Source organism: Carassius carassius, chromosome 2 (genome assembly GCF_963082965.1).
Source record: "Carassius carassius chromosome 2, fCarCar2.1, whole genome shotgun sequence".
Classification (NCBI taxonomy): Eukaryota; Metazoa; Chordata; class Actinopteri; order Cypriniformes; family Cyprinidae; genus Carassius; species Carassius carassius.
In genome coordinates, this window is record NC_081756.1 from 31650743 (window position 1) to 31722831 (window position 72089).

A 72089-nucleotide genomic window follows, 5' to 3' on the forward strand; every position below is an offset into this window, starting at 1 on the left:
CCAAGAATTTCAAGTTTATTCAATTCAAGTTTATCTGTATACCGCTTCTTACGATGCAAATCATTGCAGAGAACCTTTACAGAAAATTATGTTTCTACAATATTTAGCTGTAGCTCATCAGTGGTGATTGAATAAATTATACAGCAAAATTCAGAGATACGATATTTTACAAATACAGTATTCTCGGATTTCATGCATCAAATTGACAAGAATCCCTTTATTCTTCACAAAAAATTGTCTTTCCTCCTCCTTTTTCTCTCTCTTTTTGGTTGTCCATCTCTCTCTCTCTCTCTCTCTCTCTCTCTCTCTCTCTCTCTCTCTCTCTCTCTCTCTCTCTCTCTCTCTCTCTCGGCTCATGATTGTGTGCAGTCAGGTTGATTTAGCCTGTCTGGCTCTGCATGCTAAACGCTGTCTTAATTTTTTGCCCAGCACCCTCCACACACACTCCTTCTTGCACACACAATAGTCATCCGTCTCGGACGAGGGCCAACACCCCCCCCCCCCCCCCCCCGAACTTCATCACACACCCAAAACCAAACACTGCTCTGGGAACTGTACTTCACAGTCCTGCAACCCATCTGAGAGAAAGGAACTGTTTTATTTCACATTCACGCTTTGACTCTCTTTTTGAGAAAATTCCTTAGTGATGTTTAAAAATAGGAGATAAGAGAAAGATTAGTCTTCTAATGTACGACGATGTAACAAACAGTGATTTGGTGAATCTGTGTGTGGTCAGTAAGTATTTTCTCTGCGCTTGTGCTGGCCAGGGGCCCTGTAAGCAAATATGCTCCTGAAGTTCCTGTATCTCTCAGCCACACTTCCATTGTTGTGAGGCGTCTCATATCTCCATGGCTTCTGCTTGTTTGAGGAGCTGGTCTGATGGAGGCCCTCTTTGTGGGTGGCTTTCTGAATTTATTCAGGCCCCCAATGTAATCTAAATAATCAGCTAGCTTTCTCAACTGGGATGGAGGCTGGTGGCTGATTAGATGTTTGTGTTTCCATGTTTATTTCCTGCTGATCAGTTGTGTTGTCTTATGATGATTACGATGATTGTTATCAGAACGGGCAGTTATGACCTGACCATTTGGTTTCATTTTGAACTGGAATTATTACTGAAGTGCCACTCTGATATTCAATCTGATATTCAAATGTTTTGATTTGTATTGCATTTTGTTGTAAATTATTGTTGAGAACCATTCTGCGATTCATTAGTCCGAGTTTGAACATGTTTATTTTAACTTTTTATTTACACTCCCGTTCAAATGTTTGGGGTTGGTAAGTTTTTATTAATGTTTTGGAAATCAGATTCTTACGCTCAGCATTAATTTGATCAAAAATACAATAAAAACATATATATTTTGAAATATCATTCAAATAACTGTTTTCTATTTTATGATATTTAAGCCGAATTTTCAGCATCTTTCCTCCAGTATTCAGTGTCACATGATCCTTCAGAAATTATTCTAATATGCTGATTTGGTGCTTTATTATCAATCCTGAATACAGTTGTGCTGCTTAATATTTTTTTGGAAAGGTTTTTTTTTTCTTTTCTCAGGATTCTTCGATGAACAGAAAACTTAAAATAGCTGCATTTATCAAAATTTATTTATTTATTTATTTTTTTCTCAATTTAATGTGTCCTTGCTGGATAAAATTATTCATTTCTTTTCAATTAAATCTGGTAGTTTGAGTTTTATTTTTATTTTGTGATCTTCCAAGAATTATTTCTGGAGTCATTTTGCGAATGCAACTTAAATCTACTCCAGTTTTTCCTAGTGCTCAAAACAACAGGTACAGTCAGTTTGAGAGCAACACAGAGTGGCAGCATACAGTGATGACCCTCTGAAAGAGGTCACACAAAAGCTAAGGTGTCACTCTGAATTCCATCCATGCCATTTTAGACCTGCCCGCTGTATGCCATTCTTCTGCTGTCCCCTTGGGCCACCATGCCTCACCAGACAAATAATGATAAGACTCTCCTCCTGATAAGCTTTGCATGCTTCAAAGAATGGTGACTGTGATGGTACCCTAAAAGAACGTTAAAGCATCTTCAGTTTTGGTACAATTTGTCCACATCTCCATACACATCTTTGCATTTTAGCATGCAAGATGGAAATCTTGTGGCTTCAGTTGGGTCTCCAGCATTCAGTGCTCTTCATTTTTAAGTTTAATAATTTGCCTGGTTTTCTCGCCTCCTCTTATCACCTTGTGATTAACAATCTGTATGCTTAGTGTGACACTATAGTTACAAAAAGGCATAGATGTGAGACCTAAGCTCATTTATCAAAGGCCTGATGATAAGGCACATGCTCCAAACACTTTTTATGTCAATAACTAAGCAGGTGCTGGAAGCCACTGCTGTGAAAGCCTAGTGACTCCCAACCAGGGGTACTGGGTGCTTCACAATATATATGTATATAAATTTACATGCAAAGTACTGTCAGTTTGTGTTGATGTCACTAGCAGAATATACACATTCCTTTGTTGTCCCAACAAATGTCTCAGTCAGTCAAACCAATATCCAACTAAATGCAGTTATAAAATAAGACTATAGTTTCTCAGACTGCTTCAGCTGGAGAAGCTTACTGTGTTTTGCAGACAACATGACCATTTGAACTTTATTTGTAATATGTGTTATAAAGAATATATTTCAATGAAAGAGTACCTGAGCATTAGGACAAAAAAAACAAAAACACTGGTAAATTCTGGGTTATCACTGTTTTCCATTCAGACTGTCATGAAAATGTTTTTGTTACAGAAAATACAAGACTGTACATATAAAAACCGCAAAATCATACACTACTATGATCTTAACTGAAGTCAGTAGTTAACTGAATAGTTAACTTAACTGAAGTGAGAAAGAGTTCGGAAAGAAATTAGTACTTTAATTCAGCAAGGATACATTAAACTACATGATAAGTATATATATATATATATACACACACACACACACACACACACATACATACATATGGTAACCTGGATAAAACATATTTCTTAATTAGTAAGTCAGCATATTACAATGAATCCTAAAGGATCACATGACACTGAAAACTGTAATAATGACTGCTGAAAATTCAGCTTTACATTCAAATAATAAAGAAATTGAAAAGTTATTTAAATTGTAAATATATTTCACAGTATTACCATTTTTACAGTTTTTAATTTTATTTTTATTTTTTTAATGCAGTTTTGGTGAGTATAAAGGACTTACTGACCCCAAACTTTTAAACAGAAGTGTACTTTTTTATTCTGATTTTTTTTTTTAAATAATCACGCTACACATATAATGCAATTTTTTTTTATGACATTAAAGAACAATTTTGAAGCGACTCAAATCGGAGCACTAGCCCTTCAAAGACCAATTAAACAAAGCCCAAAGACTGCGTCTGATTGTTTTTGTACAATCTGTATCTGAACTTCCAGATATACTTTACACCCAGATGACTTTCATGATGACTCCATGGTGCCTTTCTCAAGAAAGTGTTCATGCTTGATCAAACATTTGCTTAGCTGATTATAATTCTGCACTCATCGGTGCACTATAGCTGCTCCAAACAAATACAATGACTGTTTACACTGGTCCAGTTATTTAGAAAGCAGCAGCGCATCGCGCCAGCTAGTGTAAATTCCAAAGAAAATTATTTACACAATCTTCATAATGAGAATACGATGGGATGGATTTGATGGCGGCCCCCTAAACACACGCACACAAACTCATTGTCAAATCTCCTAATGCTATTACATCAAGTATGTACTATGCACTTGTGAATGAAACACAACATACAAATCTGCCCTTTGGATAAACATGCAAGTCCTGTCATTTTTCATTTCATCTCATTCACTGAGGACAAAAAGAGCTCAAATGTATACCAAGAGCAATATTTACTTCAGCAGATTTGCATTGCAATGTCTGTCTGTAGACAATTTAATGTATTTTTAAATATTTAACCGTCCAGACCTATCCTCTTGTGAACATTCATCTGCACTTCTGCGAGGGGCTTTTGTGTTCCCAGTGCCTCACCCTCATGCTTTTCTCTTTGGGTGAGTTTGTCCATCATTGCAGAAAGACATAATGGAATTCAGGCTCTAATCACATCTATGCATTCTGCAGTGTTTTTGTACGCTTTCTCTCCTGGTCATTATATCAATACTCATCTCCCAGCCTTCCTGAGCCGCCCTCTGTGAGCGGAGGACAGGAACGGAGGGAGCGGGTGGGGTGGAGAGGAGTCTGAATGGGTTTATGAGGGGGGTTGGGGTTTGTTGAAGGGGTCTGAGGACTAAAGGTTTAGGGTTTTTGCTGCCCCTTCAAAAGAGCCAAACGTACCATTAAGTCTTTGTCGGAGAGCTCTTGTACTATGCAGATTTTCCCTAATTCTATTCACAGCTCTCTTCTCTCCTAGACACTGAATAAGTATACTGGTTGGGGCTGTTTCTCGACCCATCAAAAATGTGCCTGTGTTTTGTGGTTACACAACGTTATTTCTCAACTTTGTATCCATTAAAAAGTTATTCTCAGAAGCTATTCATAAGCTTAACTGTTTGATGGGATGCTTAACTGGGGACATCCATATATTTGTCTCCATCCTGTTTTCAAGGTCAGCTCCTCTATAGGGTGCTGCTTTGAGGTTAGTTCTTCTTTTACTGCCTCATTCTCTTTCTTTCATTTCTTCCTTCCCTCTTTTGCTGTTTTGATGCATATTCCTATTGTTCAATTAGAGTGAAATTTGTGGAACTTAAGGCCCCACCCCTCTTGAATGTGAGTAATAAGTCTACCGTTATGCAAATACTTGTATTTAAAATGATTCGCTTTTTTGTTGTATTTTACATGAGCTGAATGTTTATTTGGTTGAGGCTGTCTTGAAGAAATGGTTCTCACCCTAAGGTCATCCAACATGTAGATGAGTTTGTTTCTTCATCAGAACAGATCTGGAGAAATTTAGCATCAAGTCGCTTGGTTACCAATGGATCCTTTGCAGTGAATGGGTGCCGTCAGAATACGAGTTGATAAAAACATCACAATAATCCACAAGTAATCCACATGACTCCAATCCATCTATAAATGTCTTGTAGAGCAAATTTTGAATGTTTGTTATAAACAAAATCACCATTAAGACGTTTAAACTTCAAACCATTGCTTCTGGCTAAATAAAATCCTCTATCCATAATATTACTTTCTCTAGTAAAAAAAATAATCCTGTCTGAATCAGGAGAGAAATATTCAAATGTCAAGCAGTGTTTACAAGTGAAAACCAGTTCTAAACACGAGTTCTAAGTAAATATGTCACAAATTTGGATGTGAGAGGACAACATGGGGTGGAGGTTTTATGAATTATGGACTTTCAGCCAGTACAAAATCCATAAGTGCTTCAAGTTAAAACATCTTTGTTTCTCAAAAACCAAGTTTTAGGTGAACCATTCCTTTAACAGAATATTTCAGTGCTCTAAACTAATACAAATTTCCATCATGTCATATTTGCACAATATATAGGCTATTATTTGTTTTTGTTTTTTCTTAAATGCATAGTGTACGAAGTTGAGTACAGGTCAGTTGTAAGCAAACTGCTGTTATGGCTGAAGAGTGACCAAGAGGAACCACACTGCAGGTCAGGACGGTAGCATGCTGAAAAAGAGAAAACAGGTGACAGCTTCATGTCACTTGTCCATTCCATATTCCATCCACTGTTCTCACAGGCTAAATTATCACTGTGTTTCTCTGAAGCCTCACTTCCTTGTCACTAACTCTGATCCTGTGCTACACAATGCTTTTACTAATAAAGATGAATGATCTTGATCCTGATGTCAGGACAGCCATATCACCCAGATATTTTGCTAAACTTTTTGCCTTAAAAATGACTACATAAATTGTAATTTAGAAATAAAAAACGTCAGCTAAACGTTCATAATAGAATAAGTGTATTCTGCATTTATGCTGCTATTCAAAAGTTTCGGGTAAGTACGATTTTTTTATGTTTTTGAAAGAAGTCCCTTATCCTCATCAAAGCTGCATTTATTTGATCAAAAATGGTACTATTGTGGAATATGACTATAATAACTGTTTAAATATATTTTGCATTGTTCTGTGATGGCAACACTGAACTTGTCTTCAGTCTCGTGATGAAGTTGGTCGGACTGTCAGAACAGAACAATTAGATTAAACAATTAAACAGAACAATTAAATGGGGATTAATCACAAGTTCAGTGGGAAAAGAGAAATAATGGATAGTTCAGTGTTAGTCAGATAAATAGATTTATTTCAATTAATATGTGTTATTTCATGTTAGCACACTGCAAAAACACCACAAATATGACAAGCAACGGTGACTCTATGGAATGCATGTTAAGACATTTGCCCCTGGCTCTGTTGATACTTGAGACAAAAAGTAAACCGTCGAGTAACTGCCCCTTAACATGCTGTCAGTCACTCACATGAGGGTTAGTAATGGCGCAGTCTCAACTGCGATAACTTACTATGCCATAGGTGAAAAATATACGTTATGATGGATCACTCACACTAGACAATAAAGTCAAATTCAGGAGTTTTTCATATTAAACAAATTTGTTGATTATGCACAGCCAATCAAAGATTTGGGATTGGTAAGTTTTTTTAAAGAAGTCTCTAACGCTAACCAGATGCATTATTTTGGTGAAGGAATGCAGATAAAACATTTGTAAATGTCACTATTTAAAAGAAGTGTTTTAAATTTTAATTTGTTTTAAAATGTCATTTATTCCTGTGATCATGAAGCTGAATTTTCAGCATCATCACTCCAGTCTCCAATGTCACACGATCCTTCAGAAATCATTCTAATAGGCTGATTAGCTGCTCAAGAAACATTTATGATTATTGTCAATGTTGAAAACAGTTACCCTGCTCAATAATAATAATTAAAAAAAATTAAATACTGACCCCACACATTTGAATGGTAATACAAATGTGAATAGGTCAAGTGAAGAGTTTTGGACTCTCTTCTCCAAACTCCCTCAGAATCAGGTTGAGTGTGAATTGTCAGAGAGTGCGTGCCATTCAGCATACCATCATTTATTCTGGTGAGACTGAAATGCAGAGTGACAGATCCCGAGGGAGACTTCTGTGTGTGTTTTGAAAGCTCGCTTGATTCAAGACGAATTCTGAGCCTGCCAGGCACAGCTGTACCAACCTCGTCTCACACTCACAGAACCAAAGAAAGAAAACATGAAGGGAAAAGACTGGCATGAAGAAATTATGTCCTATGAGAGCATGTGTGATTTATCATTTTTATTCATTTGAATAAAGTCATACAGACTAAAAATTAAAAAAAGATGATGAATAAACCTGCAAAGGTTGGTGAATGCATGTTGTGAAGCCATCAGCATCCATGGTTTTGATTTGTGTTTCTTTTTACAAAGTTACAAAATGACTACAAAAGTCACCTAAACATGACCCAGCTTGTCCTTCACATTTTCCCACTTTTCAACTGACATGGTGTGTTTTGCTTTTCTCCTGAATGATGTCCCGTCAGTAGAATGGCACACTGCACTTGGTTAGAATATGGCATTGGAGTACCTTGTTCCTTTCATTGAGGTCAAGAACACTTTAAGTCATGCTGTCTTCATGAAAACCCCTCATGCACTGCAGTGGTGGCAGTTCACTAACTGACATACAACTGTATTTTGCCCCAGAACAAGAATTTAAAGCTTCATTTTTTTTTTTAAATTCAGATATTGATCTCAGCACAGTTGAGGTAGATGTCTGCACTTGTTCTCTGTGTTGAATGGTCTTTGGCCAATAGGAGATATGGAATATTCATTATGTTTTAATATTTTATGTATGTATGTATGGGACAATTATGATACTTACACAAACTTGAAGTGTCAAATTGAAATTGTGTTTGATTCACTAAAAAGATTTTTAATAAAAAGTTTTTGTTCTAGAATTGGACCACTCTGAACCCACTGCAGGTTTCAAGGGTCATCCTGCAGTAGATTTATTATTCGCTATAAAAAAGGTCATTGGTTGGTGAATCGGAAAACATTGCTCCCACTGTAGGATTTTGACACACGATATATATTTATAGTGAATCATATAAACTAATTTGTTCATGAATCAGAATACATTTGTTCTGCTTTATGCATTTAGAATAAAATAAAATAAAAATAAATCAATCAATCAAAAACCTCATTAGGTTGCTTTGTGTGTGTGTGAATCAGACTACATTACTCCCACATTACTACATTACTGTAGCTTTATTCTCTCTCTCTCTCAAAAAAAAATACCTTGGTTCTTCTGTATGTTTTTGATTCACTGTCAAATACTGTCACATAAAAAGATATTTGTTTGTGAATCAGACCTCGCTGGTCCCACTGCATGTCTTTGATAAAGAACCTAGGAGTCATGTCTTTGTGAATTGGACTATACTTATGACACTGTACTGTAGGCCTATGTTGTTCTTGCAAGCAGTCTGTGGAGTCAACTTAATAGAAAGATGTTTCTTGCCTTATTCCACAACACACAACCTTTTTAATTAATCACATTCAATATAGAATGCAAACTCACATTCACAATGCAAGCAAAATATGCTTTGCTTGTGATCGAGTGTGCAGTTTCTGTGTCATTTATCACATCTGTCTAGTGCACTTATTTTGCTGGGCCCCTTCGCACTCAGCAGTGGCAGATGGGGTTGGACTGCGAGGAAAGGGACTTCCTGCTGCGTATTCATTCTCATTGTTGAATTGTGGGGTGGCAGAAATCATGTTGCCTAAAAAGCCTCATGTCGCAGCACAGGGCGGAGGACTAAGCAAACAAAATCCAGATCCTTGCAGGGGACTGCTGACCAGGGGCCAGTTATTCTCGTTCACTGTAAAATGCATTCCTTCACCTCCTCTTCCTCTTCCTTCTTCATGCTGTCTCCCTGCACTGGTTCTCCATTTTGAGACTCCATTCATCCTCTAATCGCTCGGAAAATGGACTTGGGCTTGGATTCTTGCCGTCTTTTATTGAGCTAAGAAATCACATCCTGTCAAATGTAAACCAAAGACCAGCTCAATCTGTGATAGTATGTGGGGAATGGGGGACCATCTGTCCCACACAGAAGGGTAAAGGACATGCATCGAAAGAGATTACAGAATAGATAAGCAGTGTATAATGTTGTCATTTTTTTATGCTACATTCAAGTAAAATTAAGTTTACCAAAATGAAATATAACCCTGTAAACCTGACTAGTAAAAAGTACAGGAATGTCAGTTCTTTGATCTTCTGTCCAAGTTCAGTTCAAAACAATCTCATGTGCCACAACCCCTTCCCCCCCTTCCTCTTCCACTGACATTTTTTCTCTTCCTACTCTTTACATCACTCCATTTGTGCCTAGTGTGGCCAGACCTCATACGGTCTGGATGCTGTCTGCTTTTGCCTTCTTTAAAGTCCCAGTGAATCTGCAGAGTAATGGCTATTGTGCTTTTCTATTGATCCCTGACTGGCCATATTGAGGCCCAGCAGTATTTCAAAGGGACAAAAGCAGTGTACTGCATTGTCCTGTCTTCTAAATGAAGAAGTCCGTCCTCCTACAGAGAACAGTCCCTGGAAATGTCAGCAGAGAGAAGGTCTATGGGGGAGGAAGCAAAAGGGTAAATGGTTAATGATTAATACCCCAATACAGCTCCTCAGCAATTGCTTTACTCCCTGCTCATTTCTACAATGATGATAGAATCCCTATAGATGTGCACAGATGAGACCAGGAATGGTTGCAACATAGATCATAAAAAAGCATTAAACATCGGCTAGTAATTAAAAAAAATTTTTTTTTGTGAGTTTGCATGTTAGCCACTTTCACAAATGCGTTAAATGTCATCTTATACATTGGCTCATTTTGTGTAATATTTGAGGTTGATGTTACAATTCTCCCTGTCTTCAACTCTGGCCTGAACTCCAAATCATGTTAGAATAATATGTGAAGGATCATGTGACACTAAACTGACTGCTAAAAAAAAATAATAAAAAAAATCAGTCATCACACAAATAAATTTCAATATATAATTAAATAGAACATATTATTTTAAACTATAATAATTTAACAGTGTCAGAATATTATATATTTCTACTGTATTTTATAATCAAATAAATATAGCCATTAGCATATTATTTGTGTGTGTGTGTGTGTGTGTGTGTGCTCTTGTTTTTGTGACATATCAACTCTGTATAATGACATGGGTATGACACAGGTATTACAAGGAGAGGACATTATGACTTATGAGGACATAACCCATGTCCCCATTTTTCAAAACGCTTATAAATCATACAGAATGAGTTTTTTTTAAAAGTAAAATGCACAAAGTTTCATGTGAGGGTTAGGGTTAGGTGTAGGGTTGGTGAAGAGCGATAGAATATACAGTTTCTACAGTATAAAAACCATTACGCCTATGGGATGTCCCCACATGTGTGTGTGTGTGTGTATAACATAATATTGTAACCACCTTCCTAATATTGTGCTGGTCCACCTTTTGCTACCAAATCAGCCCTGAGCAGATCTTTAAAGTCCTGTAAGTTGCGAGTTGGGGCCTCCATGGATCTGACTTGTTTGTCCAGCACATCCCACTGATACTCGACTGGATTGAGATCTTGGGAATTTGGAGGCCAAGTCAACACCTCAAACTCATTGTTGGGCCTGCCTTCTTCCCATAGTGCATCCTGGTGCTATGAGTTTCCCAGGTAACAGCCATCCACGTGATGTAAATGAAAACATGATTCATCAGACCAGGCCACCTTCTTCCATTGTTCTGTGGTCCAGTTCTGATGCTCACATGCTCATTGTTGCCACTTTTGACAGTGGGCAGGGGTCAGCATGGGCACACTGACTGGTCTATGTCTATGCAGCCCCATACGCAACAAACTGTGTATTCTGACACCTTTCCATCAGAACAGGCATTAATTTTATGAGCAATATGAGCTACAGTAGCTTGTCTGTTGGATTGGACCACAAGCGCCAGCATTCGCTCCCCACGTGCATCAATGAGCAATGGTCGCTGGTTTACCACTGTTCCTTCCTTGGACCACTTTTGATAGATATTGACCACTGCAGACCAGGAGTCCCACAAATGCTGCAGTTTTGGAGATGCTCTGACCCAGTCGTCTAGCCATCACATTTTGGCCCTTGTCAAACTCGCTCAAATCCTTACACTCATTACATACACCCATTTTTACTGCTTCTAACACAACTTTGAAGACAAAATGTTCCCTTGTTGCCTAATTTACCGGTGTACGCATATATATATACTGTATATATATATATATATATATATATATATATACAGTACAGACCAAAAGTTTGGACACCTTCTCATTCAAAGAGTTTTCTTTATTTTCATGACTATGAAAATTGTAGATTCACACTGAAGGCATCAAAACTATGAATTAAGGCATGTGGAATTATATATGAAATTATATACATAACAAAAAGGTGTGAAACAACTGAAAATATGTCATATTGTAGGTTCTTCAAAGTAGCCACCTTTTGCTTTGATTACTGCTTTGCACACTCTTGGCATTCTCTTGATGAGCTTCAAGAGGTAGTCACCTGAAATGGTCTTCCAACAGTCTTGAAGGAGTTCCCCGAGAGATGCTTAGCACTTGTTGGCCCTTTTGCCTTCTGTCTGCGGTCCAGCTCACCCCTAAACCATCTCGATTGGGTTCAGGTCCGGTGACTGTGGAGGCCAGGTCATCTGGCGCAGCACCCCATCACTCTCCTTCTTGGTCAAATAGCCATTGATGCCTTCAGTGTGACTCTACAATTTTCATTGTCATGAAAATAAAGAAAAGTCTTTGAATGAGAAGGTGTGTCCAAACTTTTGGTCTGTACTATATATATATATATATATATATATATATATATATATATATATATATATATATGTATAGTGTGTGCAAGCGAATGCCTAGTTGTGAAACACAAGCACACCAGCGGCCTTCTCTTATAAGTGCTATCCCTGTGCCTGCGCGCTCCTCTAATGAACTTGCTCTCTTTCCTCTGGCCTAATCCCTCTTTTCAGCTGGAGGGTCATTTGGTCTAGATGCACTTCCAAGCTTTCCTAAGTTTAATTAAACATTCCCCAGTTTCAGCCAGACTGCCCTTGTCCCCGCTGGCCCATTCAGAGTATTGTGAAGAGTAATGGCTATCTTGTTTGGCTTAAACCAGTACCCCAGGCCCTGTGGCCCTTTGGTAAAGAGGATGCTGTGCTTCCTTGTAGTCAGTGGTGGTGGGGAGGTTTAATGAGTCTGCGAGGCAATGATCTGCCAGGACAATGCAGGTTCATTTATGCTCTGGTGTCACATAACCACACGCGCGCTCCTTCCTGAGGTTCTTTAAAATGCCTCTCTTACTGAGCTGCACTGGGCAGAATCTCAGTTTGAAATACAGATCGCTCTGGTAGAAACAGGCCTCAGTCCGTTTTTGCTATAAAGCAAGGGAGGCTTTCCCTATCAGTCTTTAGTGCGAATCACATTTCTATTTCATTATTATTTTTTAAGAAGCAGTTCTTTATATATTCAAATGGCTGTAATCTCCTTGCCATCTGCCCGTGTTAATTCAATGCCTGACTATTATGGAGGTGATAAGACAAAAGTCAAGCTTTAGAGCAAAATCATTGTTGTTTTCTATTATAAATTCAATTTCTTATCTCCCTTCACCAGCCCTCTAGTGCAAAACAGATACAGCCTTTCCCTGGCCGTTTGAAGACCCGTTGTATTTGAGAGCATTTGTTTGCGGGTCAGTTAATTCACCTCTTTGTGTTTGTTTGCCTCATTCTCTCTTTAACTAGATTCAATGTGTTTGCTTTTACTTTTTTTGTTTGGGACTGACACTTTGCAAGGGTTGAGTGAAACAACCCAACTGGTACTCTGGGGGCTTTGGTTGACCGCACAGGCCTGGAAGCATATGGAAAGGGTTTGGCAATCAAATTACCTTTTTCTTCTTTGGGTAAAGAAATAAAAATGGCCTTTAACACAGACTGACTTTTCAAGGGGGTGGGCAGGGCAGGCCAATGCTGGGGTGAGATTCCATGGGTGCTAATTAGTAAATGAAATAATTAGATCACCCTTCTCACATCTTTCCCAAGCTGCTCAGATTAAGCTCAAAAGCAAAGAGTGATGGTATGTATAAGGGTCACGGGGACATTTTAAGATAAAAGAATAATCCAATAATTTCTCTGCATTATTCTGAAATTTTAAAAGTGTCAGAAGTGTTTTATCCCTTTGTAACACTGAAAATAATGCTGTAAATTCTGTATCAGGTTCTGAATTTATGGGCTATTTTATAAAAGACATACAATTTGAATAGACTGGACTGTAAGCTGTTTTAAGAAACAGTAAAAAAAAAAAAAAGAAAAAAAAAATTCTGACATATTTGTCAGATGTGTTTGTTAATACTCTTCTAGTTAGTAGAAGTTCTCAGCATAGAAATACCTTTTTTTCTTCTTGTGTTTTTTGTATGAAAATGTGAAAGGTGAATAGCAAAAGGCCATGTGTGGCCAATTAGAAATGGTAAAGGGAAAGGTCTCTTTGTGTAGATGTCCCCCACCTAACTCCTCCTTTGCGCTTTGTCTATGCATCTTTATAATGCTCTTACAACAATAACCCAATTACTACACAAAGAGAGAAGCAGGCAAAAAGCCTACTGAATGTCCTCTGATTAGAAAACTTAATACAGTCTTCGACACTGCAAGGCTCCCAAATACAGTTAATGCACCTGTTATTGTCTTTCAATAATTCCCTTTCACTGTATGGGAAGAAAAAACTTATATTATTCATATGTTTTATAGTTTGTTATCTTTCCTCGACCCTCTTTTTTTTTTTTAAGTGAAAGTAGTTAATTTGGGAGGATATGAAATGGAGCAACATCTCTGATGTCTCTGACAGGAAGGAGATATGCATTTGATAAAGTTTGTGAAAGTTCATTAGTGATCAGTGATTTTTTGAGGGAGTTTTGAAGTGTGTGCTCAGTATGAATAGAGCTGGGGACATGCTCCCCAAAACCACAAATCTTTGTGTCAGTATGGCAGTGGGCTTGACTTTGGGGGGGCTCTTTGTTGGACTGGGGACAAAGGTTCCACAGAGTAAATCCCTTCAACTACGAAGAACATGATTAGCATGAGAAAATGTTCAGTTGAGGAACCATAGTCAGGCATGGGATGATTAAGGACTGTGGTTTTTAACAGTTCTTGAAAGACGGCATCATGCATTGGAACTTCAAAATTCCAGAATGTTTTCCTAATATTCCATGTAAAGGGATTAGTTCAGCCAAAAATGAAAGTTATGTCATTAATAACTCACCCTCATGTCGTTCCAAACCCGTAAGACCTCCGTTCATCTTTGGAACACAGTTTAAGATATTTTAGATTTAGTCCGAGAGCTCTCAGTCCCTCCATTGAAACTGTGCGTACGGGATACTGTCCATGTCCAGAAAGGTAAGAAAAGCATCATCAAAGTAGTCCATGTGACATCAGAGGGTCAATTAGAATTTGTTGAAGCATCGAAAATACGTTTTGGTCCAAAAAAAAAAAAAAATTACGACTTTATTCAGTATTGACTTCTCTTCCGGGTCTGTTGTGAGCGCGTTCACTGCACTACAGTGACGCTGCTGATGTGTTATCTTTGTTATTGGGCGCACCAGAAAACACGTCAACAGCGTCGTACGTCAACTGTCACAGCAGTCGTACTCACAATAGACCCGGAAGAGAAGACAATGTTGAATAAAGTCGTAATTTTTGTTATTTTATATTTTCAATGCTTCAAATCAAATTCATGGACTACTTTGATTATGTTTTTCTTACCTTTCTGGACATGGACAGTATACCGTACACACATTTTCAATGGAGGGACAGAAAGCTCTCGGACTAAATCTAAAATATCTTAAACTGTGATCCGAAGATGAACTGAGGTCTTACTGGTTTGGAATGACATGAGGGTGAGTTATTAATGACATAATTTTAATTTTTGGCTGAACTAACCCTTTAAGTTATGCAAACACTATTTCAGAAAGTTCTGTGAGCCTTTTTTAAATGTTCGGGAAGGTTTTTCCATGGTTATACAAATGTTCTAGAAAGGTTAGCAAAATGATACGTCTTTACTAACGACAACACCACATTATGAACAGTGTATATGTGCAGTACAGTGACAGAACATGACAGAACAAGCATCTATTTTGATTATACACATAGCCATACAGAATCTGTCAGGGATTTTATCTAGACTGCAAACAAACCTGTTTTACTTTCCTTAGAATCTCTCATCTACTTCAAATACAATTCCTGAACAGGATGTTGATTGTCACTGTTTTGGTTTACAACATGTTTACTCAAGCTCATGATGAAGAACACAGGCTAGTTTAGTCTGTTAATATAAATATAACCACAATGTGCTGAATGACAAGCAATAGACCATTCATTTTTGTTAAAGTGTTGATACCACATTAAACTTTACTCCTTCCTTCAGCCATTTTAAAGGTTAGACTCTTAACCTGCCAGCCAAAAACTCAGGCCGTTATTTTGTCACACAGAGGATGAAAGAAGGTTCCCTGGCGAAGCCTAACATGTTTTTCATCCCGCACTCAATGCATCCTGTGGTCTTGATGCGGTCTCCCAGCAATTGCTCAGTCAGTAGTGGCTGTTGGGAGTACATTATCCATAAAGACTACTGTGACTCCAATAAGAGGATTCCAAGTCCCTGAGAGGAGGATTTCAGTCCACAAGTCATGTCCCTATACCGCAGTCCTTGGATTAAGCCGGAATAGGCCTTGCTGTTCCACCTCCTGGCCTGGCCTGTCTTCCAGTCAGGAACTGAGGGAGTCCCTTTTGTCCCTGATGAAAACCTTCTCAGCTGGGGGAGCAGAGGCTCTTTGTGTGCCCATGGGCTGGAGAGAGAGGGGCCACAACTAATGAGAGATGAGAATTACGCATCTAAAGCCTCTCATCTTTGACAAGCCCTCTTGAAACTCTCTCATAAGGCCTCAGTGCTCCTGCAATAAGGAGATAATTACACCGCTGTTTGGAGTGAAAGGCACCTTAGGCTCGGCCAGAGGGAAAGAGGTCATGAGATGACCCTAGCGTGTGGCCAGTGTGACCCCTGACAGTATATGCAGCTGAGATTAGTCTATGGTTTACAGCACTCAGGAGGGTTGACTTTTCCCCCTGAGGATGACATGCCACAGATACCGTTAAAATTAACCATGCCAGGGGCTACACTATTGGCCCTGAAAGATCCAACTATGTCAGCTGTTCCAGAATCAGTCTATACATTTGGAGTCTAGGCCTTTCCTGCTACAACCAATGATGAAACTGTTCAACTGAGCTAGATTGTGAGTTTGGGTTAAATACACACTCTTTACACACAAATTAATGCTTACTTCAGCTGTTCTGAGACTTAGATGCATAGTTACACTCTTTCAGTGTCACCACAAGTCAGCCACACGTGTTTTCTTACATTTATCTGGAATATAAAGCATTTCAAATGATCTCATTAAATGAAGAAATATCTGGCCATTTCAAATGTCATTCTATTGTTTGTAACTCCCAGAAGTAATAAAAACCTGACTTCTAATGAATAAAATTCATAATGGCAGACGGCGTGGACGACGTTAAGCTCTCTGAGCTCTGGAAGACCACAGATGCACTGGCACCTCATTTATTATCATCAGGACCAATGGGCCTTGCTGCATTGTGCATTCAACCCCAACTGAGCCAGTGCACTTTGCCTAGCAACATGTATCCCTGCAGGCCATTCCAGTTCAATGCCTGCCCTGGACTATGACCTCCATCACAGACTCACATGCACAGAGACACCGCATACAAATGTCATTTCTCAACACGCACTACAAATGTTATTCATTTTAGCTACAAAACTAACACAACCGGTCTGAAGAATACGACTAGGATGTCCCCATTTATTCTTTTATTATAAAATGGATAGTTTCGGTCTTGGATTTTAATTTGTCAATTCAATATTCAAAAATAAAAAAAAAATAAAAAATAGCATAGCAAAATAGTAACAGGAATGATGGAAAACACTGGTTCACTTAACAGCTTTGAATTTGAGCATTTCCTTAATTATGTTTAACTAGTAAAATAATGGCTGTGCATAAGTTCAATTTATTAATGAACATAATAATTATGATTATTATTAATTGTGTGTATATTCATATTATGTATGTGTATGTATGTGTATATATATATAATGAAAAAAAATTAATCAAAATATGAAAAATAGTAAAGTGTTTGGTAAATATATACATACTGCTTTTCTGAGGAGAGGTAGAAATAATTTCGAATCATGTAGCGTTAAATGATTCTGTCCACACTTTCTCACTCGATCATTTCTATTCATAAAAAAAGTTGACAACAAAGAGAGAGAAAGAGAGAAAATGAAAAATTATTAGTCCCTCTCCTCCTTTCACTCTCTCTTTTCTTCTTTATGCATTCATCACAACTGAAATCACTTTATCTTTTGCGCTCGCTCCACTAAATAATATTAGTTAATGAGAGGCGTCATGCTCTTCAATGCTGAATAATATAAGCCCGTCCACCCTGCTTTACCTCTGGTCCCTCAAGGCCAGTTCTTTTCACTGTGCTTGCTGTCTCCTAAAGGACAGCTGCAGCAAGACAAGACAACCATAGCAAATCCTGAAGAAAGCTTTATCAGAGTGGTCATGAAAGAGGCCAAGCTAGATTTCCCTAGCAGCCAATCATACAGCCTCACAGTTTTTACACTCACACAAACACTGAATTGCAAACAGTCCTGCTAATGCGAGTGTATGCTACTATTCTATCTGCACTCCTCCCGGCACAGCAGGGTTCTTGTATTGGGATGCAGTGTAATTTGAGGTTGTGGCCCCTGCTGTCTGAGTGGCACATGCCCGCTCAGGAAAGGGCATGAGGCTGGCGGAATCCCTGCATTCCACACTGCTGCCTTTGAATAGCACTTTAGCAACAGGGAGTTCTGTCTTACCATATACTGTAGGAGGGACTAAAAAACGATTGCAGAGGTTCCAGTGTAGAGAGATAAAATAAAATCTTAATTGTGCATAATTGTACGTATGTCAGAAATTATTTTATATTTTAAATATAAAGCATATTTATTGTATATTATATTAAATATTAAATTAATGTATTATATACTAAAATGATTTTTTTATTCAGCTAGGGTGCATTGAATTTGTTAAAAGTGACAGTAAAGATTTACAGAAAAATACAATTTCAAATATAATTATACATTTTTCAGTAATCAAAGATAAATGATCAAAGCCAAAAATATTAAGCAGCATGACTGTATTCAAGATTGCTAATTATAAGAAATTAAGAAATGTTTCTTGAGCAGCAAAAAGCATATTCGAATGATTTCTGGAGGATCGTGTGACAATGAAGACTGGAATAATGGCATCTAAAAATTCAACTTTGCCAACACGTGAATTAATTACATTTTAAGATATATTAATTTAGAAATTGCAATAATACTTTACAATATTAGTTTTTTTGAACAAATGCAAGCAGCCTCAGTGAGCATAAGAGATTTCTTTCAAAAACAGTTCAAAATATCACAGACCCCAAACTTTTGTTTGGTAGTGTATATTAAATATTATGTTATTAAAATGACCAAGTCATCCTGGCTTCACTATGTTGCACTAAAAAGTCATTTTAGGGGTTGAAATAACATGCCCATATTTAAGTCTAGTTTATTAGTAGTTTAATGTCAATGTCACCTTTATTTATATAGCGCTTTAAACAAAATACATTGCGTCAAAGCAACTGAACAACATTCATTAGGAAAACAGTGTCAATAATGCAAAAATGATAGTTAAAGGCAGTTCATCATTGGATTCAGTTATGTCATCTCTGTTCAGTTATATAGTGTCTGTCCATTTATTTGCAATCAAGTCAACGATATCGCTGTAGATGAAGTGTTAATAATGAAGATGAAGATGAAGATGAAGTTAATAACTACTAACTAAGTGTAGTTAATGCTAGCAGGGTTTCAGTGATTGTGTGCTTAAACCACAAAAAAGGAAATGGAATAATAAAGCTGAATGATGTTTTCTGTTGAATAGCCATCTTACCTTGTCTGTGTCTCAAATTTCAATAGTAATCATGAATTTGATGGAGTGGGAAAAAACCACTGATTCAAGTGGGACAGCAGCACAACTTTCACACAGTGCTAAGAAAAGTACTTAGTCTAAGACACTTTCAAAAGAAGCCAAAACTAAGACTCTTCAACATCAATGCATCACTTTTGTGGACATTTTTGGATGCAACAAAGGACAGCCACTCTGACTGTGAATGGACACCAGTTTATTGTTGTGGTATCAGTGCAATGGGGGGCAGGCCTTACCAAGCCCTCTGAGAGCCTCACACAAGAGATGCTGCTGGTGACCAGAGAGAAGAGGGCCGGTGAGGGCGGGTCCAGTGCCTCAGCCCAGACACTCCCTTTTTTTCTCTGTTCCTGCCCGGTTACATTGTGCAGGGGGCCCGGCTGGGACAGGACAAAGGGGAGCCGCGGGCCGGGCGGTTCGGACTCCATGTGAAGGTGTTTGGAGTGTGTGCTACCCCAAAACCCTCTCTTGTTTTGGGGAGAGGGTGGCCGAGGGGGGTGTCAGTGTGATGGATGGGTTGCGGGTTGCTACACTTTTGTGGATGGTGGTGTGTGTCTGAATAGGGACGTGCTGCCTCCCGCTCTGTGCGTTTCTGGAGCCTGAGGCTGGGTGTGTGGTGGGTGTAAGGGGGGATTTGATTAAGGAATAGAGAAGCAAAAAAAAAAAACTTCAAGCTTTTGGATTGAGGCGAGAACACAATGAGGGAGACTGAGTGAGCATGCCTGCCTAATATTAGTGTGAGGCACCGCATTAACAGCCTGCTGTGATGGGAGTATAAAGACACTGGTTTCAGACTAAAACTGAAGTATCCACTAATGTTTCAAGCAATGTTGAACAAGAAAACAACAAGATACAGTCGAGAATCTGAAGAAAGAGCTCAGAAAACTTTGTACATCACCTTAGTCTCATATGTATCTTGTTTCCTGATGTGTGAACCAACATTGTTATCGTCACTTAAGTCCTAAAACTATTGAAAACATTTGTTGTTAAATGAAATAAAGCTGAAATAATTCAATGTAAACATCACAAGAATTAGAGATATTGCCTTGGCACATAAGTGAAATAATTTCTAAATTTACTAGCTGAAATAAACAAAAACAAATACATTAGAAATATATATATATATATATAAAATGACAAAAGCACAATGCAGAAAAATTACTAAAGATTAAGATAAAATTAAAATGAATACTGAATATATATATATATATATATATATATATATATATATATATATATATATATATATATATATATATATTTTTTTTTTTTTTTTTTTATATATATTATTACTAAATAACATCTACTAAATTATACTAAAATAATACTGATTTCAACAGCTATAAGAGAACCACACACAATTCATAGGGATAGTTCTATAATTCTATAAACATTGTCTCATGTTGTTCCAAACCTGCATGACTGACTTTCCACTGTGAAACATAAAAGAAGGCATTTTTTGTCCAATCAATGAAAGTCAATGGGGTCCAGTGTTGTTTTGAACCCCGCTGACTTCCATTGTTTAGACAAAAATGTGTTGAAAAATCCTTCAAAATATCTTCTTTTATGCTTTCAACCTGAAGAAAAAAATCTCATGCATTCAACATGAGGATGAGTAAGTGATGCCAGAATTTTCATTCTGGGGTGAACTGTCCCTTTAAGACTCAACTTTATTTGATATTTTGAATATACACAATGCCATAATCTAAATTTCCATCTCAACATGGACCATATCACATTCTACACATTTGATGCACGAACAGACAGCAGTAATGAGATAACATTCGTCTGCCTGCATATGTAATGGAGCGGTTCACAGATGAATAAGATAAGCTCCCCATTGCTTAATAAAAGAGCGGTTTTCTGGCCTTGTCCTTAGTGCAGAAGTCAATGGGAGAACACAACGGCATGCATACTAATAATGAGCCCACATCCCTGGAGCCTGGGACTGTTTTTGTTCTGGGAGCCTGAGCCACTGTTTGAGCCTCCGTGGATGTCTCTTTCTGAGGATAGATGAAACCATCAGAAGCCAAGCAGCTCTGCAGGGATGACAGCTAACAGAGCAGTTCACCTAAGACTTGTGATAGTTTGATGGGCAGACGATTAGCATTTCCTGCTTGTAATCTTTTGTGTGGCAATGAAGGGAAGGTATGTTTGCTGTTTTGTCAAGTGAAAGTGTGGCGCTCACTCACCATTCCCCTATGGGGGATCTTTAAAAGTCCTGCATGAGCTCACAGACGGCACTGAGCTTGGAATACATGTTTGATGACAGGAGTGAACTAGCAGTGAACTGAATAAGTTAATAAGTGGCGCTCAGAACATTTGACTGAGTAAAGTGCACAGATTAGTGACAGAGTCAAGGGTGCATTTGAGAAACTCCAGGCCTACAAACTCCCAACAGAGCAGAATGAAGCTCTTGAATACTTACAAAAGACATACATTTGGTTGCATTTTACAGTAAAATGACTGTAATCTCATAAAATATTATACCCTGCTTATCTGACATTGCAAACATGGCCTGGTCTGTGTGTTCCAGTTTTAGGCCTTGACATGGTAGTTTGATAGGCAGGTGATTAGCATTTCTTCCTTGTTCTCTTTTGTGTAAAGGGAAGTATGTTTGTTGTTTGGGAGAGTGAAAAGGTAGTCCATACTGACTGTCCCTTGGTGGGGGGTCTTACCCATTACAATAAGCCCTGACTGAGCATATTGACTACACTGACCACTCTTGGCACAGGGAAAACAAAATATTTGCATCACCTGGTGCTCTAAGGCATTTAATGCCGGAGGAAGTATCAACACTCCTGAGGGAATTACTGAGGCATTCCCTTGTCTGGAGATTCCTGAGAGCAAGGTGCAAGGGGGTACTGGGAGAGGAGGGGGATGAGGGACACACAAAATGACACATGATACTATGGGATTAACATTCTCAAGTATGGTCCACTATGTGATGAATCCTATCTATTATCTGTTTTTTAGCTTTCATTATTAATATGCACGAAGATTTTCACAGCCAAAATCTTAAAAATCATCTTAGTTATTATTATTATTATTTTTTGCTTACTTTCTGGCAGAGTGGTACACCAATGGTGGTCTGCAGGAGTCCACTTTGTTATAATAGACTGCCACCTGGTGGCTGAATAACGTAATTAAAGAAAATAAAAGAAACCCAGATGACTATGTTGGCCACTTAGAAGGGTGGGTAATACCTAATTTCACAGACTTAACCATTATAATTATTTTTATATTATTATTATAATAACTTATAAATATGTGGTAACTTATGTGTATTATGTAAAGAGAAAAAAGAAATGTTGCCACAAATGTTTCAACCAGCACAACTACTTTAAAAATTGATAATAATAAGAATCAATTAAAATGATTTCTGAAGCATCATGTGACACTGAAAATTTCTGCTGAAAAATTCAGCTTTGCCATCTGAGGAGTAAATTACACTCAGTTTTGGGGGTAATGCATTACAAGTAACGCGAGTTACGTAATCAGATTACTTTTTTCAAGTAACTAGTAAAGTAACGCATTACTTTTTAATTTACAAGAAAATATCTGAGTTACTTTTTCAAAAAAGTAACGCCAGTTACTTTGTATTCCCATTTTTTGACTGACAAGCCTCCTAAATGTGAATGTGCATTAATTCATCCCACTCACAAAAAAACAAAACAGATTTAGTATTCATCAAAATAATCAAAACAGTGAAATGCAAACTCAGAATATGACGCAAACCTGCAATAACTAAATATATTAAATAACACAAATGAATTGTGCTTCATTGTTTTTTTTTTTTATTGCTGAAGAGTGTTGAACCTTCTTCTCCTGTGTTCTACTGTACAGACGTGAATTTACTTTTCCTTCAGCCTGAGGTTTATTCATTACACTTTTTGGTGTGAAAGGGCTTTTACATTTGCTATAAATAGAACTTCTTATATTAAAAACAATCAAGCTCTGCTCATATTTAAAAAGTAACGTGAAAGTAACGCAAAAGTAATGTAACACATTACTTTCCATAAAAAGTAACTAAGTAACGTATTTAGTTACTTACGCAATATTGTAAGGCATTACTTTTAAAAGTAACTTTCCCCAACACTGATTACACTTTAAAATATATTAAAATAATATATTTTAAAATAGAATATTTTTATATAATGTATACTATTATTGTTTTTTTCCCCCCTCAATTAATTAAGATAATTTAAAAAATAAGATTCATTAAAAATGCAGCCTTGGTGAGCAGAATATTCTTATTTCAAAGACATGTAAAACTTTAGAACGGTAGTGTAAATAAATCTCTCTTTCAATATACAAATGAAATATCTCTTTATAGTAAGAATGTATTATGAAAGAGTACCAGGGCTTATGTGTAGAGCTTTGGGAGTGAGACTATGTGGATGAGGCCATTACTTTACTTTTGACAAAAGGGGTGACTTCATCTTTTCTGAACCATTGGGATGTAGAAGGAAGTAGTGTCTTGGAGCTGGCAGGGGCTCATGAAAGTGCCATTTTTCCTCTTAGCTCAATGTGCTTTGAGATCAGTTGAGGGAAACACAGGGGAAGGAATGTGCTGTGTGCCATTCTCCTATTTATTTTATGGCTCTTTCGTTTTCCTCAGTGTGGGAGCAAAACAGGGCCTGGGGAGATAGAGGGAGAAATGCCAATTACTGCCAGTGTGCTACAGAGTGCTTTGGCCTCGCCTCTGTTCTTCCATAGCAACTCATGAATTGCATGTGTGTACATGTGTTTGTGTGCATGAGCAGGAGATTTACTTCAACAAATAGTGCATTCACGAGCAAGCATTTCTCTCGAAATCCTTACTATAACAGGCAAGTGACACAAAAATACTTTTTACTGACAAAATAATGAGAAAAAATCACTAATGCTCAATACATTCATGTGCCAAGGTTGTGAAAAGTCTGAAAAACAGAGTCATTAAATTCTGCACAAGTTCACGCTTACACCCACTTTGCCATTCTGCAACTCCCACGTTCCACGTTGATAGATGGCCCTCCAACTCAGACTTCTCACACTTGTGCTCGGCTCCATGTATTTGTCATTATTATAGATGGAATTTATTTGGTTCCATCAGTGCTAGTGGCGTACAGAGAGGGGAAAGCTTTTTGTGTGGAGGCAGAGTAAATTATTTGTGTTCCATAGAGGGGGGAAATAGGTTAATATTTTAACCATACTTGACACCCTAACATCAGGGAATTGGTTTCAGTTTTGTTCAAGTTTGGAAATATTTAAAAAAGCCCATATAGTCGACATGCTGTTCCATATACTGTAATATAATAAGCTACTGCAGTACACAAAACCACAGACCTTTGAAAACTAGAAGAAGGCCTGGTCTCTGAGGCCATTACATAATGCCTATAGCCTTGCTTCAAATACAGAAGAACTTTTTGAGCTTCATGTTTAGAGTTGGGAATACAAAAGTTTATTGTCTATTTTGAAAACGGTTGTGCTGCTTTACATTTTTTTGCTTTTTTCCGGTTTATTTGATAAATAGAAAGTTCAGAAGAACAGCATTTATTTGAAATAGAAATCTCTTGTAATAGTATGTCTTCACTGTCACTTTTGATTGATTTAATGCACCTTTGTTGAATAAAAGTATTTATTTTTTTAAACAAACCAATGTCTTCAAAAGCTACTATGTTATCACCAGTATCCTACAGTTGGAGTTCCAGTATAGTAGACTTAGTGTTATACTTTATGATCTGCAAACTGTAAGAGTAAACATATTTAGCTGTGGTTGTAGGGTGTGTTTGACATGGAAAGTGACTGATTGTGCAGGTGGCTGGTCTGGTATAAACATTCCCCTTAGTTTAACCTCTGATCTCCACTTAATCACTTCTGCTGCTCCCTCGACTGTATATAAGCTATAGGACTCCAAGTCATACCAACGTGAATTATTTAAAATACATGTGGCACAGAAAAGTATTTAAAAAGCTCACTTTGTTGTTAGTGTTCCCGATCCCTAAGCAGACGAGACGAGATTCCAAAGTCATGCTCTCATGAAAGCATGCTCAAAGATTTCACTTTAATATTTAGCCACAGTTCACCCTGCCTCCATTACATCTGATTTATGGAACTGAATATAATTGACAGATTTAATCATATTAATAAAAATATTAGATTTTCATTTCTTGCAAACAAGTTAGGGAAGAAGAGTTTTTCTTTTTCTTTTGCTGACTCTACTCTGCCAGTATAAATGTGGGCAAAAACTCTAATAAAGAATACTTTTGAACTAGGGAAATAATGCATGTAATTGTATTTCAGGAAGGGTTTCATAGAGTATATCAGTCATGGAGATCAATATTTCTGATAAAGACGATGGAATAATATATATATATATATAAACGCATTGTTGTCTCAGCATTCATAATAGGCTGCATTGGACAGTAATAGATCATTCTGTCAGGTCTATTCATATTCAACCAATGCTAAGAAGATCTCATCTACATGTTATAGAAATGAGATGCATCATGGCTGAACAGATGAAGAGGGTTGTAATTAACTTCTACTGGACCAACAGATTTTGTACAAAATTGAATGAAGTGTAGACCAATGTTTATGAAAAATGACTAAAATAAATTAACAGGCAGGTTTTAAATTTTGTAGATTTTCTGTGTTGCAACTTCCCCCGGTAGTGTGGTGGTGTAAAAACAGCACTCTACACTTGACACACATTTACACAGTTTAGGGATAAATAAATAGCATAAAATATGTGATGCATCTAAAATGTAGGACATAAAATGTTTTGCTACAATGCTCCCCGGTGTCCCCTATCAACACAGCTAACATATCACACAGGTTAAGAAATAAAGGGACAACATGTTTGATTTTTATTTATTTATTTGTATTTATTTTGACTAAGATCCACCAACTCTTTATTTATTTAGGCCTATTTATTTATTTATTTTAACCAGATGGATCCCCATGAAAATAAAACATCTTAAACCAGCTTGCTGCCTGCTCAACTGGTTTAAAAGCTGGTCTCCCAGTCTGACTCAAAAAATGCCTCAAGTTCTCCTAAAACCAGCCAAAAGAGCAGCCTGTGAAACCAGTGGCCTACACTAGCTTAAGCTGGTTTAAGATCGTTTTCTTTCCTCCAGCAGGAGAGCTGGAATGATTCAACCCATAGACTAAGCAATAACAACCTTGTGTAAATATCCCTATTCTATCACATTATGCATTAATGCATTAAACATTCACACTGGAATGATATGAGACAGTAACTTAGACCAACATGTAGCGCATACAAACAGAAACACCTGAGCTCGCAAATGTCTACATGATTTCTGTGCACTGCTGAATGTGTTTGTAAACGACATCGATCCTGTTCTGCAATGTAAGCGCGTGCTCTTGGGAAAGAGATCCCAGCTCGCGCGCCAGCGGTTCCCTCGCGCGGTACAGTTCACACAGCAGCTTCGCGCTGTCACCGGAGCGCATCATCTCAGATATGCGCCGGACTGTACTTCTGCGAAATATACACGACGAACCCAGCAGCAGTCTGTGATATCGTTCCCAGAGGTCAAGCACTCGGTATCCGTGAACAATCCCTGCCTCGTTATCAATAAAAAGCAAATGTCCATTGATTGTTTTGAGAAGGTTATTAGTGGTCCTCTCCATCACGCGCGCGTCCCACTGGAGACTGAAAATGTGACTGACAATTCGATCAAAGTTGGCTGTTAAATAATCAAACATGATTAGATCACTCCACTGCATTAATTCAACCAGATATGTTACAGTCATGTTGGATATCGTCTCAGGAGAGAGTTGCAGACCTCCTCCTTGCTGCTTCCGCAAATGTAATGGAATGAACACTCCAGTGACATTTGGGATGAACTCAGTTAGAGACACAATGGCATTTGGCGACCATTCTAACGCCTCGATGTTTCCTCGCACACTTGCCCACTGCTCACTGGACAGGTTCAGTTTGGAAAGCGCCAAGGGCGGAAGGTTGGAAATCCCAAGCAGTTCCGCTAGATAATACGAGAGCGTTTCTCCCAGCACTTGATCCGCGTCGATGCCGTATCGCACGCATGCTCTCGTGCCGTCGGCGAAGGTCGCGAGGCGGTTTGTGGGTCTGCCGCAACCCGCTTCCAGTACAACCACCCGAGCGTCCCGGACCTGCTCTCTCCACGTCCTCTCGTGTTCCACGCCAAAAACACGAGTGGAGAGACTGTCCAGCCACGCGCTCCAGAAGACCCGGTGCTCAATCGCGTTATTCCGAGTGACCGGGGAGCGAATACTGAAAGTTTTTCCATCGCGCAATCCTTTAGACACATTTAGCTGCTCGTTTAAAACAGAAAATACAACGTCTCGTTCAGAGGAATGTTGGACAAATACAGACCAAAGATGAAATTTGACATTTCCTGTCCAGGTAACTATTCCAAGCCACATACAAAGTGAGGCGCATAATTGAATCTTGCCAGCGTTCATGATTTCAAAACGCATTTTAGTCCATTTCGCTGTCCATTGACCTCTTCTTACACTTCTATGGCTGAAATATAATCATTATGAATTCTCCTCTCCTATGCGTTGTTCCCTGCCTCTCCTCCCAAACTCTTCCAGCGTTCGTTGTAGCTCCGGTCTCATGGGCGCGAACCATGTGACCAGAATCAGATCGTGAGACTTGACAAATGTGGTTTCATATTTCTCCAGGGGGGATGCGAATGACGAAAATGTTAGACGAGGATGTTTAGACTTTTTTGGTAAATGCACAGGAAACTATTCGGACTTGATATATTTACAAACTTCTCTATCAACAGCAGCATTTATTTGCATAGTAAGTTAAAGCCATGAGGTCTCTGGAGACCTACAGTATCAGTTGCATGGCGTGATTAGTTGGCGGGCCGGTTGTTACTTAAAGGGATAGTTCACCTTCCGTTGCCGGCTCCCGTTGACTTGCATAGCATGAAATAAAGGAAGAAAAAAACACTATGCATGTCAATGGGAACCAGCAACTGAAGGTGAACTATCCCTTTAAGGGTGCACTCGCTAACTTTTGCTGATTAAAAAGTTTTACACATGGAAAACTATATATAATATATAATTAAGAAATTAGCAATTAAAAAAATTAACATATAATTAAGCTGATATGCTCACATGCACTGAAGATCAAAACCTATCTGTCACGAAGAATTCATCCAATCAGAGTGCAGTTTATTAAGTGACGTCCTAATTACCTTATTCTCCAAAACACTATGGAAAAAAAGGCAATTCACAATTCGGTTAAAAAATACACCTTTAAATAATGCATTTTTTTTCAACAATGATATTTATTTTTTTATTAAAAATTGAAATGGTGTGGCAATATCACAACATTATGGGATGTCTTGTCATTTGTGAGCAGATCCTACCATCATGTTCCCAAAATGTCTGGCCAGGAGCATGAAAAAGCTGCAGGTGTTTTGCCTAATCCTCCCCCTGCCACCATTCTGTCACTCTTCACCTGAATGCACACAAACTAATTTTGGAGCTTTGCCCCTGCTGAGAAGACTGAGATATGTTGTGGTTTGGGTGCAAGATACTAGTTTGGTGGTCCCCAAAATGGGATGGTGTTATAGCGGAACAAAGCCAGACCATTAAGCGTGTTTCAATCTATAGGGTAGTCGTGACATAATAGCAAACCCCTAATTGCCCCCTGGGTGCTGCAGCAAAATGTTCAGAGTGTGATTTTTCACTACTTTGTGTGCGTACTGTGCTCTTGGATGGGTTAAATGCATAGCACAAATTCTGAATATGGGATAAGCACCATTTTAGAAGAGTCCACATGCTCATAAATGTGTATGGGAACCCTGGAGTATGACTTAAAAAGTAACCCAGGATGAATCAAACATCAAATAATGCAAAATGACAAAGAACCAAAAATAACCGAGTAGTTGTCAGCTGCAGCAGAAAATACATGTTTTTGAAATACATGAAATGTTTAAAACATGTATTTATTTAATGAATATACACTAACAGCAGTTCATCTTTAAAAAAAAAAAAAAATTAAATATATACCTATTTCACTGCAGATAACAAGTCTGCACTGAAACGTGTTGAAGTTGCTAGAAGGTCTAAGAAAACCAATTAAGCCTATCTGTATTGATATGTTGTCATGTTTTATGACTGGAAGGGTTGACAAGGGGGCCTGTCTTTGCTAGGTTGGGCTACAGGTGTTGTTCTTTCATCCTGGCAAATTTGTGTGAAAGGAGAATGGTAGAGAGACTGTGAGCTGGTCTTTGAGAACAGGTTTTGTCATGTTGCATAAGCTCTACATCATTAGTTTGAAATGCATCAGACAAGTCCAGTAGAACGAGGAAGGTTGATCCGGAGGCAGCTTCGGCCCGCTGCAGGATTTCATTGAGATCAGTGCAGCAGCCGATGTGGAATGTCCTCTTTTGTTGGCAGGTGCTTGTTCTTTTGAAGAAAGAAAGACCCCTGACTGACAACTCAAAAAAAAAAAAAAAAAAAAAAAAAAAAAAAGACACCTTAATAAATAATTAAAAAGACTGTCTGTTACAGACTGCTTAATCACTACTGGGCCGGCTCCAACAATCAGAAGAATCATATTAATCACTTAGACAGGTATTCTAATTGTGATTTTGCAAAGCAAATAATAAGAATAATAAGGTTTATTGTACGATTTTGGCAATCTAAAAAAAACAAACAAATTTTATCCAAAGGTTCTTACAAACAAGGGACATCATAGGCAATTTGTCGTTTATTAATTATTACTTCTTTTTGTACACAAAAGCTCACATTATGCAGACACTTCACTCCATTTTCCATTTTGCTATATTTAAATACATTTAATGGTCCATTCAGCTTTTACTTTGTGAGTGCAACAAATAATAGTGACGTAGGTGGTATAAAAAGGATCAACATTAAAATATAGGGAATAAATATTGCAGAGCCGAACAGAGGGTGTGCCAAAGTGGCAAATTACCAAAGTGTATGTTACCTCAATGTTCCTTTTCATTGGAAATGCACATTTTAGCAAACTTTGTCCAGAATGTCCATGAATATTTTAGAGAGAAGCCCTTTTTCCCTTCAGACTGCCCTTGAGCAAGAGATGCTAAGTAGAAGACACCATCAGCAACGGTTCTTGAATGTTTGTTGTTTGGTAGTTGACTCTAACTCAAAACATCCAGAGGCAAGTCTAGGTTTTCAATAAGTTATTACAGTCTCCTGCTATCATTCCCTGCTGTGCAAAGATATAATCCAATATTGCTTAGACATTGATAGAGTGTGACTACCCCTGAACAGAACTAAAAAGTTTGTGATAAACGAAAACAAAATTGTTCAAATGTCCTTCAAAATTCATTAATATTTGTCCAAGAGAAACACTAAGTCTGGAAAGAGATGTTTCTATAAAAATATGTTTTAGACACTCTCCTTTCTGTGGAATTTTGTTTATATTTAGCTTCCACAGCTGAAACAAATTAAATGTCAGCGTTGCATGTAAAACATCTCTGACAACCCCTAAGAAACAAAATTAACTAACTATTAAATGTATTATACACATATGCTATTTGCCTGCTGCTGGACACAAGTTCCGTCATTACATTGATGCTATACTTCAATATGACATATAGTTGTAAAACTGCTAAATATTCTGGTGACATAAACATCTTATATTAGCTTTCAATATGCTCACAATCATAAACATGCAAAGATGTAGTGGTATATGGATTTTGGTGCTGATTTTAATGTTTGGAGAGAATGAAAAGGAGGGTTTATATGGAAAATGTATACTGTATGGTGTAGAAAGGGTGGAAAAATGCAGTAATAAAAAATAAACCGGAAAACAGTTGCAGAGATATTGAGATCTTGTCTTGAACAAAATTATCATTATACACTACCTGTCTAATTATAAATATTGATACTGTAGGTGAGATCAAATGTTGTTTACAAGCGGGATAATGTTATAATGTGTTTCTCCTTGTGACACATTTGTTAATCATCACAGTCATAAGAGAAGCGGTTTTCTTTTCATTCAGACAGAATGAGTGTATTTGGGAGCAGTTAAGAATATGGAAACTCAAAACAAATGGGGGAAATGTTTCCCTCTTCAGTCTATCCCGCTCAACCATTCTACCAACCAGCTGTCTGTGTAACACCCATCTTAGAGAAAAACAAATATTTTTCTCATATCAAAAGTGAAAGTTGCAGCAGAAGGCTGAAAGTCTACATGTAAAGAAAATAATCCAAATGGAGCAGGCAAATGGAGAAACAGATGGGAGAGGGAGAGGGAGAGGGAGAGAGAGAGCGAGAGAGAGAGAGAGAGAGAGAGCAAATGAAAGAGAGTTCTCAGAACTGAGAGAGAGAGTAAGAGAAAGGGAAGAGAGAGAGGGAGTGGGAGAGGGAGAGGGAGAGGAAAGACAGAGAGACTGGGGCTTCTAATCACTGGCCTCATGTTGCAGGAGCTCATTTGACACAACAGAAGTCTTGGCAGAAGAATGCTCTTTCCCTCAGGCCAGCTGGCTGTGACTACAGGGATATGGATGTCCCCCTAAGTGTGGATACCATGCTAGTCCGCTCCCTCTCTTTCTTTATCTTCTTCAGTTTTTAAGCACTGGAGCATCTTGGCCAAATGTTAAGAGTTTTGCAAGAACATTTACTTTAAAAAGTAATGGCTGTGTTTCGGTCACAGACACTGTTATTGCAATGCAGTGTGTAATTTAAATCCCACAGCCACTGGAAAATATGTTTATACGACTGTATGTTTAGTCCTTTAACACCACTTAAAGTTATTCTGCAGGTCGCATTCCATTAAAGTACATACGTATGTTTTAAAGGTCAGCTTTAGATAAGTGTTTCTTAAGTACCAGTTGACTCTTTTCATACTTGCTGAAAATTATAATTCTGTTTAAATATTCAAAAGTTGTCTTTGTGTTGTTCAGTTCTGTTTATTGTTTAGTAAACCTGGAAGCATGTGCTTGACATGCATAAATCTCTTTGGACATTCTCACAAATTAGAAAAACCATTTATATAAATGTATGAGGAAATGAATATTAGGAATATTTTTTGTGAACTCAAAGACAGCAAGACACAGACAGGAATCTTGCTGACATAAAAACTGAAGCAGCGGGGTAGGTTACAGTTTTAGCAATGTTGCAACTGATTAGAACAGTTTCAATAGTAGAATTAGGGCAAGTTCAAGCTCAAACCGGTGTGCACCGTTTTGCTATGGTATTTGGTTTGAATGACATGTTTACTAGAAACAGGGTTTGAGATGCATTTTCTCTTGTTTGGTGGTGTGTCAAACATAACCCAATCACCAGCAACATGTATATAAACCATGCAGTATTAAAAAGACAGCTTGCACAACGTAATTAACATCAAAATAAATTCATGAGCAAGTGTATTGTTTGCACCTTTATTAACATTAAAGGAAAAATAACTAAAATAATAAGAGCACAAGTATAGATCTGGAACTTCTTTAAGTCTGTCTAAATATCATTTAGTAATTGCCATGTCTTCTGGTCCATATCCTTTCATTAGGAAGGTATGGTAAATAGTGATTAATGTAACATAAAAATACTAAAGATATTTATATATTTTGCTATTGTATTATGGAGTGACACTTTCATAAACTTTTCTATACTCCTCTGATTATATAATGGTGAATTTTACAATATCATAGCACAACAACATTGATAAGCAATAATGATAAGCCTAATACTCACAATAAAAATAATAAGGTCATATAGATCATAACAGGAGGTAAGAAGTGGATTATCCTTCACCTGAAATGATTTGTCTTTTCTTCTTGAAATGTGAGGTAAATGCTGGATCACAATAATTAGGAACCACAGTTTGCACAAATCCCTTCACTCGATTGGGATGTTCTCTTTTATTCTGAACGGCAAGGCCAGTGACTGTAACATCGAGTGTATTTTGCAGTATTAAACAAGTATTTATATCGATTTCATCAGGCTCTGAAAATTCAAAAAGAACACAAAGAATGGCCTTCTCAGCTGCCAAAGTTGCAACTCTAGCATCATCAGAACAGGGTGTTCAATGCACCACCGTTTCTGTTTAAAATAAAATAAAAATAAATAAATGTTTTGCACCATTTTTGTCGGGGCTGAACGCAGCCCTGATCTTTTAACTCTAATTTACCCTACCTGCAATTTAAAGACTGTACAATATGTATGAAAGGGGCTTTAGTTGTAGTTGACAGGATCATCACCTGACATGGGATCCTGTTTCTTATGCCCTGCTCTTTGATTACTGCTTAATCAGATAATAATACATATTCCTGGGAAGAAAGAGAAACTTGTCGTTCTACAAGAGAAGCTTGTCATGTAGTTTCTTAGAAAATGAGATTTACACAATGGCCATAGAGGGGTTTATTCCTCTTCTTGAAGAGTGTAGCTCCTACACACCTGACTGGAAGCTTTCATTGATCCTAATGATCTTGATTAGCTGGTTCAGGTGTGTTTAATTAGGGCTGGAGATAAACTTTGGTGGAGAGATTGGCCACTTTGCCATAGTGCTTTCATTTGATTTTGAAGCGTATAAATATTGTTCGATTATTTTGTGCTGAGAAATTTAAACCGGCGAATCATACTTGTTAGCACATTAATGATCTGTCAAATCAAATAATTTGACCCAACTGCTGGAAAGGTGTCATTTATGTTTGAAAAGGTTTTCCCAAAACTTTCAAATGGTCAGAAATATTTGTTATTTCCTCATTAACTTACATCAGATGGCAACGTTATATTATGATGACATTTCAATTGTATTTTCAATGTTTCAACAAAAGTGATTTAAAACCAACCTCACATCAACATTGATAATTTTTTGGTTAATTTTAATATTGATTTAACAGCTGTGATGTAGAATCAACATCATAGTGTAATGTTGATTCAATAATATTACCATTGATTATTTTTGTTCATTTCAATGTTAATTCAACAGTAGTGATGTTGAATTAATCATAGTGTAATGCTGCAGTTGCAAAAGTGAGACTGAACCAACACCACTTTGTAACATTTAATCAATGCAGCACCAGAGGTGGGTAGAGTACCCAAAAACTGTACTCAAGTAAAAGTAAAAGTACTTCTAGAAATATTTACTCAAGTAAAAGTAAAAGTACTAGTCTTGAATAGTTACTTGAGTAAGAGTAAAAGAGTATCGGATAAAAAAATCTACTCAAGTAGTTAGTTACTAGTTACTTTGGGTCATATATACTGAGCCTATTTTTATTTAGATATATAGATAAAATGTATGTAATGTATGTGTGCGTGTATAAATGTATATATTTCATCAGCCTTTACTCCAATTTATGTAATTTATTATAAAACCCTGTCTGTTTACTTAAGTAACAGATATAGGTGTCATGCCATAACATATTTTTAATACGACTGACTTTATATTAAATGTGAATTTAACATTGAAAGTTAATGTGATATAAATATTGCTACTAATCTTTCATTGTTCAGAAAGAGAGAAAATAACATTTACATTATTAAAGATAATTTTCACTGACAGTCTAGATTTCAATCACTCTCAGAAACTCCCATTAAAATCACTGAAACTGTTAACACTGTGAAATCAATATCTTAATTAAAGATTCGTACACACATCTGCACTTTGTTGTTCCTGCGAGAGAATTCGCCAGAAAGAGGTATTCAGTCAGTGAGCGAGTGAAGGAAGCACCGGCATTTTAGCGATGACTCATCTGAACGCCTCTGATTGGCCAATGCTTTAATAAGCTCAAAAGAATCATGTGTGATTTGTTATAATGCGCAGCGCTGTATAAACGCATCTATCTCTGGCTAAGCGCCAGCAAGCGATCACAGATCTGAATTTAGCAGCTGATGATATGACTTGCTGAACGTACTTGCACCAGTGTGATTGTATTAAAATTAATAAAATCTTAATCGGCTATTTTTTGTCTTTTGGAAGCTGCATTCAACTTGACTCCCCTCTGTTATAAGCCACACACGTACAACAAACTAATGTCACAGTGGTATCGTGTACTGTAATCGAATGTAGCCCAAGTTATTACCTGTTAAACAGTAGACAGCACACGTGGTGTTCATCTAATAAGGATCTCCATCGCTAGCAAATAATAACCTTTGCAGATTTCAATTCAGTGCAGTTCCAGCCACGTTTTCAACGCTCTTTCTGTTCTTAAACGTTACAACTCCGAGTGAACCACTTCAGACGCTCAGCGCGTGCGGCAGGGAACTGAACGACTCATTCAAACTGATTCATGAACCAATTCACTCGTTTGCCAATTGGTTTGATCAAGCCTTTGAACAGAATTGACTCAAAAGAATGAATCATTCGCGAATGGGCATCGCTCATTGCCCAGAGAAAAGTAGACGGCGCGTTTGGAATAAACTGAAGCATTATAACATTTATTGCATTAAGATAAAGTAACGAGAGGAGCGTAACACACAGTAACAAAGTAAAGGTACAGATTTTTCCCCAAAAATTTACTCAAGTAAGAGTATAAAGTACCCATCTTTAAATATACTCCGAAAAGTATTCATTACCCCAAAAAATTACTCAAGTAAATGTAACGAAGTAAATGTAACTCGTTACTACCCACCTCTGTGCAGCACGTTGACACATCAACATTGACTTAACATTGTTTAAATAGTTGCTTGCTATCTGGGGAGCAAGTGATGTAACGCTAAATGTAAAAGCTGTTCCGATGAAGAAACAAACCCATTTACATCTTCGATGACCTAGCGGTGAGTAGAGTTTCAGCAAATTTACTTTTTTGACTTGGTTGTCTACAGCATTATAACATTTGGCATGGCACAATATTCCAATATCAGACACAATATCAGCTTTCCCTGACTGAATTGGAAGATAAATTTACTTTTCCTCTAACATGCCAAATGAAACTTATCACAGTGAACACTTCATTTTAAAAAGGCACCATTCATTTAATGTCAATCACATGAATTCTAGATGAATTCCGTGTTCTAGTCTGCTTGATTTAGTTTATAGGTTGCAGGAGGATAAGTGTCCCAGCCCACAGTGGAATGCAATGTGCCATACCTGCTGTGAGTATGAGCAGATTTCATGTAATTGACCATCTCAGGGAACGAAAGTGGGCTACACTGTACCCTTCTGACGAAACGCTCTGGATGAGTGTGAGCACTGCATCCTTCACCAGGGTAAGAGGAAACACAACTTTGTTAGACGTTTTGAACTTAAGAAGACCTGCAAGTGTTTTTTTTTCATTCTTAGCAGTTCATAATATGGATTTATATTGCATACATGTGTAAAGCTATCCAATCAATGGCAAATGTCATTGGACACTACAGGTTGGCAAAGGAGCAATGACAGAACTCTGGTATCTACTGTAAATGCTACAAAGCTAATAAATAATATTTTGTGGTTTAAACATTTTCAATTGAATCAGCTTGAAGAAGCTATTATATTGCAAATATGTTCAGTATGTTGTCACAATACAGTTTCTCAATGTTCAGATGTATTCAGGCTCTCAATGATTAGCCTGGAGACTACAGTATATGACTATGTAGAGGTGCGGGATGGCAACAGTCTGACGTCGCCTGTGATTGGCAGATACTGTGGGGATGAAAGCTCTTCACCAATCCGAAGTTCTGGAAACTCTGCGCATTCGTTTCGTGACTTCAAGAACTATGCAGTGTGTGTTTTTTTTTTTTTTTTTTGCTACATTCCAGGAAGTCTCCGGTACAAAATCAACCAATAGTTAGCTAATTTTATTTGTTTGTTTATTACATGTTTATTCATTTATTTACTTATTTTTGAGTATATTTTGTTAGCAATTAATTAATTCATAATTATTTGGTCTTCAAATCCTGAAGCACACAGCTCCTTTCCTTTTATGAACATATGTATATGTTTTCTCTAATTTTATGGACCTCTTTGTGGCTTTTAGATGTTTTTGCTGAGTGGGCTTTATGATTTCTCTCTTGTGGAGAGATTACTTTAAACTCACTTCTCAGCAAAAAATTTAGTTGAATTTTTAATGTGTCATAATATTGTACTGCTTTTCACAAGGACAAGCACCACCTTTCTTTGCAACTTTCCAAGAAGCCTGCACACAGAGATCTCTTCCTGCAGTGCAAGGAAGATGACTTCCTCACTTCGGTTCAGTTTCTTTGATATAAACCATACAATATTAAGGGACATCTCAGCAGGCATGTCTTCCCAATGGCACTTGGAGTGGAAGTGCTCCTGTATGCACAAAGGGTATGCTGATGACAACTGTTTTTGGTATAAGACCCTTTGACTAAGCTGCTTACAATCAAAGTCAGGTGTGCATGTGTGCCTGAGTCAGGCTTCTTTGAACTTGAGATCACAGAACATCATCTTTTATTTTGTCCTTTCAGTATTTTAAAATGTATGAAAAATAAAAGTCTTTTAAATGTAAGCAATGCTCTAAAAATCTGTTTTGTTAGTAAAAAGGATCATTGGATCATTGCAAATTTTAGTGACCCCTTCTACTGTTGAAGTACAGAAGCAATCATAAAAGACTGTCCACCTCCACCACAACTCCACAATGAATATTTCTGTAACAATATGTATATATTCTCAGTGGAGACTCAAAAAGAACATGCCAGAAGAATGGGACCTGGAGCGGCAGTCTCTACTCCGCATCCATTCAGAGAGGGACTGAAGCCGACACATTGGAGAAAGCGTTTCCTGTTTTGGGGAGATTTGCCACCAATTTTCCACCATGTGTACACCAGCATAGAATATGAGTGTGTTTCAGTGCTACTCAAGCATTCAGGTAATGCTTGCCAGTCTTGCCTAAAGACAAGCAAGTGAAGTGGACGTCATTTCTCCTGTACACCAGGTGGGGGAAGCACTAACACATTTACAGCATGTTAAGTCTTCTGTTTTCCTATTTTCAAATATATATAATTTTACATTTACAGCAAATTGTTGAACCGGTTTTCTTATTTGCAAATATTCTAATAACCTTGACAGATGTAGACTAACAAAGCAAAATTACATTATTATTCCAATAATCGATAACACTCATTTTATTTTTCCAAAGCTTGCACTCACTGATAATATGATTAAATTGGAAATTTGTGCCAGAACTCACTCACTCACACAACAGGTACTCACTCTCTTCCAGTATGCGGTAAATTGGAATTCGTTTTCCGGTCTGACGCATTCACATGCGTATAAATGGAAGTCAGTGGAGCAAAAAGTGCAATGTGACCGTGGCTTTAGACTCTGACTTGACCATGCTGAAGCTGGTGGACAAAGCTCGAATCAGTGAGTGTGTGTCCCCTGTGTGCCTGCCATATCGGCAGGGAGGAGAGGTCACTACAAAGCAGGACTTCCTCACTGGCCGGCTTGTAGCAGGCCAGCACAGGGCACACACAGACTCAGAGGCAGCCCGGACTAGGCTGATTGAATTAGCCGATGTGGTGAAGTGTGAAGGGCAATTCAGCAAACATGGTGTACCGATCAGTATGACTGACAACATCCACTCAGCCCATCCAGGATATGCTCTTCTGAAACCGGAGGGATCATAATTTCATCCTTTGCTGACTCCCAGCCCACTTTAGGGCAGGAGGACACTGATTCTCATTATGCTTGGGAACTGCTGGGGCTAGTGAGCTTCCAATATGATCTGCAGGACTATAATCCAGATATGTACACACTGGTAGTCAACTTTAAAAACTGGATTGAAAAGAACATTACATAGAGCTCTAGATCTTATATTATAGCGTGATTTGTAGTGTAGCATTTTCCATGTCCCAGATCATAGAAAATGGAGATGATACATCTCGCATTTGTCCTTTGCGATTTCACATTCATTTGACAGAAATTGTTTGGCAAAAATCACATTAGAGAAGTCAAAAATCAAAAGTTAATTGATAAGAAAAAAGTGTGAAACTTGGGATTTCACAACTACTTCATGGCCTTGCGTGTGTATGAGGATATGTTTTTGCATGGTAAAATGAAGAGGAAGCGTTCCATGTGAATTCAGTCACTGGGTTTGCAGGCCTTAGCTTGTCTTTGCTCTCTCTTTAGGATGTTTCACAATCCAATTTGCTTATACTTTTTACACAGTCAATATGTATTTACACTTGCCTTTAGTGCAGCCCTTGACAACTAAAACTGGGACAGTGTATTTATTATTCAAAAGGCTTTTAAATAAATGCCAATTTGAGAAACACCATGTTGTATTTATTGTTTTATACAAATGTTCCTTGTTGTCATTTATCCTGCTTCACCCAAAGATTACAGTACACTTACAAGGACGGCCCCCTTAGGTATCCTGAGGTTAAGTGCCCTCATAAGGACACACTGTTGATATCTCATGGATATCTCATGACTTATTCACGGATCAAACCTGCAACATACAGTAGCTAATGTTGAGCACTGATGCTGTAAGAATTTAATGTAGAGCTTTCTCAAATCAAAATGTACAGTATACATGCACTACCATTCAAAAGTCAGTAAGATTTTTTTTGTTTGTTTGTTTTTCTCTTATGGCTAAATTTGTTTGATCAAAAAAGTAATGTTGTGAAATGTTATTACTATTTAAAATAATTACTTTTTAATTTAATATATTTTTGAATTTCATTTATTCCTGTGATGGCAAAGCTGAATTCTTTAGCAGCCATTACTCCAATTTTCAGTGTCACATGATCCTTCAGAAATCATTCTAATATTCATGTCTCATAAAAATAATCTAAAACGTATAATAATAAATATAAAATTATATACATGTATATTATTTCATGGATATGTACTATACAGACAAACTAACAGAGTAATCTCTCAGCAATTCAAAATGCACTGTTTAGGATGACAGAAATTCCCTGGGGGTTGTTCTCTGTTTTCCACACTCTTCTGTGATGGTGTGTGTCTGAAAATAGAGGGTGTAGAAACTAATCTGTTACCTATAATCTGCAGGGTAGGATCCTGACCTTTTGATTGTGCATGTATCTACTTGTGTGTGTGTGTGTGTGTGTGTGTGTGTGTGTGGGTGGGTGGGGGTGTGGGGGGGTTGTTTTATTGGATGCACCGTCCTTAGGGAATTGCAACTGTTGCAGACAGAAGGGGACCAACCCCATAACCTTCCCCCCACCCAGTGGAACACGAATGGACCGAGGGGGGCCTCACACCCTACCTCACACTGGACCCCGCGCCAGTTTGTGACAGCCCTGTGTGTGTTTGTTATGAATGTAGACAATCTGTTGAATGTTAATAGTGAAAAGGGATCCAGTAAGTTTCTTAAAGTTTTGCAAGTCTAGGCAGAGCTGTATATGTTTATGTCTATGGTTTCTAGGTTTGTCTGTTTAACTTTTTTGCAAGATAATCTGAGGAACAATAAGAGTGAAATATTGCTTTATCCAAAGATTCAGCTTTAAAGTCTTTCTTCTTTGTAAACATGCTTCATTTATGTACTCAGTTGACTCATACTTTGCAAACAGTCGTTAAATGCATTTAGTGAGAATTGTGAAAAGCGTGTCAGTAATGACAAACATTGCAGAATTTATTTACGCTGACTAAGCATAGCATGTGAAACTATTGCATTGTGGGTGGTTGTGGAGTGGTTGCACTTAAATCCTGCAGTAAAGGATTATAATAAAGTAATTTACAGTGAACAATGTGTGCATAAGGCACTATACACAAAAAAAGGTACAAAAGCTCACTGGGGTGGTACCTTTTCAAAAGGTACACCATTGTACCCTTTTTAAAGGCTGCATTTTGGTACCAAAAAGGTACATATTAGTACCTTTTCCAAGGGTCCTGCTCCAGTGACAGCTTTTGTACCTTTTTTCTGATTGTGTAGAGGCAATACTCAAAACTTAACAAATAATACAGATGTGAACTTTTCCCAACAAATATTAAATGGTAATATTTATTTTAAATTCACAGTAATTTTAGTAACCATTTATAATTTTTTTGTAGTCAATTTTAATAAATTATTTATTTAACCAATTATTCAACCAGTTTGAATCACCTTTTAGCTTGTTGAAGTATACTTAAAGTTAGCATGATTATTTTAAAATGCATATTACACATCTTATTGTGAATGATTCATCCATGTGTATGTTTAATAAAAAAAAAAAAAATACATGATCTTCTGGTGAAAACAACAGTGGTGTTGAACACTGAACTTCTCCAATAATTCAGTTTGTGTAAACCTCGACTGCAAGCTTGAATTCATGGTTGAGTGCAAGGGCCACATCTTAAAATCTGTTTCAAAAAAGATCTGCGCACAGCTACTTCCATTTCATTGTGACTCGAAATAGTCCTGTGGTGTCACACAAACAATATAGTTAATGTAATCTTTTAGTTTTAGTCATAGAAATGCGTCTTTCAATTGTACAAAAATAACATACAACAATAACATATCTCTTCCCAGCGCCATGTCATCTATGTCTGCACACAACTTGTAGCACTGGTTCAGCTTTAGGTTTCTTGTAACATATCATGTTTCATTATGGTGAATTTATCTTGAAATTTACTCATTTATTCTCAATGATGCATGATTTATAAGTAACACAGACCACTGACCTCAGTGATGCTGTCAAGGCTGGTACAGACCTGTCAATTTTCTTACTTGATCCTCCATTATCTCACATCTGAAACCACTGAGTGAGAAAAGTCTGCACTCGAGTCTAAATGACCTATGTAATTGGAGATTTTATCACCTGAATCAGTTACTCGAATCATCATTTTTTGGGGTTACACTTTATTTTAAGGTGCCTTAAAATAGGTTGTTGTGTAACATGCGTATAGGGTTAGGAATAGGGTTTGGTTAGAGTTAGTTGCATCAAAATATTCACAATTTATTACTAGCAGATGTAACATGGAACATGGAATGTCTAACAGTTACCATTTTTAACCAAAATTAAATTAATTCAAGTGTTGTTGTTTTTTTTTTATTAATACAAGTAATCATTCATTACAAAGTTGCATATAAATTAACTTTCCTTTTTAGGTGGATTGTGCATGTTTTGATGTACCTTAGGTCAAATATCTGCATCACACATCTGATGCACATGCAGACATCACACATGTGATGCAGCACATGCTGGTGTTACTTAATCAAGCTGCATGACCCTTGAGAACTGTAGTAATTGTAGTTAACCTTTCCTAATGAGCAGTGCCATTTGCCCCATAACATATTCAAGGAAAATCTGATTTAGACAAAATATTATTTGTTAATCATGTACAATATCAAGTTCAGATTTCTAGAGATGCATATTATTGCACATCAACACCAGACCACAAAATCAAGGTCATTTAAAGCCTTAGGTTTCCAATGCAAATATGTATAGGAACAAACTTGTATAACAGAATACATGCACGTGAGGTTTTAAAATTGACACTCTGTGTACATGCAGTACTTTCACATGAGAATATGTGTGTGTGAACCATGTCTATCTATGAGGGATTAGAGAGGTTTGGAACAGATTAGTTAATTATAGACACCTGTCTGCTAAGCATGGAGACTGGAGTCAGGTGGATGAGCTTGAAGAGTGTGCTGGACAGCGTTCAGCGTGGTGTAGCACAGGTGGGGTGGGGGGGGGGCAGACAGCAGATGTGAGACCATGTGTCTTTGCACATTCCTTGCATGTGGCATCAGTCCAGCTTCTCCACTTGCACAAAATGAGTGTTTCATACTCTGGTGGGACTTGCAGATTTACTACAGACGGATTAAGTTTTAAAGAACAAACTTTTAATGTCTTATGTATTTATTCATCATTTTGTCTTTTTTATACACTGTAATAAAATATGGTCTTTTTTAAATAATATATTCTAGAATAATTCTGTAAAAATACAGAAAAATGTAAACGCTTGCAAAATAAACAAAATAACTAATATTACAGGTTAATTTACAAACAAACAAACAATAAATACATAAAACTGGTTAATATACCAGTCCTTTTCTGCTGAATTAGCAAGGCCACGCTGCTACTAAAAACCTTTGTACTTACATATAGTACATATACTGACCATCATAACACACTGAAATTTCTTTTGAATAGAAACATATTTTACTTAGAAATTGCTAGTAAATTTAACAATTAATAACTAAAAAACTGCAAGTAAAATGCTGGAATAAATGTGAAATTTTGAAGTAGAAAGTAGAAAATTACATTTTCTTTAAAACGTACTACAATAATCCTTGTTTTACTCTTTACAGTGTACCATCGTTGGTAAATAGAAAGTTACATAATGAATAACAGGTTTTTATTGTAGCATTTTTACAGTATTTTCTGGGTGAAATTGCAATGTTTGTTTGTTTTTTTGGGTTTTTTTTTTACAGTGTACACCAAATATTTATTTAAAGAATATTTATAAGCATGCAGAAGTTTGGGTTTTTATGTCATTAAAAGAGGCTCTCAGAGAAGGCCACTGTTCTCATGCACTACTAATTGTTTGATCTGTTAGCGTCTGTGCTTAGAGTTGATGAGAAGCCCCGGCCTATTATCATGCTAGGCCAGAATCTACATGCAACTGAACGGTCATCACAGGTCAAGATTGTTTCCTTTAACAATACAACGTGTAGGCCATGGCGTCTCCATGGAAAGAACCAAGTAGCCTGGATAAATTTATAATGTGCATTTGCACTGGTCATATACAGTATGCAATAATCTCATATTCAGTACAACTAATTATGTTGGTCTATTATTAGAGTTATTAGGGACTCGTTCACAACATTTTTAACCCGTTTTGCATGAAAGTCTGCCATGTATAACTCTTTGATTCCATTCATTCATTTCAGAGCTCATTAGAGAAGATCAGAACTGGGGAGTGAGATGGAGGGGGTGAAAGAATGAGAGTGAGAGGACGAGGAGTCTCAAGCATATTAGCTGCTACTTACACATAATCTGGATGCTAGACTCCTCCTCTGTGTTGCCCCGCGGAGCCCTTAGCAGCACCTCTTTCGCCCATTTCTCTAGTACTAATGGTGGGATAAGATCAATTCAAAGACAGAGGATTGTGCATGGAATCTCCTATCCGTCAATTTGATTAATCTTGCAAGGAAGTGTTGCAGATTGCATCAGAGCAATAACTTATTATATAGCTTTCCACCTAGTGCTTGGAGTTTTGACTGACATTTCTAATGACCTGGAAAGGATTTCCTGATGGATAAACTGTAGATTGACAGCGTTTCATTCAGAATCATTTCTATAGCCCATGGCTTTCTAGAAAACTGTTGTGAAGCTCTTCCTTTTCAGTGACTGCACCACAACAGGTAAGCCGGATGATAGAAAGCCTAGTTCATTTAGCAATTTCTTAATAGCTTTAACCTGATGAACATTCAGACTTCATGTCAGTGAGATGGAGCTAATGTAATCACTAATGAGACTGGATTCAGCTGTTTTTACATAAAAGGACAAATGTACAATCCTAGCTATAAAATGTGTGTGCTATTATCAGAATGAATATTCACATATCAAATCTTTTGGACTTGTTCTGCATTATTTAAATCAGTCAAATGCTATTATTTACCATTTGAAACCAAAACACTCATGTGCACCTTGACTTTTCCTACATACTCTCAACCGTTGTGCAACAAAATTACTGCTGCGCTCAGTGGCTAAAATTAACCAGTTACCAGGCTTTTATCTCATTAGGGCTGGAGCTGTTTGCATCCTTGGCATCATTCAGCTTTTTTAATCTTGTTCAGATGAGCCTGAGTCCAGCTACTCTGATAGGTCACATTGTACTCAAGCACTAAAGGATCTATTATCTCTTATTTTGAGTATTTTCTTGGTAGTTGTTTTTGTTGCATGTGTTAGTAATATATTTCATCTGCATTTCCTTAAGTTTTCCATGGAGGTTATGATTGTTGAATAGTGCTGGTCCAAAAAAACAAAAACAAAAAAAGCCGCCTTATATCAATGAGATTGGTATATGTAGGCCTCTAAGATGTCTCCTGCAAGAAAGACATACAACTTAATTGAAACTTATCTGGACATAATAAAACATACTGTTGCATGGATATGCCCAATTACTGCAAGACTTCAGGTTATGTAACCAAACAAGGTTATCTCTGTTGATCGGGTTGACTTTTAAGAACCTTTTAATCCAGACCACAGTAAAGCTAAACTCTCGTGCCATGTGACAAGACATGGCAGTTTGTATTAGTTATACAGCTGGTAGATTAAAGTAAAGAAACAATGACAGGCATATTAAAGTTATGGTATTTCTTTTAAACATTGTGGTTACTGTTTTATATCAGCTATACATGGACAGGTACTCAAAAGCTCAAACACACGTCTTTTTGCATGTTTAGTTTGGTTTGAAATGTATATTTGCATTCCACTCTATGGTTCACATACCTTGATTGCATCTGTACAATATGTGCAGATAAAAATGTTAGATGTAAACTCAAGAATTGCACAGCATTGTCATTCAGTGTCATTGCAACTGCAGCATGTCATACACAAACATATCTTGGTCACACATACTGAACCCAACAACAATTTATATTTCTAGCATAAATGAATGGATTTTGTGTAAAGTGGTAATTTTCAGAAGGACATGAACTAACAAACGTAGCTAGTGCTGTTTGCTAGGGTTTCTTGATTAGATAATTTATATTGACATACTTTACTGTATGCTCCACTTCTTTTCTCCACCAGTGCCAACAAAATGCAGAAGCAAGTGGAAATCAGAATGCATGAGAATCATCTGGACCCTCCTCCACTGCCTGAAGAGTCCATGTGTGGAGGCTTCTGTGACAAAATCACGAAGAATCTGATACTCGTGCTCACAGTTCTTGGCAAGTTACTTTAGCATTTTTGCACTTTAGTATGTACTGTAGGTGAATGTAGCGCCTAGGTGTCAATTTGCTAATGAAAGAACACTTGTTACTGCTCACGGTAAAATATCATTTTTTGAATGTTCACTCTTCATTGTGATTCTCTGTCTCTATTTTAGGTGTGATCATTGGTTCAGTAGCTGGTATTCTACTGCGGTATGCATCCCCACTCCCCGCTGATGTCATTATGGTCATTGCCTTCCCGGGTGACATTCTCATGAGGATGTTAAAAATGGTGATTTTGCCTCTGATCATCTCAAGTTTGATCACAGGTACTTATATATGCTTTGCTAAACACCTGCTATCAACACAAAACAATACCCACTTTTTTCTTATTCTATGTGTATGATGTTAAACCATCAACAATACAAGAGAAAAAAAAATAGAAAAGAACAAAAACAGCTGTAGAAATAATGCCTGCAATGAAATCAGAGTTCAAGTTATAACCAGTGTTATAGCTTTTATATCTTAACCAAGGAATAACTAAAGAAATAGTAAATTTTTTAATGATTAAGCCATTGTTTGTCCTTTTGACCTTTCTTTGCAATCCAGTGTAAGGGGGGAAAAGGCACGCCTTTCACATTTTAGGGTGGATCAGTTTCAGCAGCTCAGGAACAGAACAAGTTTAAACATGTTATCGAAAAAGAGGTGCAATTAGAAAATGAAAAAAAAAAAAACGTTTCATATTGTGTGTAATTTTTAGTGTACAATGCTTTAGTGGTTTAAAAAAGAAAGAGTTATTGTGCCTTGTGAAGTAGTATTTATGTAGTAATATTTAATGTAGTTTAAATGCCATACTGCTTTTTATTTTTTAGGATTAGCAGGGTTGGATGCCAAGTCGAGTGGTCGTCTAGGCACAAGGGCCATGGTGTATTACATGTCTACCACCATCATTGCAGCTGTGCTGGGGGTCATCTTGGTGCTCCTCATCCACCCCGGTAACCCCAAACTGAAGGCAAACCTCGGTGAGGGAAAAAAGAACGACGAAGTGTCCAGTTTAGATGCCTTCTTTGATCTCATCAGAAATCTGTTTCCAGAAAATCTTGTTCAGGCTTGTTTTCAGCAGGTGTGTGGGTGTCGAATGTGCTTTTGAGTTCATATAATTTCATCCATTTAATCTCAGCCCTTTCTGTTGATCTTTCGTCTGTTAATTTTGATTAGTCTTTCATTAATATTTCATTAACAGTTCTTCTCTTTATGTAGATCCAGACTGTTAGTAACAAGGTAGAAGTAAGTCCTCCTCCACATCTAAATCGGTTTGGACGAAATGCAACAAAATATGTGATTAAGAAGTCTCTTCAATTCAAGAGTGGCATGAATGTTTTAGGTAATAAATGGCTTTGATCACACTTTAGATGCATGAATTTGTCATTTATGTACTTCAAGTTAACATGGTGGCAATTTGTGTCTCTATAGGTCTCATTGGGTTCTTTGTGGCATTCGGGATTTGCATGGGAAAGATGGGTGAAAAGGCCAAGCTGATGCTTGAGTTCTTCAACGTTCTCAACGAGATCGTTATGAGGCTTGTCGGCATGATCATGTGGTCAGCTTTTATGATTGTTAATGACGTAGATGAGTAAAGTTTACATGATTTCCATTCCCAACATTATAATCTGTTCGTTATACAGATATGAAGTGTTTACACCACCATTCAAAGTTTTGGGGTCGATAAGAAAGTATTTTTCAAAATACATTTCGTATGTTCACCAAGGTTGCATTTAGTTGGTCAAAAATACAGTAAAAATGTGAATATTCTAAAATGTTACTACAATTTTAGTTTTATATTTGAATGTATATTGTATACCTATACCCGTTATCCTTTAGCCAGTTGGTGCTAAAAAATAAAATAAAATAAAAAAACAAACAAACAAAAAATAAACCCCTTCTGATTATTATGTTATAAAATTGTGCTGCATCGTGATACATAAAAAGTTCAAAATAACTAGAAATATAAATTGAATTTTTGTAACTTTATTAATGTTTATTAATGTCACGTTTGTTTAGCTCTGCTGTTTAATTTAATGTGTCCTTGCTGAGTACAAATATTATAATTAACTAAATACAAAAAGTTTTATTTTAATTCTTACAGAACCCATACTTTCGAAAAGTAGTGTAATGATAGTGACTTTAACAGTTTAACTGTCTTTAACTGTGTTGAAGTGTCTGATTAACCTGTTAGTTGACTTCACTGCACATCTCTGTCCTGTAACAGGTATTCCCCCTTCGGCATTGCGTGTTTGATCTGTGGCAAGATCATTTCAATTAACGATTTGGAAATGGTGGCCAGGCAGCTGGGAATGTACATGGTCACTGTCATCATTGGGCTTATTATTCATGGAGGCATATTCCTTCCCTTAATATATTTTGTTATTGTTCGGAAAAACCCATTCACATTCTTCATGGGAGTTTTCCAGGCATGGGTCACCGCCTTAGGAACAGCTTCAAGGTTAATAACAACATTTTCTATAACTGTGCCTTGTTTTTTGTAAACTTTTGAGAATTTGGACACATATTGAGTTAAATAAATCAAAGGCAATTATTAATTAATTTGGCATGTTTGGATGTTGAGTTATAAATAATGAAAATAATCTGTTCTGAAATCTTGATATGCATTTTTTTGCAGTGCTGGGACATTACCTGTTACTTTCCGCTGTCTGGAGGAAAATCTGGGAATTGACAAGAGAGTGACTCGTTTTGTATTACCTGTTGGAGCCACAATCAACATGGATGGTACAGCACTTTATGAGGCTGTAGCGGCCATCTTTATCGCCCAGATGAATGGAATAGAACTTGATCCTGGTCAGATTGTGACAGTCAGGTAAGACCAAATGTCTGGAAGCAAAAATAAATATACTGTATAAAAAATGCTATTCTAATGGCATGTACCTTCTGAGCCACTGCAGATGGCTTCCTGGTTGTTATATAAAATTACACTTCAGTAATTATTTGTCCTCATATCATTCCAAACTAATTTAGTGTTATTTTCTTTTCCATTAAACACAATCAGAAGAATCTTTACTGAGTTTTTGCCATACAATGAGTTCATAGTAATCATGTCTTCAAAAAAGCACCAGAAAAGTAGTCCAATATGAATTGTGTTCTGTATTCCTCAAAATATTCCTGGGTACATCTGGATCATTGAGTCAGAAAAGAATAGTACAATTTGATTTGTGAATTCTATTTACTGGTTCATTGAAAAGAATCAGCTCAAAATAGTGTTATTTTTTTAATGAATTTGACTGTTCTACTTTTCAAGTTCAACTATTTGGATAGGGTGACCATACGAGCCATTTTCCCAGGACGCCTCCTTGCCAGGATTTCTATATTGCCTAAAATATCCAGGTTTTGGCTGTTTGCACTTTGCAGATTGATCATTGTATGACATTCATGAGAGCTACAGAGAGCAGAGCACATGGCTCCTTGTGCATTTGCATCACTCTCTTGGTACTTTGGTGTCATACAGTGATCGGTGCATAGCGACGCTTCAAGTTGAACGAACGAACAAACACACCTAACATGTACATGTATTTGTATTGTTTTGATCGTTCTCTGTAGAGGACCTTCTCATATGCCACGATTGGTCAATTATGTACAATACCTGCATGTTATTGGTCAAACTACTTTGGATGTTTTAGGCAATATAGAAATCCTGGCAAGGACGCGTCTCGGGAAAATGGCTTGTATGGTCACCCTACTATAGGAAATATATTATTTCTAGCTTCATATGTTCAGTGTGAGAACTGTATGAACAATAGCTGCATGGAGATTCTTTGTAAGCTGTCATTCTCAGTTCTACAGAAAACAAAGTATACTTGTTTGAAACAAACTATTGATAAAATCACATGATACCATTTTCCAAGTGAGAATGAGAGTCATGTGATGTATTAAAGTTTGCAGTTATCAAACGAACAATCTTATCAAATGAAATATTTCTGTTTTGTTTGTAGCCTGACGGCGACTCTCGCTAGCGTAGGAGCAGCCAGTATCCCCAGTGCTGGCCTGGTGACGATGCTTCTGATCTTGACTGCTGTGGGTTTACCGACTCAAGACATCAGTTTACTGGTAGCAGTCGACTGGCTGCTGTAAGTTAAACCAAGCTCTCTCTCTCTCTCTCTCTGCTCTTTCAGTGAAAAAAAGGACACAATCTACATTATATGATCTATATATGATATACAAATGATCTCCAGATTAAGATTTTTTGTTAAAGCCAATCTCAAGGCATGTTTAGGCATTTGCTTTGCATGTTAGTACAAGCCCTAATGGCATTTGGAGTCGTTTAGTACTGAGAGATGTGGCTCCTTTTTTTGTTTCCTTCTGCGTTATCAAACAGTGATCGTTTCCGAACATCAGTCAATGTCGTTGGTGACTCGTACGGGGCGGGAATCGTGTACCACCTCTCCAAGGATGAGCTTGACCTGTTCGATGCACAGCAGATAAGACCAGATGACTTTGAGATGACCAAGACACAATCCTTTTTTGAGAATAACACTAACCATGGTGTATATTCATCTCACAACTCCTATCAGCCGGTCCAAATAGATGACTGCAAGGTACATTTTACTCTCACTGACATAGAAACCTGTATGTAGCTGCTTTTATTTCTTTCCCCAATATTGTATGTACCACTTGTGTTTTTTTGTGTGTTTTTTTACACTTTTGTATTTTTTGGTCATTCCTGATGTGAATGCATAATACATTAAACAGAATGAAGAAATAAATAAATATGGTTTATTTATTTTTTCTGGTGCTTGGTGAAATAGCAGTTTTTGTACAAACTTTGTTTATCCATATCAGTCTGCATATCATCAGTTTGGCAACTATACACATGTGAACAGTAAATCGTTCAAATGTTTGTATAGTACTAATGCCAAGATGCCTTTGGCTGTTCTCAACCCAAAAAAAAAAAAAAAAAAATTGCGAAACCAAGCAGTGTGTTAATGCACATCTCATTTTTACCATCTACATTTTGAGACAACAAAGGCTGCTATTTCATTTCTTTCAAGCTCAGAGTTTTTAAGCTTGACACAAAAGTGATTGTTTTCCATCAGTAAGAAAACTGCAGTTGTTTTCTTTCTTTTTTGGTGAATTTTATGCCTCTTTCTGACCCTGTGTTTCACAAATGCATAGGTCTGTGTGTTAGCACGCGTGGCACTATTTCACAAACCCTTTAGAAGATTAGCTTTGGGCAGAGATTCACTGTAATTAGTAAAAATAAATAAATAAATACAAAGTTTATATTTATAAAATATAATAATTCAAATGATTTTCTCTATCTGTATTCAGTCTTTCAGCATTCTGTAAGGAATCCTGCTGCAACTAAATATTATCTGTCTTGTGGTGGGTACATTTCTGTGAATTTGGATATAAATTGTGCTGTTAAAATATTAAACTACTTGGATTCTCTGCTCCAAACCATAAACAGTTTAGCAAGCACCGGTTAATGCATTTTGACTGTGCCTTGGTCCAACAGTTAGTTGTTCCTGATAATTGCTTTCAGGTAACCTTGGCCTCAAATGGCTCCCCTGCGGACTTCTCACTTGTTGAGGAGGAACCATGGATACGCGAGTAACACAGATCCAGCTCCGCCTTATCCTGAGTCCCGCAAGCTTATCCTTTCTGGTGAAAACCAAATGCTAATTTTGTACATATAAACAGTCCGAAGTTACCACAGAACATTTCATATGCACAAGCATTGACTTTTGTATGACAATCTCAGTACATTTGATACACAAAGGGAAGAGAGCGTAGCTTAAAGTAGCGGGTAGTTCAGTTGGGATAGAGAACAGGCTACATTTTGAGTTGTTATTATTTATACTCAAGGATTACGGTAGTTAGAATTCTAGGCCTTGGGTTTGACGATTGTTCTGAAACCTGCTGCCTTAAGGCTTCTGCATATAAGGATCGCATTGGTTTGTCCAGCCCCAGATTGACCCTAGAGCGCTATAGTGGCAGGAGGAGAGAAGTGCAGCTTGTTTGCTGAAGATACCTTTGACTGGCGCAGCTTAGGTGGATTAACCCTTGGTGGCAGCACTCCAGATCAGCCTCTTATAAGATCTTACCAGTGTACTTAGAGGTTCTGAAATAGTGGTTTGCCTCCAAATGCTGCCACTTATTTTTAGACGCTGCCCGACGTAAATGCCACGTCAGCAATTACAGAGCAATCAGACATGAAGTATGACATTGAGTCAATTGACGTCATCTGCAAGGACTGTTGGGTTTAATATCCTGCATAGTGGACTGAATAGTATTCATTCAGACTTAATAATAAGTCTCCATGCGTGTTTATGTTTGAGGGAAGGGACTTGCATGTGTGTAGGTTTTGTATGTATCTGTGTGCTTTGTTAAGTTGTTGATTTATTTATGTGTTTATTTGCTTTTAAGTTACAATCTTGCCTTGAAGATTTCAACTGCAAACTGCAGACAGAAGACTTTATGACATTAATATTAAATGCAATCCCGTTTTCTTGGATCTTAGAACAGTATCAATGTTTAATTCTCTGAGGAGCCTTCTTGGATACACAGATATTATGTCCAGTTGAATGGATTCTATATTCTCGCTGTTAAGAGAGGCCCTCAAGTTATTTGGTGCTCAGGTTGTTAGCATTTAACAGAAAAGAGATGACCGGACTGAGATCTATCATTACATTTGCACCATTTATTTGGTAGTCTGTTATTACTTTCATAGCAACACGAGCATTCAGCATATTCAGCAGATTCTCTTTTGTACCAGAATCTTCAAATGTTCTCATTAAAGTGCCTCCTTGCACTTTCTGTATACAAATAAATACACATATGTGGTTCTATTTTAGATATATATTTCATGCAAATTCAAAGTGTAGAATTTCTTTTTGCATATTGTTTTATAAAACAATGGCAATCCATGTATTCAATTCCATATTTTACTAGGTAGATTAGAATGTAACAGGTTGTCTTAAGTAGTTAATGCTATAATACAGTACAAGTCACAGGGAACTTGCTGTGAACTGTGGCTTTGAAACATTGATTGATGAGATCAAATGTATGTAATGTAAGCATTTTTTTCACTGTTACAATTCATGATGATATTGTATCTCAAATATTGTGTATTGTTAAACATTCTAAGGAATAATGACACTAGGGGAAAAAGTCAAATTACTAATCATTTTAACCTAGGCTTGTTACAGATTTAACAGCCTTGTAGAGTGCAGACATCTCGAGTATGTATCTTATGGAAATAGATACAGCCTAGATAAAGTATCTATAATGTAAAAGTGTGCACTATTGGAATATATGTTCAGGCAGGGCCTGACAAATATGTAAAAGTACAGTGATTTGTATTAACACGTATTGTATGATCATCCTGCTTTTTTTAATTTTGCAGCCATGTTTGGTTTCAAAGATATTGTATTACTTGTCTACCAAACTTGATTTTGCATCCACTTTTCAAATTTGTCTTTTTCCTCTATTTTTCTATGAAACACCTGTAACAAAATGTAAATAAAGTCAATGCTTCTTGTCTCAGTGGTGTTTCTTTTTCTTTCTTTCAGATATTAAATCAATTTAATGTAGAAAGGTAAATTGTAAATTGTATTTATGATTTCACAACTCACTCATTATTTTTTACATTCAGCTTCTATAACTGAACTAATTAATTAAAGTTCCCATGCCTTGTTCAAATTTCATGTTTTATTGAAAGACTCATCCTACCATAAATGTGCTCGGAGAGCTGACAAAATACATCTTAATGGGTAATTTAACAAATTAAATGATTTACAATTGCTTAATTGCATTACAAACTGCTTGGGTTTCTCTATTTATATATATAAAAAAAGAAAGAAAAAACGAGCCATGTCTAGCATTCAAAAATGCTTCATACCTCACACAGTACATAGTACTTACGAACAGATGAAACCCAGTATAAAAATGTTTTCTCACCATATCATTATTAACCATCATTCGGTAAGAGATAAGCATTTATTTATTACTGAGAAAAAGAAAAAGAAAAATAACTTTATATTAGAAAAGACATGAAATACAAGAAGCATTTTTTTCTTTTTAAATTCTGAAGCAATAAAAACAAACAAATTGCATAAAAAATCTGACTCTGAGCAGAAAAAAAAATAACACTAGTGCAAATAAAAAGTACAAAAGAGTTCAAACCTATTAATACACAGGATTTAAAGCATTACATTAAATACTCTTTCTCACGCTCTTCCAGACAGGGAGCAATGTCCTCGATATGACCATTCTTCAGCTTCGCAACACTCATCAGTGCCACTATCTCCTGTTCTTTCTCTGACAGAGGCAGTTTTTCTGATTTACTGCAGTCTTTGCTGTGCACTTCAGTTGTGATGTTTCTGCTCTGTCTCTGTCCGAACAACCTAGAGTAAGACTTACATTTAGTAAACTGAAGCCATGCAGCTGTGGCAAATGAATGTGATGAATTTACTCAACAACAACAACAAAAAACTTACTTGTCTCTCATAGCAATAGCAACAAGTATGCATACTATGACTCCAACAACAACACAGAATGCAACGATTATCAGCCAGGCTGTAGAAGGGAGAAAATGGTAAATTGACAGATTACATTATATCAGTTGCATTAAAAGTCAAGAAGTGCTGCAGTGCTGTGCAAGAACTTACTAAATAGTCCATCTTTCTTTACTTGGCCACTTTGTGGGACTTCAGAAGACAGATATGTAATAATAGTTGATGACGTATTGTATTATATATTAACATAATTACAAAATGTATATCAACATATTAAGCAAATACGTTATTTACCACACAATATTAATATTAATTATAATGCAGCTTATTTATATTACTATCTTCAACTATCCCATGGAAGCTAAATGTTTTTGGCTTGGAATAAAAAAGGTAATTGGAGATAAAGTTGAAATATAGTAATATTGTGCCATAGAAAGTCAAACTGTAACATATTGAGACTAAGAATATATTCAAGTTAATTGTTCTTTTTTTTTTTTACTCTGAAGTGGAACAGACTTCAATAGAAACCGTGCACATTTCTGCCACACAATTCTCACTGTCACTATGTTGGCCTTTATGATCCCCCGTCAACCCTGCAATATCCATTATATAAGGGTTAGGATTGTTAAGGATATTTACCTTTGTCACTGAGATCTATTTTTCGAACTTTGTTTGGAAGAATTGGAAGCTCCTCAATTTCATTTGCCATGGCTGTACTCTGAGTTGCCTCTGTGGCAATCGTTGTTGTTATTAACTGAATATGCTCAGGATCGTTAATCAATGGGTCATTTTCTGATGCTGATCCACTGCCCTCTGTATCAAAGAACAAAACACGGGAGGTAACAGGGAATGAGCTCTTCACAAAACGGGGCTTGCTTGTAGGGCCCGTGCTGTCTTCCTTGTGTGTTGTTGCAGAGGTTTCCTCCAAGGGAGGCACAGTTGAGGGTTTCATGGGGACCTCCATGTCATTCAGAACAGAAGTTTCTCGTTTTACTCTTCCCATTATCTGCTCCACATCTACTAGAAAGCCTTCAGTCTCGACCTCAGTAAGAATGTCTTCATGCGATTTTTTATCTTCGTAAGAAAACAGATAAAGGATTACTACCAAAAAGCTTACATTTTTTTAATGATACATCAGTGTTTTGCATTTCTGTGCTGATTCCAAAGCAAAATAAAAGAGTGGAATGTCGAGTTAAACCACGCAGATACGTTGGTACGGAGTAAATGGTTAAACAAGAACCAATAACGAACAAGGAATCACTTCCTGAGTATTCAAATGAAATCAGCAATTTTTTGTTCCTTCTTCTTTGTGGTACTGCAGGTGCATAAAACATGCATGAGGTCACAGAGATATGACTAATGCTTTGGATTAGGTGTGGTTGGATAATGAACAATGAATTGTATGTCTGCTGCATGTCTTGCTTCTTCACAATACACACCCTCAACTCAAAAGGTTAAGGCACCGAAAGTCTAAGCCATTTAAGGCAATGAGTCTACAATAAAGCACATGATATCAAAATCTAATTCTAGGGACTGCAGGGAATTATAGAGGGAACTTACTTGCTGTGGCTGTGTTTCCATTGGTTAAGTCTTCAGAGTTCGATTTACCAGTATCTTCACAGTTTAGTGATGCAGCTTTGTAGGAGGGAAATCAGAAGACAATAAGACAAAACCTGCCTTTTTATGGTGTTTCTCAGTAAGATACCACATTTTCTTTATCCCCTCACCTGATGGGTTAAAGCAGTAGACATCAGAAAGATATCCTGCTGTTTCAGGATGGAAGGTAATCTCGGTGGAACTGGAGTCACAGTTTGGACCATTAACGTGTGGGAGGAACATGACGTTTTGCCCATCTATCCAGCCATATCTAAACAAAGGTGTGGGGTTCATTTAAAAAAATTACTGTTAAGTACTGCCATTAAACAATATCAAAAGAAGTGCTTTTATGTCTGAACATGTTATTTAGCTCTAGGCTAAAGGCTATTGTACACAGCCTGCTTTCCTTACCTGCATGTTCTCAAGCCTTTTTTATAAGCATCATTGACCTGTTCCCGTGTTGCGAGTCCGTAATCAAACCTCCGACACAATTCCAGAGCTTGTTGGAAAGTAAGAGAGTAATGGCTGGTTCCCTCAAAAAGGGAAACACCGGCAAAACTGCATCTGCCATTGGAACCTGTTGAAAGGGAATCTAATGTGAATATTCAAAATCTGAAATCTTTATTTATTCATTAATTGTTTTCCATGTGTGATCATACTAATTATTAGTTTGTAAATGAGGGCTAGATGTGTGTGTGATGAATGAGCAGTTTAACATTAGGTATCATTAGATAAATCCCTTAATGACTGATTGCATGTGCAGACGTGAGCACATCTGTAACACATCTAGGCCATCTGTAATCCACTGACATACAATTTTAAAGACATCAATTAGTGGAACGAGTGATAAATAGTGTGCAGCATAATAAGTTAGTTTTATGTGGCTAGAAGAAACCAGGTATGCTATGGATTGAGAAACTATATTGGTCTTGATTTCCACACTGTCTTGAAATCCAAATACATTACTTTAGAGGCTAAATGACTTAGGATTATTAGGTTTTGCTTAAAATTATTAGGTTATGTATGAATTAACATATTAGGTTTTTCAAAATGATGCTTAAAAAGAAAACTAAAATATTTTTTCTTGTTTTAATCAAAAACTCACTTAAATTTGAAAATAATTTCATTGGTACAACCATGATTTTAGAATGTTTAGATATTTGTACTAGATATCAATACATTAATACTGGGTAAGAAAATCATTTTTGCAATGAAGTTAAAATCTGAGGAGGCATATGAGATGAATAAACTCATGTGGAACTGAGAGAATGTTTTATATGTACAATAAACTTAACAAGCTGGGTAGAAAGATCATTACTCGGAAACTTATCTTATCTGTGACCATACTGATATCATTTTAAACCTGTCAGATTTCATTGGTAAAGATATCAAGTTTATGTACAACCTAGGCCTTTATCTTAAGCCATATATTCTGAAATGTATCTGCACTAAAAGTAAACAATAAAAGATGAGATCCAAAATCTCCAAAAATCTTTATTCACATTCATTGGATCCTTAAAATGACTTTTGATAATATTAGCTATTTATCAGCCTGATTGTTTTAAAGATTTTGATAAGAATAATTGTTTTAATGTATTCATTCCATACCTGAAATGCAAATGTAACTCTATAAATTATGTACTCACGTTTAACTGGAAAATGTATTAAAACGAATTAGTAGAAATGTGGGAAATTTTAATTTTCCTTTACGATTCAGTTTTTCCTATGGATGCAGTCTTTAAAGTTTCACAGGTAACAGCAGAAGTCAGCTGAAATTGTTATATCTGCAGATTAATTATGGGCTTTATAACCATATAGCCTTTGTTGTGAAAAGCAAAAAGGGTTACAATCTCACTACTACATTCATATCAGTATCTTAAGTATGACCTGATCTTGCGATTGTAAATCTGTTTTGACCATGACTACAAGGTAAAGACACTCGCCACCAATTTATATCAGCACTTCTGAGATAAATAAGTAACACATTGACCATCACTCACCCTGAAACGGTGCTGCTTGAAGTAGAGCTGGTGATCCAGAAGCAAATACTACAAGTAACAAAGTCCACATGTTGAGTGCTGTGTCATGTGCTAAATAAAGGGAAGTATACTTGTTTGTTGGCCCTGAACCGGTATGCTTCTTACAATGCTTTGATTCTCTTCCAGTCTTTGTAATTTTCTGAGCCCTCTAGAGATGTACCTCGCCTCTTTTATATGTTCAGACACTATGTGACACACTCAATGATGGGTGGTGCTATGAAGAACACACCCTTGTCATTTTCTCTCACACTCACTCTCTATCTGTGTCTGTACAGCCATTAACATGTCAGACACATTTGCATAACAGTTTTGGTTTTAATGTAGAGTTTCAGTGATCAGTTTGTTTATGCATGCTGCAATATTAGGATCTAAATAAAATTGATTCATGTGTTCAACTGAAGGAAGTCACTTACAGGACATTGTGTAAAATATTGGACCCATGTTATGTTAAGTGCCTTTAACTACTATGTACTAAGTAATAAATTAATCATTTGATGCAATTCATACTGTGTATATTATTATTATTTATTTATTTTTGTATGCTTGACATTAATATTTAGTAAAATATATACTGTATATGCATGAGTCATACCATAATTTAGGGTACATTTTTTTCATGTCATTGATGGAATTATGTTTATTTCTAACAATTGTCTTCAGAAATATAACATTTTATCAATTAAGAGAGTACTACATATATTTTGTGCACACTGTTTTTCAGTTGGCTTGAAAATGTATTTTGCTATCTTTGCTTTTTGAATTGAGTGAGTCTTGAGTTCATAATCATGAATAAATCAAGATTATCTTGAGAAATCAAGATTTTTATTAAAAAACATTGAATATTGTTGACACGACTTTGTGAAAATTTAACATGAAATAGCATAGACGTAACATATTTTTTAAAAGATCTAAAGATCACTAGTGTTATATGCTACTGTTTTGATGGCGTTGATAAAGTTTTTGACAGATAATATCATGATTTATATATATATATATATATAGATTTTGCCTCTGCCTTACCGTGTGTGGTATCCTGTCAGCAGTAACGTGTTTGTGGGCTCTTTTGATTAATATCAGTTTAAGTTCTGACAGTGTTGCCAGATATTGCTATAGAAACAAATAAATATAAATAAATGAGAATGTCACTAATGGCTAACAAACTCTCGGTTTAGTCTGTTTTTAGGAAGGCTACAACTTTGTGGTGTTCAGCATATTGTTTCAGAGATGCAAACAACTAAATATTGTAATTTAAACTTCATAAGGTTGGTTTTATGTTAAGAAAAGAAAAGATGACTGTCTGTATTTATTTCACAATGGTTTGAATCAGATTTGTTCAGATGGTGCATCTTACCCACTGACTCAACTTGGGTCAATTTACACCAAACCAAGGGCAAACTGAGCCAAGGGAACATATGGCTTTTATATTTTTAGAACTCACTGTCAGTGAAACATTCTGATCATTTAAAATGTAAGGGATACTTTCATTTGGATAGGATAGACACTTTCATTGTACTTCTGCTTCATTTTCTCTTATATCTTGAGGACCACATAAGTAAAAAGTGGCTAATCTTACCCCACTACATTTAATTTAATATTTTACAGCATAAATCTATATTATATTCTAATAAATAAACAACTTATTTTGAACATTTTTATTTTATTTTACTATTTTTACTATTTAGGCCTTCTATTAATTTGGTTTTGATAAAATATGAAGTGTTATAGATTACTAGTATAAAGACAAGTGATTATAATGGGAAATATACATTTCAAGAATTAAAGTGTGACGAACTGCTAAATATTGTATGATGATTTTCCTGCTGGCTTGCTGGAGCTTTGTACTCATGTTTGCTAAGTTTGCCTTTAGCAGCCTCCCCTCGCTCTCTTTTCTTCTTTTTTTTTTGTCTACAGGTGTGCCAACTATTTTTGCACAAGCTGTTAGCACTTTTAGAAGGCCGAGCCATTACAGACAAAAAGAAAAATGTACTAATTACTAATTCAGCGGATCAACCACTGACTAATCTGGATCGTAATGCATCTACCTGGTAATGCAACAACCTTCGGGGACTCAATCATTTCTGATCTCAGCAGGAATGGCTGGTGGCCCTCCCTCCCACTGAGATGGCCTTCAGTACTAGTGCAGGACTGGAAAAAATAAAAAAAAGCACAAAGAAAATAGATCAAAAAAAAAAAAACACTAATTACCATGTGAAAAGATAAATGCATAATAAAAAACACCTATATAACACACCTTAACCCAATAAGTGCCAAAAGAAAACCCAGTTGATATCACGCTTTGAATTACAGTGGAAGTAATTTATCATTAAATGAATTTCCTCAACACCCCCCACAATTTTTTTTTTTTAATTAAATTTGCTGATACACCCTCAGCCAAACCAAGCTATGTGACTGACTTCATTAGAACACAGAGTTGTACATGCACATCCGAGAGCTGTAGGCCAATATAATGAAAGTGAACATATAGAAACAGTTAGAGAGTCCAAAAGGAACATTTAGACAGATTATGCTACTGTCTAGAAGGAAATTTGCAGAGGGGTGAATCCCAAGGACCATTTGATTGAAAACCACTGTATTTAAACATTCACAATGACTGCATGACATGACACTGTCCCAATCTGAAGGAGTAGATGTTTAGAGGGTGGTGGGCAATTTGGGAAAACAAAACAAACATTTAGTGCTCACAATAACAAGTAACCAGAGCAAATTGAAGATCTTTTGCTTGAATGCGGTCTCCCACCTCTCAAGAAGCTTGTTGGATGTTTCAGCATTGAACAGCAGACCAACGTCCTGATTTATCTAATGACAAAGCATATTACAAGATTTCTAAGGTTACTTTCTCATCCTTTACCAACAAAATGGATTGTTGTTTTAGGACTAAGACATCATGAATGTGCAAATGAGTCGAACTTAGTAATTATGCCACAAAAAAAGAAGCACAAAACTTCATGTCCAACTGGATTGTGTTACAAGTACATCAACAAAAAAGATTCTTACATAGCCCTTTGTTGAAAATGAGTCTCTCCGGCTAGGACAGAGAGAAATAATGATGGGTGGGGATCCTCCTTCAGTGAAGAAAAAAAAAATTGGTTAATGCTAAACTTAATATTGTTTTCTACACCAATCGACACAGCTGTGTGTATTTCTTGCATCTGTACACTTAAGTCTTATCCATGAATTTCTGTCATGAGACTGACAATATTAACAAGCTGACATCTGGTGCTTTACGATAAGGTTTCATTAGTTAACATGGACAAAGAATGCACAATAAATCGACAGCATTTAATAATCTTAGTTAATGTTCATCTCAACATTTCCTTATACATTATAAAAATCCAAAGTTGTATCTGTTAACATGAATGCACTATAAACTAAAATTAACAAACAGTTATATTTTTAGTAACTAATACTACAGTTCATCATTGTTAGTTTGCACATTAATTAATGTTCTGTTTTTGTTCTCTTACGAGAGCTCTCTCGTACTGCGTCTTAGCTAAGACGCTACAGGAAAAGTCTCTTTTCACGAAATACTGAAGCAAAAAATTATCCTTAATTTTGTATTTTTGTAAAGCGCATTTGCAGCAGTACACAGCCATAGGCGAGACGGCTCGTTCGCTCATTGGCTTGTTCTGCGGCAACTGCACAGCCTATCGAGCGCGGGCTGATGCAACATCAGACCAATAAGGGCGCGTCGCGCCCTTCTTGCCACTTCCCGCCGAAACGGGTGTGGCCCAACCTATAAAAGGAGCTCGAAAAGGCTGACTCACCTGATTTTTCATCTCTTCAGCGAAGCTCACGCATCGCTGGATCACGGAGGAAGCAAGCGCCGTCTGAGAAAGCATATCAGCAGGACGAGCCATTCTGAAGCTGCTGGCATCGCTGCCTTCCACTACCGTTCCTGCTGCGCTATCCGGCGCCTATATCCTTTCAATTCTGTTATATCCAGCTGTTCTTTATGTGTGTGTGTGTTCGCCCTGTGAGCTTGCGTCTTTTTTAAGATGCCTTCCTGCGGCTCGTCAGAGCCCCACTCAGCGAGGGAGACCGGTACGTCATCTGTGTCTCCTGCCTGGGTGAAGATCATGCAGCGCTCGCTGACGGCGAATGCCCCCACTGCGAGCTGTTGCCATGGTGACTCTGAGGACACGCCTGGCCTTTTTCTCTGAGCCTGCATTCTCCGCTGCACTGAGGCGCCGTAAAAGCATCGCTTCCAGCGGATTCCGGAACCGTCTTCAGCTTCACCGGCACCCCCCTGCATTGCTTCCCGGTGGGCAGCGCCCGCTGATTGCCGGCGCGTCGTCCGAGGAAGTCGATCTCAGGGCCGCGTCGGGGGAAGAGGACACGCGCTCTCTGCTAGCTTCGGGCAGTGAGGGCTGGGCGAGCTCCGAGGATCTCGCGCCTTCTGCTCAGAAGCCCAGCAGACGAGCTGACATCGAGAAGGAGCCGGGGCGAATGCTCGCGTTGGCTGCGACGAGTCTCGGCCGCGAGTGGTCTGCACCAGCGCCCCCCCCTCTCGTTCCCGGCTGGATGGTATTTCCCTTTCGGATGAGCGTACTTCTCAAAGCCCGCCTCATTTCTTCCTGAGCTTCACGAAGAGGTGGCAAAGGCTAGGAACGCTCCATATTCAGTGCGAACTCGTTCGTCTGTCTCACTAGCATTCTCCACACTGGATGATGCTACAAACAGGAACTACCCGTCACTTCCGCCGGTGGAACAGGCGATAGCGACGCACCTTTGTCCCCCCTCTGCTGGACGGCGGACAAAAGCGGTGTTGCCATCTAAAGCCTGCTGCATGACGCTGCGTCTGCACTACTAACGATGGCTGCTTCATCGAAGCGCAGGTGTACGAGTTCCGCTGTGGCCGAGCTCTCACCCAAGCGCGCCGCTGTTTCAGTTCCAGGAATTGTAACTACTGTCTCAGCGTTTTCTGCAATGCGCAAGCCTGCACAGTTGCCCGCTTGCCTGCACACAAAAGCCGTTATCACAACAGCTTCAGCAACGCAGCTCGAGACCCCCGTTCTCGCTCTACCGGCTGACCACGGCAGAGGATTACGGTGAGGCCGGGAGCCCCGAAGCCATCCTAGGAAAGCCATCTATGTATGCTGCATGACGCTGCGTCGGCACTACACACGATGGCTGCTTCATCGAAGCGCCGATGTACGAGTTCCGCTGTGGCCGGGCTCTCACCTAAGCGCGCCGCTGTTTCAGTTCCAGAGATTGTGACTGTTTCAGCGTCTTTTGCAATGCGCAAGCCTGTACGGTTGCCCGCTTGCCTGCACACAAAAACCGTTATCACGGCTACCCAGATATTTCCTGAAAAAGGTGTAATTTCTGGTGTCCCGGCCACGGCCGATGGTGCTTTTAATGTAGTGACGATGCCCACTGCTCAGTGCCCATCTCCACATATAAGCACAGCCCTTCACACAGGGCTCGCGCCCATAAAAGCAACTCAAGTCGATCGCGCACACTGCATAGTAAGCGTGCCCACCCCTCAGTGCCCACAATTACTATGTCACACGCGTCATGTGGTTTCTGTAAAAACAAAACCCGTGCACGCTCGTCCGGCCACGGCCGATGGTGCTATAAATGCAGTGACGATGCCCACTCCTCAGTGCCCATCTCCACATGTAAGCACAGCCCTGCACACAGGGCTTGCGCACATAAGATCGACACAGATCGGTGGAGCGCGCCGCATAGTAAACGTGCCCACTCCCCAGTGCCCACATACACTATGTCACATACGGCGCGTGGTTTCTGTAAAAACGAGGCCCGTGCACGTAGGCTCTGCACAGGCAGACAGCGAGTTGAAAGTGGTAAATGTGCACATATGCAGCTCACAGTTACTTGCAGACATATCGAGTCCCACGGGACCTGCTCAGCCTTCCCCCAGTCGGTTAAGCGCCGGGACGGGGTCGAGGAGGAGCGATCTGCCCGCTGTGATCAGTTCGCTCCCCGCCTCAAATGCGCAGCACACCCGAGCGCCGGCGTTGCCCAGTCAACAGAGCGCGCTTCGCATCCAGCCCTTAGCCATTCATGCAGATGCATGGTCAGCGCTTCCAGGGGTTTCGGATTGGGTGCTAGGCATTATAAAGAGAGGCTACTCGCTACAGTTTTTTCGACGCCCTCCGCGCTTTTCAGCGCGCGTCGAAACTACGGTCAAAACAGAAGTAGCACACATACTTTGGGCCGAAATATCAAAACTGTTGAGCAAAGGGGCTGTAGAGCCTGTGTCTCAAGCTCAAAGCGAGGGGGGGCTGTACAGCAGATACTTTCTGGTGCCCAAGAGAGACGGGGGTCTCAGGCCCATACTGGATCTAAGACAGCTGAACAAGGCATTGATGAAACACAGTTTCAAAATGCTTACGACCAGGAAACTCCTCGCGCAGATTTGCAGAGGGGACTGGTTCATGTCAATAGATCTGAGGGACGCGTATTTTCAAATACAGATAGCGTCAAACCACAGGCGATATTTGAGATTCGCCTTCGAGGGTCAGGCATACCAGTTTACAGTCCTCCGTGGCTCCTCATACGTTTACGAGGTGCATGGATGCAGCGCTCGCTCCTCTCAGACTCAGAGGCATGCGAGTGCTGGATTATTTGGACGACTGGCTGGTTCTGGCCCGATCACGAGCGGAGCTCATGGACCACAGGGCCGTTTTACTCGATCACCTCGAGAAGCTCGGCCTCAGTGTCAATTGGGCGAAGAGTTCGCTGAACCCCAGTCAGACGATTCTGTTTCTGGGTATAGGTCTGAACTCGTGTTCCATGACGGCGCGGCTGTCACCACAGCGCGTGATGGGCATTCAGCGCGCAGCGAGTTCTTTCCGCTGCGGCGCGACCGTGTCGCTCAAACACTGTCAGAAGATGCTGGGCCTCATGGCCTCAGCATCTCCGGCTCTGCAGCTGGGCCTGCTCCGCATGCGCCCCCTGTAGTTCTGGCTGAAGACGCGGGTGCCGCGCAGAGCGTGGGCATCTGGCCGGCTGCATCTCAAGGTCAATCAGAGCTGTGTCACAGCTCTGGCACCTTGGACAGCGAACGGCTGGTACCGATCAGGTGTAAGCCTGGGGACTTCCCCGAATGTGAAGATGGTGTCGACGGACGCCTCCACTTCGGGATGGGGAGCGCTGCTCGAGGGCAGATCTTCCTTTGGCCTATGGTCAGAATGGGAAAAGCTCCATCATATCAACTGTCTGGAAATGCTAGCAGTGGAGAACGCGCTGATGCGCTTTTGTCCCCAAATCAAGGATCACCACGTCTTAGTCCGTTCGGGCAACATGTCTGTGGTGTCCTACATAAATCGCCAGGGCGGTCTCGGGTCCTGAAACCTGTACAGGCTAGCGGAACGCCTCCTGGTTTGGGTTCAGCGCAACGTGCGTTCGCTGAGGGCAGTCCATGTGCCTGGGCTACAGAATCTGGGTCCAGACAGGCTGTCCAGAGGCAACGTTCCTACGGGCGAATGGTCTCTACACCCGCAAACAGTCCGGCTGTTGTGGGAGAGATTTGGCAGGGCGGAGGTGGACCTCTTCGCGTCCCACGAAAACGCTCACTGCCCTGCGTTCTTTTCCAAGAACGAAAGCGCGCTGTCACGGGAATGGCCGTGCTGCCCGCTTTATGCTTTCCCTCCCGTCTCCCTCCTTCCGCAGGTGATAGAACGGGTGAGAGAAACGAGATGTTCAATACTGCTTGTAGCACCTCTTTGGAAGAACCAACCATGGTTCCCAGATTTGATGCAGTTAGCAGATGTCGCCCCGTGGCCGGTACCGTTGAGGAGGGACCTCCTCTCGCAGGCCAGGGGCTCGATTTGGCACCCTCAACCGGAGTTGTGGTCCCTCCATGTGTGGGCGCTCAACGGTTGCCCGCTGATCTCGCAGTGGGAGTGCTAAATACCATCACTCAGGCTAGAGCTCCGTCGACACGACGTCTGTATGCCTCGAAGTGGTCGGTGTTCTCCAGCTGGTGCACAGCTCGAGGTTATTCACCCCTTAGTTGTGAGGTGACGGAGGTCCTCTCCTTCCTACAGGAGCTGTTGGATAAGGGCAGAGCCCCATCCACGCTCAAAGTTTATGTGGCGGCCATCGCGGCGTTTTCTGAAACGGCGCTTGGTCAGTCAATAGGAAGGAATGATTTAGTCATCCGGTTCCTCAGAGGAGCTAGGAGGCTGAATCCTCCCAGACCTCCGTCAGTCCCTATGTGGGACCTCGCGGCGGTTTTGGTGGCCTTGAAGGGTCCCCCTTTTGAGCCTATCCAATCGGTTAGCCTTCAGCATCTGTCGTTCAAGACAGTATTCTTGTTGGCTCTCGCTTCGGTGAAGCGTGTGGGTGATTTGCACGCACTCTCGGTGAGCCAGTCGTGCTTGGAGTTTGGGCCCAATGACTCAAGGGTCATACTCAAACCTAGGCACGGATATGTGCCGAAATCCCTCAACACACCGTTTCGGGCTCAGGTTATTGCCCTGTCTGCCCTGCCGGTGTCAGGAGAGGATAGAGACTCGAGTCTTCTTTGCCCTGTCAGGGTTTTAAGAGCTTATGTGTCTCGCTCTGCTGCCTTTCGGCAGACGGAGCAGCTGTTTGTCTCGTTCGGTGGACGTTCCAAGGGAATGGCTGTTTCGAGACAGACTCTATCCAGATGGATAGTTGACGCCATAGCGTTAGCTTACGCTTCCAGGGGCCTTCAGTGCCCGTTGGGCGTCAGAGCACACTCCACAAGAGGCGTCGCCTCGTCGTGGGCGTGGTCTACTGGGATCTCCTTGCAGGATATATGTATGGCGGCAGGTTGGGCCTCGCCGTCTACATTTATCAGGTTCTATAACCTGGAGGTTCCCGCCTTGCAAGCAAGGCTGCTGTTGGTATAGTCGAATCAGGGCCCTGAGGGGAATTCTGAGTTCACGAGCGCTATGCGCTGCCGACTGTTATATGGGCAGTATTGCGTAAGACCCGCATTGCCACATTGGTCAGGCCTTGCCTCGGCTGTGTGATGTCATATTGCCGCATCTATGGATGCTGCTAGATATGGGACAGAGGGCTTTCCCCCTTTTCTGTCCTGGACTCTCTGTGAGTCCCTCAGGTGACTGTGCACTGTAAATCCTGGGCGTTGCTTCAGGTTTATTGGTGTGATCCCTGCGCGCACGGCGTTTTACATTGGGTTCCCGTAGCGTCTTAGCTAAGACACAGTATGAGAGAGCTCTCGTAAGAGAACGTACTCGGTTACTAAATGTAACCTCGGTTCTCTCTAGAAGAGCGAACGAGTACTGTGTTCTCTGCCGTGCGTACGATTCACTCTGGTTCGCTTCGGCGATGAAATAAATCAGGTGAGTCAGCCTTTTCGAGCTCCTTTTATAGGTTGGGCCACACCCGTTTCGGCGGGAAGTGGCAAGAAGGGCGCGAAGCGCCCTTATTGGTCTGATGTTGCATCAGCCTGCGCTCGATAGGCTGTGCAGTTGCCAAAGAACAAGCCAATGAGCGAACGAACCGTCTCGCCTATGGCTGTGTACTGCTGCAAATGCGCTTTACAAAAATACAAAATTAAGGATAATTTTTTGCTTCAGTATTTCGTGAAAAGAGACTTTTCCCGTAGCGTCTTAGCTAAGACGCAGTACTCGTTCGCTCTTCTAGAGAGAACCGAGGTTACGTTTAGTAACAGAGTACATTTTTTGTTTTGTTTTTGTTTAGGCAGATCTAGCATACGTTTTTAGGTACAGAAATTGAATAAAGTAATCAAATGTAAAACAGCATTGCATATTGGACTGTATAAATTAAAGATTATTCTTTATTAAGTTTTATTTCTTTATTTTTAAATCAATAGCAGTGAGTGATTTTCACTTTAAGAGAATGCACTGATCCAGTACCCTACGTTCAGCTGGCTATGTCTGCTGTAGGATACCTACCAAAACGGGCATTTTGAAAATTTTTGTGTGAATTTGTCCATTTAAACAATACTTCAGAGAGAGCTTAATATTTGCACGCGTTCTAAGGCGCAGGTTTGCGTGCTTCGGATGAGCGTCCTTTGGCTCTTAAATGTTTAAACTGACAAAGCTTGAATGAGTTTAGTTTAAATACATATTAACGTGCACTGTTCAGGTCTCATCTGTGCATGCCCGCTATCAGCACCCGGGTGATGACGGAATAAATGACTGCTCATATTCCAGCCTAAGGCAATCACATTGATCAAAAGTGAATGATTTGTCCAGGGTTTTTTTTTTTCTCATCGCTATTGTTGTAATGTCTGGGAATCCAGAATGCGCATCCATCAACAGAAACATATTAGTTGAACCCAGTTTGTTTTACGTGCTATTTTTAGCAAAATATATTACAGATGCTTTGTCAGATTTAAGTTGAACCACGGTTCCAGCTCGCGCCGAGCCGTGTGGGGTGAACCGAACATTTCGGGTTTTTTCGGCGAACCGTACAACCCCTAGTTCCTGTATTTCTAGGCAGTAGCACAACATTCTTAGCTTACCTTCAGTGAGAAAGTATTGGAACATACTATGAGGTGCAGTTTAAATCATTTCTTCACGCCTTGAACATGACGAAAATTTTGGGTCAAGAAAAATGCAAAGATTACGTTGTTAAAGGTACAGGGTGTAAGACATGCCACTAGAGGGCGCACTACCAAAACAAAAACAATCACGTGGTTTGATGAAGCTAAGAAGGAGCGTGGAATGATGGGATTTGTTGTCTTATAACACAATAATTGGGCATACATAGCAAACGCGAGTTCAACGATTTGCGGATTTGCGCAAGTAGATTACATACAAAGTCAATGCAAAGACGCGATCAGACTATGGATCAGACGCGATGCCCCGCGTTTGGCGTGTATGCCCCATAATACTAATCTTGTTGATCGTTATAATAGCATACGTTTTCTGTAAAGACACGAATCAAAACAACTCACCTGTCGAGTAAAACACAAGCGAGATCAGCATCTCTTTCTAGTTGAAGTTTGTCGCGAAGCTCTCTCCATCTAGAAAATGCAACACCGATATTGATCCTCACTCTTTCTCTTCTCTTGTTCCAAACTCTTCATTGGTCCACGACACTGTTGTCATGTGGTTTCTACGTCAGTAAAGGCGGTAACAAAGGGTAACTAATGTCATTGACAGGCGACTGCACTGCCCCATGTCAATGTTTAGAATGGGAATTTTCTCATGATTTACAAGTAGTTGAAAACATTAAAGATATTGTTAGTAATCAGGTGGACAAAATATATAACAATAGCCTAGTGGTTTTCGGATATTTTACTGCAAATATTTTACAAATTGTACCTTTAATGTTAAAGAAAATTCACCGAGCCGCTTGCCAGAAGCTCCATTTTTCACTCCACAAATCGTAACGTAACATTAAAGTGAAATTGCAGCAAATTAATTGTAAGTTAATGCATCGACTATTGCAGATGAAGCATGCGCACGTCAAACACGTGTTTCATTTCATGAGCGAATTCTTATTAGTTCATAGTCATATGCTGGCAGTTCAGCAAAACGCTTCTTGTTTTATTATCTGATGATTTATCTTTGCTGCCTTTTACTTTGCAGATGAGAGTAACCGCAATGTATTTAAATTCCTCGGACGATCCGAAGCTTTGCGTCAAGGTCCATGTAAAAAAAATAAATAAATAAAAACCGTGTGTTACTGATTGCTGCTCACTTAATGTTAAACAGCCAGAGATTATTTGTTGAACAATGCACAGTTATACTAAAATATTGGCAACACAAATGCATTACAATGTCTTTTGGCAACACAAATGTGAGCCCCAAAAAGGGGAATATTGATGCTGCGTTTAACTCATTAAACGGTTATCTTTCCCAGATTCTAAAATAAGAACAGTTACGTTTAAAACGACTAATAAACACTGCCACTCTTACCTCAGTTTGCTAGCTCATAAGTGGTGCAGCTAAATGGCCTCGAGTCCCCTTAGGTGGTCGTGTTATCTGAAATTAAATAATGTTAGCACTCTGTCAATGTTGAGAGACGTACTAATATTATTCTGAATGGTGAGCAACATAAACAAAACACGAAAATTGGTCAGATTGAATGGTTATAAAATATTATACCTGTTTGAACACTGTCCTCTCCTCGTGGTCGTCCGCCATTAATCAAAAAAGAAATAGTGTGCAAGGACCGGAAATTGGATCAACTCATCACCAGTGTCAGCTATGTCAACTCGCTGTAATTACACTGACTCTGACCACTGATCTACACTGTAAGTTTTAATGCCATTCAAATCAACACTAGAATCAACACTTTAACGCTGATAAATTAACACCATAAAAACAACACTAAACAACACTGGATATTTTGCTGTGTGCGCATAGTGGATAATTGTACAAAATAGATTAAAAAAAGGAATGTTTCTGGCAGTTTTTCTGTGAATGGAAAGGTTGAGGGGGTGTTTGGGGGGGTGTAGGAGTTGAGATGGTCCATTTTTCAGGATGTACCCTAAATTAAATAAATATGCCTGCACGTACCCTCAACCCAGGTTTAAACCTTACTATACCATGAATCCTGTCCCTAACTTTACCTGTATACCATCTCAATAGCAGCAAAAGTTTTTTGTAATACATGAACACAGTAAGTCCATTTTCCTAATATGTATGAGCGTATTTTTTTTAGTAGGCTACATACTAAAGACATTTAATATAAAGCAGGAACAAAATACTTAAATGTATATGTTTTGATAAAGGCATTGTGTTCCACTTATCAAAATGAAAAAGGTGAAAAGTGGGAATAAACAGCCTAGGTTGTGGAGAGGAGGGTGGCCTCATGTATTATGGTGAGTCAGTGTGAACATGCTGTGGTGTGTGGCTGACTCAGGTGTGTGGAAAATGGCCTCGCCCTCATGTGTGCTGATACACGTTCACTTCCTGATTCAAGTGCAGGAAGAAAGTGAAGGTGGCTGGTAGGAGGTTATCACTTTTTTTTTCATGTTGGATCTTGTGGATTAAATGGAACTCAATAAACTACTAAATAACTTGGCAATTTCCTTAACATTTTACCTATGAAATTCATCAGAAGTATCAGAAGTCTCTCGAACCAATTCAGTCTATGACATTGGAATATACTGAGAAAGGGGTAAAGCTTTTTTTTTTTTTTTTTTATCATTCCAGACTTTAAAAGGATATTAGTTTTTCTGGAGTTATCATTTCAAGATAAGTTAATAAAAGACCACGAGCTGCAATATTTTGCAAGCGGCCAGTAATCAAAACTGTGTGGAAGAATAAATAAATTCACGTTATTGAGCTCATTGTCAAGGCTGTGAATTTAAGAGTCAGTCTGTGTCATGCATTTACAAAAACACACTAATTTCCTTACTATAGTTCTAAACACGTATAAAGTTCACAAAATAGATTTCCAAAACAAATGTGGAGCTAAGATCATATAAATAATTAATATATAATAAAAAATTATCTTTGCAGTCATTACATATATTTACAGTCATTTAGAGTAGACATACATATGACCACTTCTCATGTTAGACAGAAATTACAGCACTTATTTATATAAGTAAGAGACTTATATAAGAATATAAAGTTTGTATGGTATAAATATCATCATTTCTCCCACCTTTTCTGGAAGGTCTGGGAATCTCTCACATTGACAGAGGCCCACTGATTATTTTAGTGTATTATAGTCCGCAAATTTTATTTAATATTCTTGAAATGGAGCAAGAGAGAGAAGGCCTGTTTCCAGGGAATGGGTGCCTTCCTGAAATGAGCTTTTGCGTGGGTTGTGTGTGTCTGAAGAGAATCCTCATAGTTTTTCATGAACACCTATTCTCACAACTAACAGTGTGTTAAAACCGTGTAACAACATTTCTCTGTTGTAGGTCTTCCAGTATTCTTCAAAATAAATGTGTGTAACTTACCTTGAACATATGCAGAAGGTTTTCTGTTACGGTTATGTTACTGTTTATATCTAGCTGTATATTAAATCAATACGAGTCTATGCAAATGCCAATTTAGGCGCGCGCGTGTGTGTGTTTTGATGTACGGTACCTACGTATTTATTTGCGGGTCTTTTATCTTTTAAAGAAGTTTCACTTCCGTTTTCCGCTGCAGTTCTGGCGTTTTTTGATCACGCGAGGGTTTTGCGAAT

The 72089-nt window shown here is 38.4% G+C and overlaps 4 protein-coding genes and 1 pseudogene across 7 annotated transcripts in view; 3 read left to right on the plus strand and 2 right to left on the minus strand.

The window, feature by feature from the left end:
• Positions 1 to 26209: 26209 nt before the first annotated feature.
• Positions 26210 to 27930, minus strand: LOC132097811 (four-jointed box protein 1-like). The gene has a single exon (XM_059503759.1). It carries the CDS (start codon positions 27570 to 27572, stop codon positions 26403 to 26405), a length of 1170 nt encoding a protein of 389 aa, XP_059359742.1. The 5' UTR covers positions 27573 to 27930; the 3' UTR covers positions 26210 to 26402.
• A 10322-nt stretch (positions 27931 to 38252) lies between these two features.
• On the plus strand, positions 38253 to 39260 carry LOC132098893 (inactive serine protease PAMR1-like; annotated as a pseudogene).
• A 4693-nt stretch (positions 39261 to 43953) lies between these two features.
• LOC132108211 (excitatory amino acid transporter 2-like) lies at positions 43954 to 53380 on the plus strand. Of its 3 annotated transcripts, XM_059514854.1 has the most exons (12): positions 43954 to 44308; positions 45702 to 45841; positions 46000 to 46152; positions 46696 to 46946; positions 47084 to 47207; positions 47297 to 47423; positions 48093 to 48326; positions 48504 to 48698; positions 49828 to 49962; positions 50211 to 50430; positions 51164 to 51217; positions 51378 to 53380. In XM_059514854.1, exons 2-11 carry the CDS (start codon positions 45712 to 45714, stop codon positions 51179 to 51181), a joined length of 1587 nt encoding a protein of 528 aa, XP_059370837.1. In that variant the 5' UTR covers positions 43954 to 44308; positions 45702 to 45711; the 3' UTR covers positions 51182 to 51217; positions 51378 to 53380. The 3 variants fall into 3 exon arrangements, with proteins under 3 accessions (XP_059370837.1, XP_059370845.1, XP_059370828.1); XM_059514862.1 differs by having other exon boundaries at positions 51164 to 53380; XM_059514845.1 differs by lacking the exon at positions 51164 to 51217.
• A 147-nt stretch (positions 53381 to 53527) lies between these two features.
• LOC132098902 (CD44 antigen-like) lies at positions 53528 to 58140 on the minus strand. The gene is made up of 8 exons (XM_059505179.1): positions 57948 to 58140; positions 56359 to 56524; positions 56079 to 56218; positions 55912 to 55986; positions 54983 to 55425; positions 54505 to 54568; positions 54334 to 54412; positions 53528 to 54240 (listed from the first exon to the last, which is right to left on the minus strand). Exons 1-8 carry the CDS (start codon positions 58015 to 58017, stop codon positions 54045 to 54047), a joined length of 1233 nt encoding a protein of 410 aa, XP_059361162.1. The 5' UTR covers positions 58018 to 58140; the 3' UTR covers positions 53528 to 54044.
• Positions 58141 to 72021: 13881 nt separating this feature from the next.
• LOC132108255 (methylthioribulose-1-phosphate dehydratase) overlaps positions 72022 to 72089 on the plus strand; it is a 4407-nt gene continuing 4339 nt past the window's right edge. Inside the window, exon 1 of one of the 2 annotated variants that reach the window (XM_059514941.1) lies at positions 72022 to 72089. This exon is cut by the window's right edge and continues 124 nt beyond it. The gene's annotated coding sequence lies outside the window, so the exon portion shown is untranslated. The other variant, XM_059514932.1, reaches the window with a different exon arrangement.

Bases quoted from the DNA above. Each gene is read 5' to 3' on its own strand.
- LOC132097811 (XM_059503759.1), bottom strand. From the start codon at position 27,572: ATGCGTTTTGAAATCATGAACGCTGGCAAGATTCAATTATGCGCCTCA.
- LOC132108211 (XM_059514845.1), top strand. From the start codon at position 45,712: ATGCAGAAGCAAGTGGAAATCAGAATGCATGAGAATCATCTGGACCCT. The intron at 47,424-48,092 runs GTCAGCTTTTAT...GTCCTGTAACAG, and splicing joins CTTGTCGGCATGATCATGTG to GTATTCCCCCTTCGGCATTG. The intron at 50,431-51,377 runs GTACATTTTACT...AATTGCTTTCAG, and splicing joins TCCAAATAGATGACTGCAAG to GTAACCTTGGCCTCAAATGG.
- LOC132098902 (XM_059505179.1), bottom strand. From the start codon at position 58,017: ATGTGGACTTTGTTACTTGTAGTATTTGCTTCTGGATCACCAGCTCTA. The intron at 55,987-56,078 runs GTGAGGGGATAA...CCTCCTACAAAG, and splicing joins CTACTGCTTTAACCCATCAG to CTGCATCACTAAACTGTGAA. The intron at 55,426-55,911 runs GTAAGTTCCCTC...TTTCTTACGAAG, and splicing joins TGGAAACACAGCCACAGCAA to ATAAAAAATCGCATGAAGAC.